The sequence below is a fragment of the Vitis riparia genome, chromosome 15 (genome assembly GCF_004353265.1).
Source record: "Vitis riparia cultivar Riparia Gloire de Montpellier isolate 1030 chromosome 15, EGFV_Vit.rip_1.0, whole genome shotgun sequence".
Lineage (NCBI taxonomy): Eukaryota > Viridiplantae > Streptophyta > Magnoliopsida > Vitales > Vitaceae > Vitis > Vitis riparia.
In genome coordinates, this window is record NC_048445.1 from 2,107,263 (window position 1) to 2,169,619 (window position 62,357).

Consider the following 62,357-nt stretch of genomic DNA (forward strand, 5'->3'; position numbering starts at 1 on the left):
ATAATTAAAACTAGAAAATCAAATTTTGATTTACTTAGAATTAAAAGTTATTTTTTTGGTTTTTTATTTAAAAATAATAATTTTCAGTAATTAAAATCATTTCCAGTGAGTTTGTGCAATAATGTTAATAGCTTCATGTCAGCTTTGAGCATAATGGAAAGGCAGAAGTGTTAATGTCTTTGTTTGCTTCTGTAGTAGCTTAGTAACCTCCCATTTTACATGGAAATCCTCTATGTATGAGAATCGTTGTACACTAGGATTTTATGCCACTATTGTTGGTTTGGTTTGTATGTATTACCTCATGAAATGTTTTAGTTTCAAAGATAAAATTAGTTTCAAAGACTGAAAATTATTTCAAATTCATGAAAAAGAAAATGTACGGTAAAAGTACATTTTATAGGATTTTTAATTTAAACAATTTTTTTATTAAAAAAATAATATTTTATGAAATATTTATAAAAATATACCATTTTTAAAAGAATATTAAAAAAAAAATTCAAGATCTTCTCAAAAGATGATTTTAGTATGAACATGATCAATAAATTTTTATTAGACCTATCTTTTTTTCAAAAAAAATGATTTTCACTTTATTAGTTACAGGATAAAATTATCTTTTAAAAAAATAATTTTGACACAAATATGAAGTACCATCTTTTTCCAATATAAAAAACTCATGGTAAAATTTGGTAGTAGTAGGATTATAACTTGGGCATGTTGGTGGGATTGGTGATTGATTTAAGCATTATTTGAATTAAGAAATAATCAATTCAAACTCAACTCATCTTGACCTCTAACTCGAGGTATTCAATTCAAGTTTAACCTAACCTCTTTTTTGTTTTTTTTTTTATACTAGGGTTGAATTCAAGTTAATCGAATTAAACTTGGATTAATCGAATTAGACTCATTTTAATCGAGTTTGACTTGAGTTAATTAAATTGATTGAATTGCATGATTTAAAATCTATTTATAGTAGTTTTTTCTTTCTTTCTTTCTTTCTTTCTCTTTTTGCATTGGGATTCATTGTATATCAACAAATTTTTTTCCAATATTTCTGATATATTCGTAAAATCTAATTACCGATATTTCAAACCTTGCATCTAACAAACAAAATGTTCCATCAATAGCCTAAATTAACTTTTTTGGTTTTGTGAGTACCGGGTATTGGAAAAAAAAAGTCTCACATGTTTTTATTCAGAATTGAAAGAGATATTCTTTTCTCTTTACCATAAATACATCTCAATTTATTTTTTTCATATAGTTTACTGAAAGTTTCATAGAACGACACACGTGTAAAGCTTAAGGTTAAGGATAAGTTTTAAAGGTTGCCTTCGATTCTTGAAAAATAATAAGGAAGAAGAAAAAACTAAAATTAAAAAATAAATAATCTATTTGATAATTATTTTCAAAAATAATTTTTTGTTCTTCAAAATAAAAAAATACTTTTAATAACAAGAAAATATAATATTTTCAGATAACATATTTTAATTATTTTCACTTATTTTTAAATTATTATTAAAAAAATAGCTATAAATTTAAAATAAAGTATTAAATATAAAAGTTATTTTTAAATTATATTTAAAAATATTAAAAATAAGTTAAAAACATTTCAAATTCTCAAATGTACTTTTATTTCATAAAAATCATATAATAGTTTTTAAAAACTGGTTTTTAAAAATCGTTACCAAAATAGAATAAAAGGTTTTCCAATATTTGGGTGTCATGAACAAGGATGAAAAAAAAAATTATGACAAACTCGTGTGCCCAATTTTAAGTAATTCAAAGAAATATTTTAGGTTGAAGTTGAATTCAAACGCTTTTAATTTTTTAAATTTATTATTATGTTATTATTTTTTTAATAATAATATAAATAAAAATTCTTTCTCTTAAAAATAAAACTCCCACGTGCATGATGTTGATTCGGCTCTTGGGATGATTTCACTTTTATAGGGTGGGATTGGAGACATTTAACTTTTCTTTATTTAACAAACTACTTATTCTTATATTATATAACACAAACATTTAAATTTAAATAAACTTATATTTAATTACTTAATTTTGGGTATCTTTAATTATTTTTATTATTATTTATATATAATAATATGAATATATTATAGCATAAATATTAAGTATTCAAATAATATTCACCATTGTATAAAAATTAAGAATATACTAATTAGTAATTAAATAAAACCACCATTAAGAGTTCGTGAAAAAAAAAAAAAAAAGAGTATATAGAGAGATCCATTAAGGCTTATTTATGATGGAAAATGTTTTATTTAAATTAGATCTTCTAGAAAATTTCCAAATAATGCTTTTAAAGGCTTTGTACATGATGTTTTTTTTATAAGCAAAGCATTTCTAACATACTTGTTTGTAAACTTTCAAAAATTATTAATAAATTTTCATTCACCTCTTTACGAGGTTTTGACAAAATATATCTAGTTTCCATAAGTTTGAAATTTCATCAAATATTTCATTCACCTTTATATTTCTTGAGCCAAGATCAAGTTCATGAGATAGCATTCGGACTAGAGCGATCCGAATTGCCATTTCTGTGGGCACTCAGAAAACCCAACTGGGCTATCGAAGATGCCAAGCCCTACCTTCCAGTTTCAGTGACCGGACCTCCGGCAGAGGGGTGGTGTGTATGGGATGGGCACCCCAGATGGAGATTCTGGCACATCCATCAATTGGGGGTTCCTTGTTTCATTCTGGGTGGGGTTCAGTAATTGAAACCCTGCAATTTGGGCACTGTCATATTGTATTGCCTATTGTTATTGATCAAGGGCTGAATGCAAGGCTGCTTGTGGAGAAAGGTATGGCCGTGGAAATAGCGAGAGGCGAATAGCAGGGATGACATAGCCAAGTCTTTGAGACTAGCCATGGTGATGGAGGAAGGCGAGAAACTGCGGATTCATGCAAGAGAAGCAGCCATGATCTTTGGTGACCAAAAGCTGCATCAGAGCTACATTGATGAGTTGGTCAAGTATTTGAAAGGTGAGATTGCAAAGGAGAAGTGATCACCATGTCTACGGTAGATAAGAAGGTTTCTATTATATCTAGTTAGGAAAGAATAAGAGTGTATTTCTTTAAAAATGTTTTTAGAAAAATCACCTATTAAATATTTTTCTAAGAAAAATTACAAGTAATTCTTCAACTTTTTAAACATGTTTTCCAAATTTTATTGTCTGATTTTTCTTCAAAAATGTTTTTTTACGTTAAAAGTGTTTTTTAAAAGAACCATCAAACCGAAGTATCACTAAGACTCATAGTTGTTAACTCCTAAAATATATAGTGTATTTTTTTTTTTTTTCCTTTCATTGCTCCTCCCCTTCTTTGTCTTTAAGGCATTAAGACGAATATATATGTATACTTCAATTTAGATACAAACCGACAATACATATATCGATTTCCCTAAATTAACATATATTTGCATCATGTAATGTATCAAGTTTTTAATAACTATAATTCAACCTATGGTTGTTTTAACATTCGTAAAAATGAAAACCAACATAAGTTTTAAACAAATAACTTGGAAATGTGGATATAAATTATTGAAGAAATGTCTTCAGTGCTGCAAAAAGGATTCCTTTGTCAAACCATTGTTGTAATATTCCACATTGGATAAAAGAAAAAATTCCTAACATTATATATATACATATATATATATATATATATATATATTGAATTCCTCTTAACCATATAGACATATTTTAAAGTCATGAGTGTTCCTTAAGCCTTGAGCAAACCATATCTATACAATTGATCACTGTTTTAGTAAATGATGCGGAGAAGGGTAGTGACATTGAGCCACAAGAAGCTCAGCAAACTCTTGAAATAGCGGAAGCTAACTTAGACGAGCTAGGACACGAGTAGAGGCTATCAATGTGACTTCGTAACTAGTCATGTGCCCGAAAAATCAAAAGAAGTTCTGTTTATACACCCTATTTTGATTCTGCCGATTGAATACAATCAAATACAATCAAATGGAATGGGATTCTGATGCAACGAAAAATAAAATGGCATAATTCATTATAATAGTATTAGAGACAATCCCTAATCCCGATGTAGACCTTTGTTTGTTTAGCCTCATAAGTAATGTTTATCCGTTTAGCTTCATAATCTTATGGGACATAATGAGTACGTTGTATCGCATGGGGGTAACTGTAATATCCTACATCAGATAAGAGAACTCTTCCTAACTTTATAGACCTGTTTTAAAACTGTGAGGGCCCTTTGAGCCCAAAGTGGAGAATATTTTACATGGTCTAGAGTAAATCATTACAAATGGTGTTAGAATTGATTACTGATCCCACTGTGGGAGTGTGTTTGGCCCCGTGAGGAGTGTCTATATGTTTAACCCCATAATCTCATAAAACAAGAGAATGTTGTGTTTATAAGGAAAAATAATTGTAATATCCTACATCGGATAAGGAAAAAAGTTTTTGGCGTTATATATGTATAGACTCCTCGTACATTTTAAAACCACTAATTTCTTTTAGGCTCATAAAGGACGATATCTATACAGTTGGGAGTAGGTCATTATAATCACAAGTCTACTAAGTTCAACCGATTCAAGAGTTCTCCAAAGCACATAAAACCCACTCACAAATGCAAGTAAAAGGTTAACCGCAATTTGCTTTGGGCTCAATATCAGCCCTTACAGCTTTAACAAGCATCTAGACAGTTAGGAGAAACCCACTATATGCATAGTAGGATATCATAAAACTGACATCATCAAGCCCTATTTTATTGCCCACATATTAGAAAGTTTGGAAACAACACTTCAGTGGCGTTTGCTCAGTTAAACACTCCATAAAAACTATCTAAAACGGGGTCTTTCTTTTTGCCACCTGGTCAATCAACAAGGCCCATAACACCAGTCCTGAAAATTTGAAGCAAGATTGCATCCATCTTTACTGGGTCCTGATCCACTTTTCACCACTCATCAAGATGAAACTGCTCATCAAAAAACAATAGAGTCATACCTTACTATTTTATATAGTACAACTGATAAAAACGCGATGATCACAGAAAAGAATGGGCTAAAACAATGTTTGGGAAACATGATTGTAACACCTACATGCATCAGCTTAGTAGTCCTGGACATACACACATTTATATGATGTATACTATGTACATATATAAATACAGAGAGAGAGAGAGAGAGGACTTCGTTTGCTAGCTTAATTGTCTTGAATCAGACAAAATTGAGAGTATAGACTTGAAGAATGCTTACTACAAAGCATCAATGCAAAATTTGTTCAACTGAACAAGGCATGTTCTTGTATGACTAAAATTTATGATATAACTCACACAAATTCATAGTTTGTTTCTAAGTAAATCTAGCAGATACAAAGAAGCAAGAATCTAACCTCCATACAAGGAATTTGTTTCTTCACCTGCCATAATACTGACTGGTTGCACTTTACATGGAGAAAGTGCTACCCAATGTAGAACCATGCTGCTTAATTATACGGACCGACTGCAGAAGAATATCTTGTTCTGTAGAGTATAACTCGTCTTTGCTCTGAAGTCACAAATAACATTAAGACATATCTTAGTAAAATGAGAAAGAACTAAAAAAAGAAGTGCATGAAACATGGTTGGAGTGTTGAAAAGAAAATGTATCCCAGCGTTAGGCACTGAAAACAATACTAATGAGTAATAAAATTAAAGACAGGCCTTGTTTCTTGATGGAACTTTGCAGGTCCTAGCAACCATCAGAGAATCAATATGGACTTCATCTAGTGCTGATAAAGGAGACATCAAAACAAAAGCTCATACAAGACTACTTCCACTTCTTTCAACATTCAACAAAAATTAGATCTATTTTACTATAATAGATATCAGCCACATGAAAATTATCACGATTCAGCTATTGGGACTGAAAGATCTGATGAATAATTTTAGCATTAGACAGTTCTAAATATGTAGATGCAAAATGAACTGTTCACAATATGTTTACTGCATCATGGATCAGTTAGCAGCTGTTTAGAACTCGATAAGAAATTGAACAAAACAGATACTTCTTGTGCAATGTGATGTTTAAAGATGCTTGATTTGTTTCTGAACTGATGAGCCTGACACAATTTAAATAAATGAAATAGTGGTTTCATTTTTGCTCTATTTACAATGGTGGTTAATATTTTAGATAGAAAAGTTCAATAAACAAGAAACTGAAATGGTCAATTCCACCAGTAATAAGAATATTTGAAAAGAAAATTTACCATATGTTTGAGATTGCATCCAATAGTCAGCTCAGCATATGACCTTTCTACTCTAGACAGGAAACAGTAAGGGGCCTCCTTTCCCAAGAAAATTTTTGAGTTTGATCTTAGCATGTTCTTTATATCATCTGATATCTGGGGAATCTTGTCCAGATTGTCGCTTTGCAAAGGAATTTTGGTGGCCATAGCACACCATTGTGCCCGTGATTTATTCACAATTACCTACCAATTTTATGAAGAACATGATGAATTTGGTTAAAATGAAAATCCTCAGCATAATTAGGGTCAAGCAAGCAAATAAGATCCATCATCTAAAGCTTACTACATAACTGAGATAACAGATGCTCATTAGACAAAGTTCTAACAACATTATTTTCTGTGTGCACACGTGTATGTGTGTGTGTGTGTGAGAGAGAGAGAGAGAGACCATTCCTATCACATGCAAGGGATCAGAACAGAAGTACAATCATAACACAACTTAAATGAGATCATTTTGTGAACTATGTGCTGTCCATATAAGAAATCAAAGAACTTAGCTTGTATGTAGCATTGGCAGCATAACATATACAGGATCCTAAACCAGGAAACCTCTGCTTTTGCATTATGTAGGCTCAGCATGGTGACTTTCTTCTACACAATTTCTGAAGTCATTGACATTCATGCTTTGGCTTATTGCAAAATCCAACACTACTTCTAAACTGTTTAAACTTAGTACAGATAACTTTCATCCAAATAGCGGTAAATAAGAGGTAAATAAACTAGTCTATTAAAGTTTCTAAAATTCCTAGCTTTTCTTTAGAAGCAAATGGTGCCTACTCTTGCAAGGAATTGCTTATATAAAAGTTTGTAGCAAGCAGATTGCAGACTTAACTCTAGTGGATTTGTTTTTAAGTGCATCCTTATAATGATATGGAAAAGCCCAGACAACAAGTTTAGGAGGTTGAAACTTTATGAGTTGCAGATTTTAGATTTTACATTGGTTTGGTGAAATGGCATGGTAATAGTTTCCATTACATAGTAATAACTAATAGATGGATGTATTAAAGCCTAACTAATAGATAGATGCATTAAAGCCAATCTATATTCTCCTAAAATTCTTCAACACTAGTGAAACAAAAGTATGGTTGACCGTGAGTATGAATGGCATGTGGTAATTAGTTGCAGAAGGGACAGCAGAAGAGAAAAGGATATGCTCACCTGACTAGAAAAAAGCGAATTTGGAACTATAACAGGAAATTTCTCAGCATTCAGCAATGATGTGGTAGTGAGTCCCATTTCTACAACTTGACCTTCTATGGATCCAGCCTGGAAAAATAGAAGTTATTCATAGCTCATGGAAGAAATCTCAAGAAACTCAAGCAAATAATGTTTGAGCAAAGTGCTTAAACTTTATGAAGCAGGTAAGGATTTTGAGATCATAACAAACGTATAGAAAGCATAGTTTCTTTTCTATTTTTAGAACAACATGCAAATATTATTCCTTCAATAATTGTCCTTTGCACACCATTATGCTGGAACAAAGATTACAAATCTGCAATAAGTTGTTATAATGGCGTAAACAATCAAAATCATTAATTGGTCTGCAGTGTGATAAAACATTACATCCTTACTTGTCTCTTGCTGGGGCCATATGAAAGTACATCGCAATTTATGTTGAAGAAAAAATGTCATACTAGACGGAATGATGGTCTTCAAAAATAACATATATCTCTAGTGATTAGTGAAGATCCTTGCATATATGTAGCCTAGTAAGGAATGAAAGTAAATGCTTAACACTTTGATATATATATATATATATATATATATATATATATAAAAAGACATTAAGGAGTAATGAGAAAAGGAAAAGAAGAAGAGAAAACTTCGGTTATGCTTGTGTTCTGGAGACTTCTATAAATTCTTTTTTTGCAGTCATATTAAATGGGGACGATGAAAAATGGCCCCTGTTAACTTCATTATGGAGCTATTAAACAAAGAAAGCTCAATTTGACTGATGGCTCCTGGAAAAAATAGTTTTTAGTAACAGAGAACATGTAGAACATACTTTTATTGTATCTCCAAGTGAGAATGGCTTTGAGAACTGCATAGACAAACCACTTAGCACATTCCCAAGAATGTCTCTAGATGCAAAAGCAGTAGCCACTCCTGCATACAAGATATGAAGAGACAAAAGTCAATTCTGAGGATAATACTTATGAGGAGATAAAACAAGCTTTATTTTCATAAACCTACAACCAAAGTCTCGGGAACAACACCAAAATAAAAAAATTATTTTTCGTAACATCAGATAGTTAAAAGCAACAATAATCCTTAAGTTTGTGATAAGAGGGAGGAGTAGCCATGTTAATCATGAGATTAAAAAATGAAGAAGAAGAAGAAGAAGAAGAAGAAGAAAGAAAGAAAGAAACGGAAGGAGGCAGTCATGTGGAAGGTCAGGGGAGTGACTTGAAACAAACAAGAAACTTTGTACATATGATGGAATGTCTTGTTAGCATGTTACCCAACGCTAAAGACACACTGCTCACTTGGTCCAACCAACAACAATCATATACAAGTTAGAGATGCTTTTGAGCTGCTGTTCTGCTTGCGGGAAATATCCTAATTGATGGAATGCCCAATAATATATTCAATTGCCCTTATGCAATTAGAAATGAAAGTGCATATGAAATTGGCACTTCAAACTTACCTCCTATGCCACCAACAGTCAAAATAGATTGAACAGCTACCCCACATGCCTCTGCTAATGCCATCAATCCAAGGACAAATAGACCAACAGATGAAAGTTTGTCAAGTGCTAGCAACTTCTCTCGATCAAGCCCCACTACAGACTGAGCAGCCAAAGCACGAGCAAACACATTGGTTTTCCAACGATGTAGAAACCATACAAATGACAGGATAAGTGCACCCCTCCAAGCTGGTCCAATGTATTGTGCTGCAATTGTGGTTGGTGCTATCATCGTGCCTCTACACACCAAAGTCATGCACATTGGACAATTATAATCGTAATACAACAAGCAAAGCAAACAATAACCAAAAGGAATAAGTTGAACTTAGAATCACTAACATTTGAGTAAATGATATGAAGGTGATTAGATATCGCACTGGATCCTCCAAAGCACTCCAAAAACTTTTCTCATATGGAACTTGCTCCTCAGGTAAGCTTCCTAGTAGTAATACAGCTGATCCTTGGGTTGCATAATTATGAAATCTCCTCAAAAGCCTCGGCATCACCGCCCATGCCAATATAGTAGCAGTCAAAGTACACCCAACTGGAATGACAACATTTTTAAGATACGGATGTGAATCCAGCAACTGGTCAACATAAGGTGCCAGTTCATCAGAAGTTTCTTTAGCCTTTTGCCCTGTATAAGCCGCTGCATCGACTGCAGACTGCCAAACATCCTTAACCTTATCCACCCAATCACTACCCATAACACCACTATTACTAACATCCGGTTCACTCATACCAGTAGCAGCCTGAACTTCCTTTTCTTGGGGTTTATCTCCTTTACTACCGAAATACGAAGAATATGATCTATATTTTGAAATTGGGATTACAGAAATAAGAGGTATACTACTCCCAAAGCGTGAATTCAGTAATGTGGGTGAAAATGCATTGACTTGTTTGGCTTTGTAACATTGAGTATCTACAGGAGATGCAATAGACGGTATTCTAAAACGAGCATTTACAAAATTAGCAGCAAATGGAGATTCTTTTGTGTGGTTACTACGATTACTAGAAGAATGTGATGATTTTAATTGAACTTGATAGGCATATTTTGCAAAATCCATACAAGAATCATACGATCTAAAAGAATGCATTTTTGAGATGGGATTACAAAGTGACTTCAAAATTGGAAACCTAATTCCAGCCATTAGAGAAACCAGAGTACACTCAGCGAAAATCCACAAATTCAGCGATCGAAGTTGAATTCTACCCACCAAAGCAAGCTCAAAGAAGCTTCATCAATCTGCAAATTAAGTAAACAAAAAGGAAAAATCAGCAGAAGAAGTTGATTTCGCTCTGTTTGTTACTCAGATGGGGAAAGGAAAAGAAAACAAATCAACTTAGGTCTTTCACTATCTCGGCTTTAGTTGAGTTGAATCGTTTCCTTGTTTGAATATTTCAAGGAAGATTAGACTCAAAACTTTCGTTAATTTTCTTTTCTTTTCTCGCAAGCCAAACGGAAAATGAAATCACAGTTTTCAGACAAACCTCATGGAATATTTTGCTTTGTTTTTTTTCCATTACGAAGAGCGACGTGGATACAGAGGAGGGGAAGATTAGTGTGTATTTAAGGAGTACGTTAGTCTGAGGTCCGAAGGAGTTGAGTTTCAAATGATTTGTGTACCGGAATTTGGTATGATGATCCAACGGTGGAAATGTAGCGGTGATGGCAGAAATTTTTTACTCTTTCTTCGAAAAATATTTTGGAAAACACTTTGCCTTCAAATGAATGGCCTAAAGCCTTGTTTGCCTTCAATTAAAACCTAAAAATTATTTTCTGATCTCACAAGAGCTTTTGTACTTTTAGATAAATATAATAATTATTATATATTATTTACCTTATATTCTTAAATATTATCAAAAAATTTTAAATTGATATAGGATTTTTTTAAAAAAAATACTTTTTTAAATAATATTTTAAAAAGTTTTATCATTTTTAAGACATTTCCTTTGAAGTGTGAGTACAACTCTATAAATATGGTGCAACCCATAAGCATAATGCCATAAGGTTTGGTTAACGCACATGACATGGGCTACTCATGCCTTGAGGGGAAGGAATTAGCAATGTTGTCACACATGGTCCAACAATGCAACAAATGTAGGTCATGGGCTAAGAAAGAAGCTTGGCACAGATAGACTACTTTGTAGTAAGGATGTGAGCTAAAAGAGAGGTTGGCGTACATTAGGCTGCTCATATATTCCATGGGCTAAGTGTCACACATGGGCTAATGTGCGACTTTTCTCTAAAGAAAAAGAAAAGAAAAGCCTTTATGTTGACTGGTTTGACTTTTGACCAGTTTGACCTAATGGGGAACGTGTTCGGGTTTCCTCGCGGCGCACCCGATCACACCCCTAGTCACCCTCCACAACTTAGACATAATCGAGCCCATATTCCCAAACGTGAGCCGAGTCCAGGCCCTTGAACTCCTCAAGGTCCCAACCAGGCATCAATCCATTTGCTACCACACAGAAAGGGCCTGGACCGTATCGGTTTCGTGGGGCTACGCGGTCAAAATAATTCGGGCAAGTTCGGCCAGAGAAATGGAGCTGCCACATAGGACGTTTCTGAACTGGTACAGGAGTGATGACTCAGCGGGCTTCACCTTCAAGACTCGCCCAGTCATCACGCACACGTGTCAACTACCGTTCCGGTGTATGCTGGCGAACGCTGTTTTTAACGAGGCTACAAATCAAACGGCTAGCGAGCACGTTCGGGCTGCGAGTATGGAATCGACATGCAGTTGGCCTATTGCGGATCCTTCCAGGATTCATATGAGGTTTATAAGAAACCCGACCCGGATTTGTGGAACGGGTTAGTGCATGTCTTTCTCTTAAATGAAGTTTCGATAGTGACCAATAATAAGTAGCCAACAAAGAAGGAAGGCCCCGTGGTTATTGGTGTGGGCATGTGTAGACAAAATGAAGCCATTCAATACTCGTAAATACAATTATATCAACACACAAAAATAAAATGGTATCATTCCAATTTTCTTCTTCTTCTTTTGTTTTCTAAGCGTTCTTCTTCTTATTATTATATAAAATCTCGATTTAAAATAAATGATTTTGTTTATATTTTGGCTTTTTTTTTACGAATTAAAATTTGAAGTGTGCATCACACGGAAAAGGGCCTGAGTGTGGGCCCTTACGCGTAAAACCCATTAGGCTCATCTCCACAAAAGAAAACCCGATAAGGATTTTGACAGCTGTGAACGCGTAAAGGAAGACCACGACTCGGTCAACTCATCCTGTTTTAACTCGGCTTCCACTAGATCTTTAACTCACTTCTCTGTTTCGTCTTCGACGTCTCTCCGTTCCTCTCTCATGGAGAATCTTTGCGGAAATCCTAGCTTCTCTCTCCTCCTGTTTCTCTCTCTACACCTTCTAGTTGTCTCCTCTCTCTACCACCGCTTCTCTCCCGTCGACAATTACCTCATCAACTGTGGATCCTCCGACGAGGTCACCGTTGACGGAAACAACAGGAAATTCATGGGAGACTCGGTCAAGTCCGACTCGGTGATGATGTGCGGGACTCGGACGATCTCTATCAGGGACTCAAATCCTGATCTGGGTTTGTCCCCAATCTACCACACGGCTAGGGTTTTCACAAAACCATCGAAGTACGAGTTCGAGATCAGAGACAAGGGGACTCACGCGGTACGTATTCATTTCCACCAGTTGAATTCTGCCAAGTACGATGTTAGTGATGCTCTGTTTCATGTTTCGGTTAATGGGTTTCTGGTTTTGAGCAATTTCACTGGTTACGATAATGAAAACGCTAGAATTAAGGAGTACTTGATCTGGGTCGATGCTGAAAAGCTTGTCATTGAGTTTATTCCATCAAAAAGATCGAAATTTGCGTTTGTTAATGCAATTGAGGTGATTTCTGCGCCAAAGGATTTGATTGCTGATACAGCTCAGTTTGTGAATGGTGATAGTGTTGAGAATTTTGATGGGTTGACGAAACAAGCGCTTGAAGTTGTGTATAGAGTCAATGTTGGAGGTCCTAAGGTGACCCCATTTAATGATTCTTTGTGGAGGACTTGGGTTCCTGACGAGGAGTTCTTGAAATTTAGTGAGGGCTCAAGTAGGGTTTATACTAGTGGTCGGATTAGGTACCAAATGGGAGGGGCAAGCCGTGAAGTCTGTCCAGATAACGTTTACAATTCTGCTAGAGTGATTAGTAGTTCAAATGCAACGGTTCCAAATCATAACATTACTTGGGGTTTCGATGTGGTTGAAGGGTATAAGTATCTTGTTCGGATGCATTTTTGTGATATTGCTAGCATTGCAATCGGTCTGATTTACTTTAATGTTCATGTTGATGGCCATTTGGTGTATAAAGATATGGACCTCTCTTACATTACAAATGAAGTGTTGTCTTCTCCTTTCTATGCCGACTTTGTGGTTGATGGAGATAGTTCAGGGGTATTGACGGTAAGTGTAGGACCTTCGAGTAAGAGTTTTCCATATGCAGTCGATGCTATTCTGAATGGGGTTGAGATCATGAAGTTGAACAATTCAATGGGTAGTCTTGATGGAGAGGTTTCAGTGGAACAAGTTTTGAAGAATTGGCCAAGAGGAAATATTGGTGTTTCGGTTGCTTTGTTTGCTTCTGTGTGCTTGTTACTAACTGCATCACTGCTTATGCATAGGAGAAGGGTTGGAGTAAAGGACTCTGTGGCATGGTCACCATTACCAATGGATATCTCTAAAGGTAATCTGAAGTCCAACAATCAATTTTCATGTGGTAAAGTGGAATGCTCTTAAAGGATTATTAAGATCTTGTAACGTATATCTCAGATATTTTATACAAGGGTACTAGAGATACCTTTAGTACTAGTATAATCAAAGATTGTCATAAATGTAAATTTGAAGCTTCAATGAAGCTTCTTATGTGGAGAGTGTTGTATTTTTCTTTTTAAATACATTGTATTATGTTAGGTGTATTAACACGATGTGGTTTAATCCTAAAATATGTTTTCCTATCTTTTCATATTCGTTATGTATTGATGTTCTTTTAGGTGATTCTGCAACAGTTAGGAAATAGCTATGCCTATGAGCATATGTAACTTATAAATTTAGATATCATCAAAATCATTTTGTTGTATGTTTGAGCTGAACATACCTTTGTTTACTTATGTACCACTAGATAAACAAAGTAGCTGTTTGAAATCCTTCTTTCTTTTCAGAGTAGTACAGTGAAGCTTTACATTTCTCGGTGTCCTGCCAAATATCCTAGAATATAGTTGGAAGAGGAAGGAGGAAAATTTTCCTTTCCTGAATTAAGCATTCTTCTTGAGGGCTAGAAATTCTGAAGAAGTTGAGGTTTCAACCATATTACCATAGTAGAAGGCTAAAAATAAGATTTTATTGATCTTCATTTTCCCTTTCCTTTGGAAATCTGGGTTTGTTAGTTCAGCAAGGTCCCTTGAATTTTGTTTAGTCAACTTGGCCAGAGTTGGTTGTTTCAAGAGAAAGACAATCAAATTGGATTTTGTAGGTCAAAGTGCCAAGTACTTTGACTGCAGCAAATAAAGTCTCATTTGGTTTTCTGAGTTTGCATTGTTTGAGAAGCATTGGGTTTGCTGTGCATGCTTAAGAACATAAAATTAAAACTAATAGGTTCTTTAGTTTGCAGTTGTCGGGTTTCATATTAGTGGCTTATGCATTCTTTCAAATTTTGGTTAGGATAGCTTGAAATTCTTCAATTACTTTTTATGAGAATGTGATAAGAGTTGTTAAATTATTTGGTCATTCATTTCCACATGGTCTTACACTTCTCTATTGTGATTTGATCTTTGCTTAATAGGTGTTATGAACTCCTTGCCATTTCCTCTCAAATCCTAATTATTTGGTCATCCACTATAATTACATCTTAATAGTTTAGCAACTACCACGCTCAATCAATCACACTCAAAAGTCTGAACTGCATCCCCATCTTCTCTGTTCACTGTCTTGGACATTTTCTCCCATCAGTCATCTTCGTATCTCGGGAGTCAGGACTCAATTTCTGTGGGCATTACCCCTTTTCATGGTGGCTTACTACCTTTCTTGCCCAGATTGCCGTAGAGTTCCATTCTCTTTTAGTATTGCCCAATTAACTTATGTGGGCATTACCCCTTTCTTCATGGTGGCTTCCCTATCTTTCTTGCCCAGATTGCCGTAGAAGGTCCATTCTCTTTTAGTATTGTCCACTTAAACTCCTGTGGGCATTACCCCTTTCTTCATGGTGGCTTCCCTATGTTTCTTGCCCAGGCCGCTGTAGTGTTACATTCTCCTTTAGTATTGTGCAGAGCCAGAGATTCATTTGAGTGGCAGAGAGCAGGAGATTTGGCAAAATACAATGAAAGTAGAGAATTTAGCTCAACAGGAAGCACTTTTAACCTCAACAATGGAGTCCATGTTTCGACCCCTCTCCCCTTTAAAGTGTTTCACAGCCTTATATGGCCATGGCTCAGTCCTGTGTCTGTACATCCAAAGGTCAGCTCTTATCATCTAATCAGGACCTTCTGTGAAGTAGATATATGAGTTTCATGAAGAAGCGAAAAAGAATTGCAAGCTAAAGTATGTAGACCTAGGAAAACCATGGAACTTTTTCCCTGGGTTTCCTAAGAAAAACCATGAATAACACTAAATTGCCCTCAGAGATAAGCCCATTTAACAAAGGATTTGGGCTTGGGTCTAGGATGATTTAGGGTTTTAAAATATTTCAAATGACTTGAGGGTCTATAGGGAGAAGAAAGAGTTGATGGTTGCGATGGGTATGTGAATTTTTAATTTATTTTGATTTTTAGTTAATTACTCTAATTAGCATATTAAGAGTGAGTTTTATAGTGATTTTAGTAAGTATTTTTAATATTTTTTAATATTTGAAAGATAAAAAATTTCAAATATTAAAAGTATTAGAAACGTTTTTTAGAATTTGAGAAAAATACTCTAAAATGTGTTTGATGATGATTTTAGAAAGTGTTTTCAGTTTTTCTAATACTTAAAATTTTATATCTTTTAAATATTAAAGCTGTAAAAAACACTTTATGAATTACTCTCAAATACATTAAATTATTTGTCCTTTGATACACATTTTCTTTTCTATTTTTAAAAGCAATTATTTTTAAAAGTGGGTAAGTATTAATTTTTTAATACTTGTCTTTAAAAATACTAATTTTTAATAATTATTTAAAAAAAATGAGATATTAAATTTTATTTTTACAATTTCAGATTTTAAAAATTTTAATAATAATTTGTAATTACTAAAAATTATTATATAATATATTATTAAAAAGAACTAAGAGTGCAATTAATAATGTTTTTATTTAAATTAATTTAAGTGAAAGTGTTTTTGATAAATAAATTTTAAAATTTAAAAAAATAAATTTTAAATTTTATCAATCGATTTTTCATATTAAAAATATTTTCTAAAAATACTCAGTCATACTCAAAATAATTCTCAATACTTGAAAGTTCGATGATAAATAAAAAAAAAAAAAAAAGATAATTATATAAGAAATCAATTAAATAAATATATACTATCTCTTAGGATAAATAACAGAATGTTATAAAACACTTGAGAATCAAGATAATATTTTCTCTTGGAGTCATTCATAGATATCTGATTATGGAGATTCTCTTTATAGAATATGATTTTGATTTCCATTTCCTCTATTTTAATTACTTTATTTAATAAAACCGCGCATTATCACTGCGATTATCTGAGAGGCGGCGGCCGATACAAGCTGCAGCGGACCGCGGACGACGGTCATTTCTTTCTTGATTGCAATTTGCAGGTCAACGAGGTATTTCGTTTTTAAACTGGTTGCTTCCCATTTCGAATATTGATTGAATTCATTTGCCATAATCAGCAAAAAAAAATCATGATATTATTTGACAAAATATTTAGAGTCGATTTGGGAGTAATTATAAGAAGCGATATGTTTTTATTAATTCATAAATGATTATTTATAGTTTAAAATTAATACAAATATGATAATAGTACAATCACAATGATAGTACTGTCATCTACAAACTACTATAAATATTTAGAGTGTGTTTAATAGTAATTTTATAAAGTATTTATAATATTTTTAATACTTGAAAATAAAAAATTTCATATATTAAAAGTTTTAAAATATTTTTTAAAATCAATATCAAACGCACTCTTATAATACTTACTCTAGAATGATAATCATTTTTTTAGTATGTTTCACAAAAACCTCTTTTGAATGTCTCACTAGAAAAAAACCGTTGTGAAAAAACCCTTGGTAAGAAAAATGCAATATTATTTTGGACTACTATGGTTGCCTTGTTAAAAACGCTATCAGTAAAGCCCAATGAGACAAAACCCGAATGAAAAGAAAAAAAAATTGAGTGTTGTAACATTCTTATTTATCTTTATCTGTTCCCAAAATGTTGAGATAATTACACTTTTTATACTTACTCAACATAAAGACTTTTGAGTCACCCATCACAATGTTATGTTTGAACTTCTTGAATATTATAGTTGTGATAATGCTTTGATGAATAGGTTTGCTAACTTGTTGTTTGATCTTACTTGTTGTACATTAATTTTACTGCTTTTTTTAAGCTCATGGTGTAAAAGAACCCGAGAGACATATGTTTAATTCTATCACCTTTAATGTATAATTCTTTCATTTGTACAATGTATGTAACATTATATTGATGTAGCATTGTCAGATTATCTTTAATAAAATATAGTCTACATGATTCTCGAATATGTTGAATTAAAAATCTTAACTACACACATTCTTGACTTCATGAATTACGTGTATTTTTTAATGATTTGAAACAATCAATTTAGGAAGGTGATAATTTAGTATACAGACAAATTACTAACACTTACTCATTTTCTTTGGACTCTAATATCTTTGAGTTGGTGCAAAACTATATCTCTATGCTAAATTCACAAAAATCGATATATTTAATCTTGTACAATTTACCAAGTGCATCAATTCACCAATTATATAATTAAAATATCAACAATTACTAACATCTAACTTGATTATATAAAATATGATTTACATAGTTTTACTATGAGATGAAATAAATAAAAATTATAATAATAAAAATAAAATGCAAAAGCATAACACTTTTAATATATCTTTTGAAATAAGAACATTTAAAGAAAAAAAGACTACATGTTCATAAAAACTTTAGTAAATAATGTTATAAAATAAATATAAAAATTAAAAGGAAAAAAATGATAGGTGAGGTTATGTAGTCTTTTTTTATTAACTCATAAATACTTATTTAAGGGCTAGGCTTAATTCCATTATGCTAAGATATGTAATATTGGTATTTATAAAAAATTTCTTAAATGCTTATTTATAGATTAAGAATAAGTAAATAAGGGAAAAAGAAACAAAACATATATGCCTACATACCTCTAGCAGATATTTGTGTTTTATTTTTCATAATAATATGGAGATAATTTTGCTTATATAAATATATATAATAAATTTATACTAATTATGTCAATGTCATATTTTTTAGCTTATTACATATTTATTAGAATGCTTATTATATATGATTAGAATCCGTAAAACATATCAAATTTCTTTTTAAAAAAATTAATTTCTTTATAAATATTCTGTTTAATTTTGTTAAATTTATCGTTACCGTATTAATATAGTGATACTGCCACGCACACACTTGGGCACACTTCAAGCGCACTCAAGCCCATGAATCCACGTGCCAGACACAAACCTACCTTTGGGCGCTCCTAGGGCACCCAAAAACTCCAAAACTATGTCCCAGGTATTGTCATTTTCAGGGGTAATACCGTCTTTTCAGACGAATGGTGCCCGGAGGATAAGAAATTTAAGGCGCGCCTCGGCAAATGGAAAATTCGATAAGTTTTTCCCATTTATTTTGCGGCTGGAATTTATTTAAATTCTACTCGATCTATGATGCAATGATGACGTGCCTGACCCATGTGACTGGAGCAAAGTAGACCGTCCACGTGTCACGACTGACTTCATCGTTGACCGCTAAACACTGTCAACCTGCCATCACCCAATACATAGATGCCCCTGTTTTTATTTATTTATTTTTTTTTTATATACTTTCCTCTTGAATGCTACTCTACGTCTCTAACTTCTATAAATATGGCCATCCCATTCACAGAGTGAGAGAGTAATAGAGTGAGAGAGAGAGAAAGGTGATGGATCCAACGGTGAAGAAGCAGTCATCTTCCTCTGATGGAACGATCAGAGCCGTAAGAGCAGCCATTAGACTGCTTGCCTTGATGATCTTCCTGGGTATTCTTGTGTTGTTTGTGATGATGCCCACTAATACTTACAAGAAAAAATGGTTCGTTCAAGTCGTGGCAACAACTGATTCCACGTATTTTGGACGACAAGGTTTGATTCTTATACCGGTAAAGTTTAACTCTGTTAGTCTAACCTTTATTTTCTCGAATAAAATCTCTATATTTGACGTTTGCAGGTGCCACCATCCTGATTTATACATTTCCAGTACTATTTTCTGCTGTCCTGGGCTGTGCATATCTCCATTTGGGAAAGAAACTGAATAATAATAAATCTAAAAGGTGATTCTACAGTGATTTTTCTTCTTAATCAACCATATTTTTTCCCTTTTGGGATGATAAGATAGGATCATTTTGAATCAACAGCAGCCCAAAAGATCGGCTGGCCGTATTGAAGCGGCCTGTCCTCGTGAAAGGCCCTCTAGGGATTGTTTCAATGATAGAGATGCTCTTCTTAGTGATGTTCATTGCACTACTTGTTTGGTCGATTTATAGTTATCTCCGCACTGGGTTTGAAGGTATCGAAGATAAAGCAGCCAAGAAAGGAGAGAAACTGTGAGAGCCCTTCAAGAAACTTTATCCATGAATCTTAAAATCTTCATATCTTATGAGTCTGATAACGGGGTTGTTAATTAATTGGTGTTTTATTTTGCAGGTGGGTGTCCAAGCTGGGTGCTGCTGCTCTGAGGCTAGCGCTTACTGGGAACATAGCCCTTGCATTTCTGTTCTTTCCGGTGGCTCGTGGGTCGTCGATATTGCCACTTATTGGCCTCACTTCAGAGGCTAGTATCAAGTATCATATATGGCTAGGGCACACTTGCTTGACCCTCTTCACTACACATGGTGTCTGTTTCATCATTAGGTGGATTGCCAAGGACAGTATCTGGAAGCAGGTAACTTAATTCCATACTTGATCTTATGCAGAAATTTCAGAAAGTGAAAACTGTTTTTCCAAAACAGAAACATGTTAACATAAAAATTTAGTCACCCTGATAAAGGTAAAAGACAGAAAAGCCAACCACCCTTCTGAAAAGAAGACAGCAGCATTACTTTACATCTTGAGGCTTCATCCATTGAATTTGGTGTCCACCATATACGTTACACTGTTTTGTTTGGTCTGTCTCAATTCATTCGCACATGGTCAAGACACCCATGTGAAGAGTCCATTGCAAAGAGTAAAGGCCAAGTGGTTGTGTTCATATATACGTTTTGGTTTTCAAAAACAGTTCTGAAACAATTTTTTAAATCAATTGTTGCTGTCAGAAGCTTTGTCGGAAAATCTATTTGGGACCCAAAAATATTTTTAACTTATGTTTTTAAATATGTTTGAAAAATAAATTTTATATATAATATTTTATTTTTAATCATTTTTCTGAAAACACTTGTTTTTTTGTTCTTTAATTGTCTCATATGGGTAGTTCAATCTGCATAAAATCCAAAGAAACGTGGAGAGGAAGTAGAAAGGAAGAGATATTTGTTTTCTTCACGTCACTGCTGATTGCTTGTTTGGCCTTTAGCTTCTTCTCTCACATGCTCTCCATGCATAAGTTGGATGTTTTGTGGGAGTCTTTTCTCTTTGTTATGAAAATTGGAAGCTTAAAACGAATTGACCTTTTGAGAAGAGGGTATCAAAGTGGTAGGACGCATTTCATTTTTTGTTTGACAATTGTATGGTGACCCCATCACTCACATACCCTTTACTTTGGAAGTGATCTATCGATATAGGCCCACAAGGGGTTCAAGATGATCCCATTGTTCCCATGGGGTCAAAACGACAAACCGATAGATGGTTTTTGTGGTTCAGTGGTCCACCCAACATAGGGTGCATAAGAAGTTGACTTTAGGGTCCAGCCTTTTTAATTTCTTCTGTGTTTGAAACACTCGAAATAATCAGGGGTACATTCATGACAATAGGCAGTCATAACATGGTAGAAAAGTAATAAATTTTATGGAAAATATGGGTGTAACTATTTTCAAAAATAATTCTGAAAAATAGTTTTTAAAAATTATTTTCTAACTTTTATAGAATAAAAGTTTGTTTGAAAACCTAAATATTTTTTAACCTGTTTTTAATATGTAAAAAAAATTATTTGTATATCTAGTGTTTTTGTTTTAATCATTTTACATATTTATATAATTATTTCTTAAAATAACTCTCAAAAGACAAGTAAAAACAATATAAACAATTACAAGATGTTCTCTAAAAACATTCTATTTTTTATTCTTAAGAACAAAAAATATAAAACAGTTTTTAGTTGTCAAATCTAATTTTTTTTTTTTATTTTGAAGAACAGAAAATTGTTCTCAAAAACAGTTCCAAAGAGACCTATGCTACTCGCAACGAGGTGATTGAAAAAGAAATCTAGAACCCTTTTTAGGAATGTTTTTTAAAAAAGTTCTCGAAAAAGAAATGAATAATTGTCTTATATTCTTCATGACAAAAGTTTGTTTGAAAAGTTGAAATATTTTCACTCTTTTGTCTCAATTTTCAAATATTATTTAAAACTAGTTTTTATATGTAATGTTTTATTTTCAATTATTTGTATAATTATTTTTCAAAACGATTTCTAAGAAACTAATGTTATGAAAAAACAATCTATTTTTTAAACGGGTTTTTGATTTCCAAAACAAGTTTTCAAAAACTTTATGGGATTGATTAATGTTTTCTTCTTTTATTTGAATGCAGATCCGAGAATGGGATAGAACCGGTGTATCAATCCTGGCCGGAGAGATATCTCTGGTAGGTGGATTAGTCATGTGGGTGACTACCTTCCCTAGAATAAGGAGAAAGAAGTTTGAGCTCTTCTTTTACACACATTACCTTTATATAATCTTCATGTTGTTCTTCATCCTCCATGTTGGTATCACCTACGCCTTCATTTCTCTCCCTAGTTTCTACCTTTTCCTGGTCGATCGCTACTTGAGATTTCTACAATCTCAAAGAAAAGTTCGCTTAATTTCTGCCCGCGTTTTGCCATGTGAAACTGTTGAGCTCAATTTCTCAAAGACCCCAGGTGAAGCGGCAACTATAGATTATTTTTCGGCTTCTTCTACTACTATAGATTAATCATGATCATTTGAATGATAAAAGAGTTATTTTCTTAATCAGGTCTGCAATATTCGCCAATGAGCATCTTGTTCGTAAATTTACCTAGCGTTTCCAAGCTGCAGTGGCACCCTTTTACAGTCACTTCTAATAGTAATTTAGAGCAAGATAAGCTCAGTGTGACGATTAAAGGTGATGGAAGCTGGTCAAAGAAGCTATACCAGATGCTTTCATCGTCTTCATCAGTTGATCATCTTGAAGCATCCATTGAAGGACCTTATGGACCTGTTTCAACTAATTTTCTAGGGTTTGTACAGCATAAGAACTACGGATAGGGTTTATTATATGTATAGTTTTTAGCTAACAAATATTTATTACACTGGTTGCAGGCATGATACGCTTGTGATGGTGAGTGGAGGCAGTGGGATTACTCCCTTCATCTCTGTTATTCGAGAGCTAATCTTCAGTAGTTCTGTTCTGAAAATCAAAACCCCGAAAATTCTCCTTATTTCCTCTTTCAAGAGCTCTTCACACCTCACAATGTTAGATCTTATCCTTCCCATTTCGGGTGGCACTTTAGACCTATCCGGCTTGCGGCTACAAGTCGAGGCCTATGTGACAAGAGAGAAAGAACCTGCTACAGAGAATGTTAAGCCCCTTCAAGCTCTATGGTTCAAGCCGAAGGCGACAGACGCACCAGCATCAGCAATTCTAGGCCCAAACAGCTGGCTATGGCTTGGCGCGGTAATATCATCGTCTTTCGTCATCTTCCTTGTCTTAATGGGACTTCTTACTCGATACTACATCTACCCTATTGATCACAACACCGGCCTAGACTACCCGACCTCGGCTCAAGCTGCTTTCAACATCTTATTGATGTGCGTCAGCATAGCCATAACAGCAAGTGGAGCTGTCCTCTGGAACAAGAAACAAAATACCATGGAAGCAAGGCAAGTTCAGAATATGGAAGGGTCTTCAGCCTATGGGTCACCAGCATCATTCTATAATTCTGATAAAGAGCTGGAAAGCCTCCCTCGCCAGTCTCTTATCCAATCCACCAAGGTGCATTATGGGAAAAGACCCGATTTAAAGAGTAAGTAAGAACATTAAATTCTATCCCCACCATACCTAAATCATAATGGAGTAGACCTTACAATTAACAGTGTGATTCCTTGCAGGAATTTTGTTTGATTGCAAAGCAAAAAACGTTGGAGTTCTTGCAAGCGGGCCTAAGAAGATGAGGCATGAGGTTGCAACCATATGTTCTTCGGGTTTGGCAGACAATCTCCATTTTGAATCCATAAGCTTCAGCTGGTGATTTACTCTAAAAATCTTCAGCATGCACACAACGATGGAGGTGTATAGTGGATTAATAGTGTAAGCAATACTAGTACTTGTGGTTTTCTTGTATTTTTCTTTCTCCTCTTCTCTCCTTTCCTTTTCTTTCCACCTGCAATTGCAAAATTGAGGAAAATAAAATTTGAATTGCTTTGGAGATTATCCTTCTTCTTTTTTTTTACCAATATGTCTCATCACTAAATGTGTGAATATTGAGGATTTCAATGTTGAAAATTTTCGAAGCTTGAACACAAATTTTTTGCTTATTACACAATGTATGTATAAAATTTGATTTTATGTGTTTTTTGTAAGCCTAATCAAAAGCCCACAAACTCTGGCTATAGGTTCCTACAACCAAAGTTACTATTTCTTAAAATTGGGCCTTACGCCTCTTTCTGAAATTGGCTGAAGTGTGACACTCTCCTCTAAGATGAACCTCAAGGCAACTAGTGTCCTACCTCTAAGATACAACACTCAGAAACTTTGGCTTAAGGTTCACTCCTTTGGTGAGAAACGATACAACTCAAAGTTTTGACGTCGTTAGAAAAAGAAAAGACTGTAGAGGACTCAGAATGGGATTGTTGCTACAATAGGCTTGGATGCTACAAAGGTACGGCTGGCTGTAGAAGGGTAGTGGATACAGCAAAATTGAGAAGAAGACTACAGCAGATGGAGCTTTGCTCGGTGAAGGGTGCAAGGCTGTAGCAAAATTGAGAAGAAGACTGCAACAGATGGAGCTCGACTCGATGAAAGGTGCAAGGCTGCAGCAGAACACGGAAAAAGACTACAGTAGATTGAGGTCAATGAAGGGTACAATTGTGAGTGGCAGCTCAGTCAAGGGTGCAGGGCTGCAACAGAACTCAGAAAAAGACTACAACAATTGGAGGTCAGTGAAGGGTGTATTAGTTCGATCTCTATGTATCGCAGTAGTAGATCGATCTCCCGACTATCGAAAGGCCTGATTATCTGATGAAAGGATGCAACAACAAATGGATCTTGAAAAAGAGCAGGATGCGCGTGAACATGACAAACATTAAGGGCTTCAGGTTCAAGCTACTCTGAGTCCCACTAGAATTTCATTTACTATAGGATATACGTATAAAATTGGATTTTATATGTATTTTTTGTAAGCCTAATCAAAAGCCTACAAATTCGGGCTAAGTCCCCACGACCAAATTAGTTACTTTGTCCTAAAATTAGGTCTTAGGCCTATTAGTTCAAGAGTTCTAAGAAAATAATTCAAGCAACTTGACCTAACTCAAAACCAAACAAATAAAAAACAAAACAAACAGAAATATGATGCGTATTGGATTAAACTAGCTGAGGTGCGATAGGGTACCGTCCTTAAAGTAGATCTGTCATTCTCAAAGATGAACCTCAATACAGAAGAGAACCAGTGTCCCACCGTCAGGATACAATAGTGAGGAGCCTTGCCTTAAGTGCATTCCTTTGGTGAGAGATAATACAACTCATGAATTTTGAAGCCATTAGAAAAAGAAAGATTGCAAAGGACTTGGAATGGGACCGAGAATAAGACTACAACAGATGGAGCTCAGCTCTACCAAGGGTACAAGGATGCAACAGAGCTGAGAAGAAGACTGCAACAGATGGAGCTCGACTCGATGAAGGGTGCAGGGCTGTAGCAGAACTCGAAACAAGACTGCAACAGATGGAAGTCAGTGAAGGGTGTAGCAGGCCGATCTTTATGTGTGGTAGCAACAGATGGAGCTTAGCTTGGTGGAAGGTGCAGGGCTGCAACAAAACTCAGAAAAAAAACAACAGCAAATGGAGGTCGGTGAAGGGTGCAACAGGTTGATCTCTCAAGTATGGAACGGCCTGATTATCTAGTGAAAGGATGCAATAGCAAATGGATCTCGGAAAATTACTGCTTATTGGTTGTTGGACCAAATCAAAGGAGTTAAAAAAATTAAATAAAACTAATTTTAATTTTGTAAATGATTGTTAGACTCGTGGGGGCCCTTCTCACAGGATGCGTGTGGACACCACGCAGATTAAGGGTTTGGGTTCCAACCACCTGAATTCTAACTAGAAGGGACTTGAGGACCCTAAGTGTGCGAGGCTCCAACTTACCGCTCCACGAGCCCAAGAGGCTAAGGACTTTTAGATGTGTTTTAGTCATCATATGCATTGTTGGGACATCATTTGTTTATTTGGCCCTGGTGCCTAGGCTGAAGAGCCTGCGCGGCGCGCCCAAAGTGGCCTCATTCAAACTCGGGACCCAACATAAACGTTGGCCTTTTTTGCTTTGGTGCCCAGCCGTACCACCGAACTATGCCAGTCAAGGGCATCACAGTCGGAATGGGCCGGACAGCGTAGAGTCTTATGGGGTCTTTTGTTTATTTCGCCCTTGGATACCAGGAGGGCAACTGCCTGGGTTAAGGTCCCGAGTTCGAATCCTGGGGAGGCCACTCTGGGCACACCGCGCAGGCTCTTCAGCCTAGGCACCAGGGCCAAATAAACAAATGACGTCCCAACATAAACGTCCCCAGGATTCGAACTCGGGACCTTAACCCAGACAGTTGCCCTCCTGGTACCATCTGAGCTAGTAGCCCAGATGGTACCAGGAGGGCAACTGTCTGGGTTAAGGTCCCGAGTTCGAATCATGGGGACGTCACCCTCCAAGGGCCAAATAAACAAATGGCCCCATAAGACTCTGCGCTATCCGGCCCATTCCGGCTGTGACGCCCCTGACTGGCACAGTTCGGTGGTACTAGTAGCCCAGATGGTACCAGGAGGGCAACTGTCTGGGTTAAGGTCCCGAGTTCAAATCCTAGGGAGGCCACTCTGGGCGCGCCACGCAGGCTCTTTAGCCTAGGCACACCAGGGCCAAATAAACAAATGACGTCCCAACATGCATGACAACGAATGTTTTATTTAGATGAGTGTCATTGAGTAATTTGTAAACTTCTTAGGGGTTTATATAATTTTTATTTTGTCACAAAATTGTCAAAGTGAGAGATTGGTTCTACATTAGACTATGTGATTTAAAATTGACAACTTCGCTCTAAATATTTTTTGTCATGACCTTTCTGGATTGTGTCTCATTCTCCATTGAAGATTCTATAGTTATTGTTTGATCAATCGTGATAACACAAATAAGTATAGAAATATTTGAGAAAAGCAAATTAAAATTAGTTAAGGCATGGTGTGGACAATAGGTTTTTAAACGGATCTAAAATATTTTAAAACATGTTTAAAAGAACTCTGCAAACATCTTTTGCACTCCAGGGTCTAAAGCGCTTATGGCAAAATTCTGTAGAATTATGGAACATTGATTTTCTAATTTTTAAAGGCTTTATTTTGGAAGAATTTTAATCTCATCCACTAGGTTTTTTTATATTATAAATAACTTGCCTAAAAAAGGATTTCCTCTTTGATGTGAATATTGAAAAAAAAAAACCCTAATTCATCTTCTTATTTGTAAAACAATGGAAAAATGTTTGTTTTTACATTTTTGGATTAAGAAGGAAATTTGCATTTTCTCATATGCTAAGATATGATTGGTCCACTAAGAACACATATGGTATTGTGTTGTAAACTTGAAGATCAACATAAGTGTCAAGTGTAAGATTTAGGAATAGCATCCATAAAATAAATTCATATATTGTTCTTTCATATAACAAATCTGAGGTCTCCCACAGGGAGTTTTTACATCCACAAAGTCTTCCTTCTCTGTGAGATTATGTGTGGTTTTCCAAATAAAAAATTCACCGTATCTAGTTGATGATGGCTCTTGACACTTCCAAAGGAGATAATTAACTAATTAAAACTATTTCATTTTTGAGTTAAAAAATATTTAAACAATTATTCACTCCTCCAGTTGTTAATTAAAATATTGCTATAAACTTTCCCCATCAAATTACAAGCAAGGTTTGAAATATCAATAAATATAAATATATCGATACTTGAATTTTACGAATATAAATATCGGTGAATATTTTGATAAAAATATCAATAAAATAAAAATAGTTCAAAATTCATAAAAATATTTAAAAAAAAACTTAAAAAAAATGATAAAATAAGTAAAAACACATATATTAAAATTATTTTGTAAGTGTAATTAATATAAATATGACTAAAGATAATATCTATCAAATTTTTATAAAAAAGATTAACTTAAATTCTTTTAATATATTTATATTTATTTATTTTTAAAATTAAAAAAGAGTTATTAAAACATGTTTCATTACATTTTAAATAAATAAAAATTAAATTGATTTATATAAAATATTTTATTTGAGATTTAATTTATAAAATTTTATTACAAATATGTTGTGATAATTTTTCTATTAATATTAATTTATTTAAATAATTAAAATTATTAATAATTTAATCAAAATTTCACCGATATACTATTTTTCCGATATTTGGCCAATTTTTTTTAAACCTTGATTACAAGTAATCCTCCGTGCGCATGATCCTAAATTTCCACATTTAGGTATTTTTAAGATTTATTTTATGCGCGGAATTTAATTAAATTCTATTCAGAATGAAATGAGAGCGTTTGATGATGCAATCATGAAGTGCGTGACTCATGCGACCGGAGCAAAGTAAACCGTCCACGTGTCATGACTGACTTCATCCTCGACCGCTAAACATTGTCAACTTGACAAAACCCAATACATAGCTGCCACGTAAGCCCACATGTCAAAAATTAACCAGCACCCAGAAGCACTATAGCCGACGTGATCCATGCTTTTATTTTTATTTTTTTATTATTTATTATTTTATTATTTTATTTTATTTCATTCCTCTCGAATTCTCTTTCTATAAATATGGCCACTGCATTCACTCTCGGTACAGAGGCTTTGAGTGAGAGATCAGTAATAGAGTGAGTGAGAGAGAGAGAGGTGATGTATCCAACGGTGAAGCAGCAGTCATCTTCCTCTGATGGAGCGATCAGAGCCGTACGAGCAGCCATGAGACCGCTTCTCTTGGTGATCTTCCTGGGTTGTCTTGTGTTGTGGGTGATGATGCCCACTAATACTTACAGGGGAAAATGGCTCCTTCAACTCCAAGCAAAAACTGATTCCACGTATTTTGGACAACAAGGTTCGATTCTTAAACCGTTAAGTTTAATTCTGTTACTCTAGCTTTTTCTTTCTCGAACAAAATCCGTCGAATATATCTGACTTTTCAAACTATATATTTCATGTTTGCAGGTACCACCATGCTGATTTATACATTTCCAGTACTATTTGCGGCTGTCCTGGGCTGTGTATATCTCCATTTGGGAAAGAAACTGAATGATAATAAGTCTATAAGGTGATTATACGCTGATTTTTCTTCTTGAATTTATCAATTTTTTTCCCCTTTCGAGATGATAAGATATGATGAATTTGAATCAACAGCAGCCCTAAAGAAGATCGATTGACCGTATGGAAGAAGCCTGTCCTTGTGAAAGGCCCTCTAGGGATCGTCTCAATGACAGAGCTGCTCTTCTTTGTGATGTTCATTGCACTTCTCGTTTGGTCGTTTTGGGAGTATCTCCACAACGGTTTTCAAGGTATCGAAGCTAAAGCAGCCAAGAAAGGGGAGAAACTGTGAGAACCCATTAAGAAACTTTGTCCATTAATTTTAAAATCTTCATATCTTATGAGTCTGATAATGGGGTTGTTAATTAATTGGTGTGTCTTTCGCAGGTGGGTGTCAAAGCTGGGCGCTGCAGCTCTGAGGCTAGGGCTAACTGGGAACATAGTCCTTGCATTTCTCTTCTTTCCGGTGGCTCGTGGGTCGTCGATATTGCCACTCTTTGGCCTCACTTCAGAGGGTAGCATCAAGTATCATATATGGCTAGGGCACATTTGCTTGGCCCTCTTCACTTCACATGGTGTCTGTTACATAATTAGGTGGATTGCCAAACACAATCTGCTAAACCAGGTAACTTAATTTTATACCTACCCTTATGCAGAGATCTTAGAAGTGAAAACTGTACGTTTCCACAATAATATCTAAGATAGCTCTAAAAGACAGAAAAGCAAACCACACTTCTGAAAAGCAGACTCCAACTTTACTTTCCGTCTTGAACCTTTATTCATTGAATTTGATGTCCACCATATATGCTACTCTGACTTGTTTGGTCTATATCAATTCATTCCCTCCCATGGAAAAGACACCCAAGTGAAGAGTCCATTACAAAGAGAAAAGGCCAAGTGGCTGTGTTCATACACATCGGTTACTTTTACAAAGGAAAAAAAGTTAAATCACTTCATGTGATTGTCTCATTAGGGTAGTTCAAACTTCATAAAATGCAAAGAAACATGGGGAGAGGACGCAGAAAGGAAGAGAAATTTTTGTTCTGCACGTCACTGCTGACTGCTCGTGTGGCTTTTAGCTTCTCTCATATTTCCTCCATGCATAAATTGGATGGTCTGTGGGACTCAGTTTCCTTGTTATGAAAACTGGAAGCTTATAAGCCATGTAAATGAATTGGCTTTTTGGGAAGAGGGTATCAACGTGGTAGGACCCATTTCACCTTTTGTTTTGTAATTGCATGGTGAGCCCATCACTTAGATACCCTTCACTCTTGGAAGTGATCATCCTTCCATATAGGTATCCACAAGGGGTTGAAGATGATCCTCTTGTCCCCATGGGTCAAAAAGACAAACTGATAGTAGTTTTTGTGGTTCAGTGGTCCACCCAAAGAAGTTGACTTTAGGGTCCAGCCTTTTTTTATTTCTTCTGTGTTAAAGCAAAAGTCATCAAATTTTAATAATTAAAATGAAGGAATGTAAAGAGCTTGATAGGATTCTACATTATTTGTTTCCTTGGATAGAATTTGTTGGCAATATTATCGTAGAGAAACGTATATAGAAATAACTCATAATATGGCAAAAAATTCGTGGGATTGATTTATGTTTTCTTCTCTTAATTGAATGCAGATCCGAGAATGGGATAGAACCGGTGTATCAATCCTGGCCGGAGAGATATCTCTGGTAGGTGGATTAGTCATGTGGGTGACTACCTTCCCAAGAATAAGGAGAAAGAAGTTTGAGCTCTTCTTTTACACACATTACCTTTATATAATCTTCATGTTGTTCTTCATCCTCCATGTTGGTATCACCTACGCCTTCATTTCTCTCCCTAGTTTCTACCTTTTCCTGGTCGATCGCTACTTGAGATTTCTACAATCTCAAAGAAAAGTTCGCTTAATTTCTGCCCGCGTTTTGCCATGTGAAACTGTTGAGCTCAATTTCTCAAAGACCCCAGGTGAAGCGGCAACTATAGATTAATTTTCGGGTTCTTCTACTACTATAGATTAATCGTGATCATTTGAATGATACTCAAAGAATTATTTTCTTAATCAGGTCTGCAATATTCGCCAATGAGCATATTGTTCGTAAATTTGCCTAGCGTTTCCAAGCTGCAGTGGCACCCTTTTACAGTCACTTCTAATAGTAATTTAGAGCAAGATAAGCTCAGTGTGACGATTAAAGGTGATGGAAGCTGGTCAAAGAAGCTATACCAGATGCTTTCATCGTCTTCATCAGTTGATCATCTTGAAGCATCCATTGAAGGACCTTATGGACCTGTTTCAACTAATTTTCTAGGGTTTGTATAGCATAAGAACTATGGATAGGATTTATTATATGTATAGTTTTTAGCTAACAAATATTTATTACACTGGTTGCAGGCATGATACGCTTGTGATGGTGAGTGGAGGCAGTGGGATTACTCCCTTCATCTCTGTTATTCGAGAGCTAATCTTCAGTAGTTCTGTTCTGAAAATCAAAACCCCGAAAATTCTCCTTATTTCCTCATTCAAGAGCTCTTCAGACCTCACAATGTTAGATCTTATCCTTCCGCTTTCGGGTGGCCCTTTAGTCCTATCCAGCTTGCAGCTACAAGTCGAGGCCTATGTGACAAGAGAGAAAGAACCTGCTACAGAGAATCTTAAGCCCCTTCAAGCTCTATGGTTCAAGCCGAAGGCGACAGACGCACCTGCGTCAGCAATTCTAGGCCCAAACAGCTGGCTATGCCTTGGCGCGATAATATCATCGTCTTTCGTCATCTTCCTTGTCTTAATGGGACTTCTTACTCGATACTACATCTACCCTATTGATCACAACACCGGCCTAGACTACCCAACCTCGGCTCAAGCTGCTTTCAACATCTTACTGATGTGCGTCAGCATAGCCATAACAGCAAGTGGAGCTGTCCTCTGGAACAAGAAACAAAATACCATGGAAGCAAGACAAGTTCAAAATATGGAAGCGTCTTCAGCCTATGGGTCACCAGCATCATTCTATAATTCTGATAAAGAGCTGGAGAGCCTCCCTCGCCAGTCTCTTATCCAATCCACCAAGGTGCACTATGGTGAAAGACCCGATTTAAAGAGTAAGTAAAAACTTCAAATTCTATCCCCACCATACCTAAATCATAATGGAGTAGACTTTAGAATTAACAGTGTGATTTCTTGCAGGAATTTTGTTTGAGTGCAAAGGAAAAACCGTTGGAGTTCTTGCAAGCGGGCCTAAGAAGATGAGGCATGAGGTTGCAACCATATGTTCTTCGGGTTTGGCAGACAATCTCCATTTTGAATCCATAAGCTTCAGCTGGTGATTTACTCTAAAAATCTTCAGCATGCACACAACAATGGAGGTGTGTGGTGGATTAATAATGTAGACAAGACTTATGGTTTTCTTGTATTTTCTTTCTCCTTCTCTTTCTTTTCTTTACTCCTGCAATTCTGACCATAGTTCGAAGAATGGAAGAAAATAAAATTTGAATTGCTTTGGAGATTATCCTTCTTTTGTTTTAGAGCAAAAACACAAAAAATTTTGTTTATTGTACATATAAAATTTGTTTTTATGCGTATATTTTGTAATCCTAATCAAAAGGCCAGAAACCCAGGCTAGGTCCCCCACGAACAAAGTTGCTTTGTGCTAAAACTGGGCCTCAGGCCCACGAACGCTGGAAGGCACCAGCCTGATCCGCTTCATATTGGGCCATATTTGGGCTTCGGATTTCTTGAAGGAAATGACCGATGAATTGACGCGATAATAACTTGGATGAGCGATGCAATGGAATCATGTAAACCGTTCACGTGTCACTGTTAAGGGTTCAATTCTGAGTTGGGGACCAAGATAATATTCTTTTTAAATATAGGTTGGGCCATAAAATAACTTCCAATCTACGTCGTTTGTGACATCTAGGAATTAAACTTTTTTTTTCTTGAAAAAAACTCATCTTACACCAATATCTTTTTGCAATAACCAATGACGCTTCTATTTTACCTATTTATATTTTTTTTTCCTTACTCGAAATAAAGATTGTTTGTGTGTGTTGTGTGCCCCTCACTGCAAAGTCGTCCCCTCAGCTATCCACATTTGCGGTCGTTGATAAGAAGACCTAAGACTTAGTGGATAATCTATCTATATCCAAAAGGAAGACGAACGATCCTAAATCGCGACAATAGGAGTGGTATCTGACTAACCTCCAAGCATTTAATTACCTTCAAGCGTTGATTGTGCACCAAACACTAGCCATGATTGATGCAGCCGTTATAAATTCCAATATTAGCAGTTTATCAAAGTAAGATGGTCGTTATGCACCAACAATCAATTTCATAATAATGCATAATTAAGTGCAATTAATGTGTTATTAAAACGCTTGAAAAGACATTACACATAAGTAAGGATAAATAATCTAAGAAAGGTATATTGCTTTTCTTTTAAACAAAGTTTTTACTTGATCAAACCAACTCTTTGACTTAAGCTTCGGAAATGAGTACTCGGACAACACTTCCAAACATCCCTTTTGAGCAAGAAATATATCCATCTACATCTCAATTGGTCTAGACAAGACTACATTGTAACAGGTCTAGATAGGACTACATTGTAATAGGTTCATCTCTCTCTTGGGATCTAGATAGACCCCTGCGTTTGGACCATGCACCAACATGTGTTCGTATTTTTTCAAATGTCTCAACCAACATGGATGACCACATATCCAAGATATTAGGCATGTTTTTATTTAAAACTATTTTGATTATTTTTTTATAAAAAGAAAAAAAAAAGTTACATTATGTCAAACCGCTGCTATTTTGGATGTCTCAACCAAATATTTTTCTTTTACATATGAGATAAAAGATGTGACATGTTAATATTTTTTTTAAAAACGTTTCTTCTGTGAAACATGTCAAATGAGAAATCATATAAAAACCTCTTTTAAAAACAAATATGGATTTGTTAGAGACCTTCCCAAAATTAAATTCAAATTCAACTCAAATTATGTAAATATAACCTGATGACTTATCACTTAACAATTTCAACTACCTCCATGTGCATATAGAATACGAAGAGTGTGTTCTAACTACTTCCATGTACATATAGTATATAGAATACGAAGAGCATGTTCTAACTTTTAAGTTTATAAAGTCTTCTTTCATATCCATCTAGATAATTTTATCTATAAAAGTATCATTTTATAAAAAATAAAAATAAAAAGTTTTATTTGAGAAGATACACTTATGGTTAAACTTTTCCAAAAAAACATGAAGCATATTCAACTAGATACTAAGGTGGTGTTTTTTTTTTTTTTACTTTTTGCTTAAAGCAATTTATTTTTAGAATTTAGGTTATTTGAAAAAGCCAAAATATATAATTTTTTTAAATAAAAATAATAATATATTGATTTTTTTTTTACTTTTTAATATTTAATATAAATAAAATACTACAAAAACAAACAACCTAATATTTAAAACTATTAAACAGTAAAGTTCTATTTAGAATAAAGTAAAAAAACAAGCACCACCTAAAGGCTATGTTCGGTTTATACAATATTGGAAATGAAGTAAAGGGAAACATGTAAAAGAAAAATAAGAGATACATTTAAATTCAATAATCATACAATACACATGGTACACTTTGATGCAGCTACATCTTACTATTATTTCAAATAAAATAAAAGCAGCCAATGAGATATTTATATAATTCAAAACAACTTATTAAGTGATTAATTATTGTAAATTTATATAATTCAAAATATCTAATTAAAATCATATTAATTATTGGATTAAAAGTAAGGGTAAAAAAGTAATAAAAAAATTTAATATATCAATTTTTTTAAACAATTTTTAAAATTATCATATTATTAATTTAAGTTTTCTATCTTATATCAAAATTATTACTATTTTCTTATTTTTAACATAGAAAACATTCCATACATTCAAATGGATAGTTTTTTTTTTTTTTTTTTTTAACAACCGTGGATGTCCAAACCAGCTTACGCGTACCTCGACTAATCCCACGGGACCCTGAAGTTAATGACCGGGTAAGCCTCTAGTGGCCCTAAGGGGACTCGAACTGGTGACCATTGGGGAGCAAACCCAAGGTCGGACCAACTAAGCTACCCCTCAAGGTTTCAAATGGATAGTAAGAGTATGTTTGGTTCACAAAAAATTATAAAAAAATATATTTAAATTCAATAAGTTATAACTGCTTCAAACTAGCGTGTCACACACGAAACGTTGTCACAGAGTTAAAGAGCATTAGAATTTTCAAAAAAAAAATGGTTGGAGAATTTGAATTATTGATCAAATTCCTTTCTTCAACCCCAAAATTAAAATTCATAGCCAACTTGAAGAAAGAACAGGGAAAACTATATCAACTAACTGCCTTATCTACAAAAAAAGAACAATTCCGATTCTAAAGACACTCAGAAATATGATCAAATCATAACAAAGGGGTTGTCATATTTAGAATAATATATCAGTATGCTCATCTTCTAGCATGATCCGACCATAATTCGATACTCAGCCCAGAAAATGATTCAGGTATTGAAGAATAGCACCCTCTATCAGCCAATATTTTGCTGGACTGAAGAGCCTAGGGTTGGAAATTCAATTTCCTTCTCATTTCTCTTCCAAATTGTCACTACACTTGAGTCTTTCTTCCAATGCTTCAAGCAAATCATGGTATTCAGCAAATGCAGGTTGTGACTGACGAATATGTATGTCAAGAAAAGAAACAATGAGATGACCATAAGAATATTGTGGAATGTCATTATCAGTAAAGCTATAAGAAAAGAATACCTGCAGAGTTGCACCATATGCAGTCCATAGCCGATTATCATGCCGGAAAAGATCTAAAAGGACCTGTGCGGAACCAGATAAATTGACAAAATGAACCTTGTTTTTTCTAACTTGGGTATTGGACCCATAAGATTTAAAGACATTTCCATAGAAATCATATGGCTTTAGTGGAAATTTTTTATACATAAACCAAAGTCATATCCTTATGTTGGATCACAAGGAACTAGCATTCAAGATAATACTATTATAAATTGTCAACTAGAGCTTGCTCCTTGTCCCAGTCATTTCGGTATGAAAAAGCCATTTTATCAACCAAACAAAAAAAATAAAAAATAAAAACCTTTAAAAAATAAGGCAGTTCAAAGCTATTTATGTCTTCTTCAAGCCTTCATCTCCTTTTAGAACTATCACCAAAAGGTACCCTCCATAATTTGGTATTTAGATTATTACTAAAAAGTGTTTAAAACAATTCATATTGTAAATAGGGTTTGAAGCACTTTAAAAGTAAAATTTTGTTAGAAGAGTTGACTTGAATTTCAAAGTGAAATCATCATTCCGATAAAGCAAACAAAGCATGGCAGCAACTTCCATAAAAATCAAGAGATTAGCTCCCTCTCCAAAGTGAATGAAGTTTAACCTGACAACAAAGACAAATCTATCCTCGATAATTGGTATGTCCATACATTTTAATAAATCAAATTTACTCCTGCAAGAACCGAAGTTTGAGCTGAATTCAACCTTGGAAATAGGACTACTTTTATGTGATTCTCTTGAAGGATGTGAAACTTATGGTAGGATGAGTATCACACCAGTGGTTGTTCACATACTCATAATGCAAATATGATAGAAGACAGGGTTTATGACAAAATGAAGCCAAACTATACCTCAGATCGTCTTAGAAGAGTAGCCAGGACAACTATCCACTCTTTAAACTTAACCGAGCACATATGAGCCAAAAGGAACTCTGCATCCAGCCGGCTCTGCAGCGTACCCATTTCAAGCTGAAAATATGAAACAATAAATCAAATCAAATAAAGGTCAAAAAAAAAAAGAAATTAACAGTCACGCTTGCCTCAATACTCCAAAATTTATCAAAAATCTGCATATCATAGGATAAATATCATTATGCTTTGTGGTTTGGGCTACATAACTCAAGGCTTACTGCTTCGCATTCCTTTCTTTAGGGATGTTAAGTAGCTATTGCTTTTTAAAAGATCAATGAGACATTTCATTATTTTTTTCTTTAGTAATTAGCATGCTTCAACATTTCCTCTGAGCATTTGAAGTAGCCATTTTTTGTTGGTATTGTTGCAAAAAGATTCATGCCATAACTGAGAAATTTCATCAGAGTCCATTGGTCATATGTGTTGAAAGATTCGTGTTGATATTAAAATTCTTTACAAAAAAAAATAAATTGCACGCCTTCATGAGAGAACAGTTAAAACATGAAGGCTATTGTATCATCCAATGAAAAAAGACCCAGAAGAAGAGATATTTCATAGTCCTGTCTATTGACGTGTCTAGTCAACACAAAATGGAAAACACAAATGATCAGTTATTTTTACCACTTCATACACTGGTCAATATAGAAGCAGAGGAAAACCTAAAATGACCCATTCTCGTGGCAGTTATTTTCATAAAACATATAACTACAACTTATAAACAGAGTGCAAATAAGATATAATAAAGTTGCTGATCATGGATAGCAGCAGAAAACCGTAAAGTTCCAGCTGCTTTGTGCAGTTATGGAACATCTCTAGAGCAAGAAACAAACATTTTTTTTATGGTTTCATTGCTAGAACATATTACATTCAGAAACTAGCAGATATCTAATTCAAAATGTTGAATGAAATCAAAATGATAAAGTTGTTAACCATTGAAGAGGAATTTTGACAGTTACCTTTTCCCCGATTAGTTCAAGCCCTGAAGCAAAGCTCTCCAAGCGAGCAAATCCATACCTTTCTCGTTGAAGATATTCCTGTAATAAGTAGGTGGTGAACAAGTTAGAAGCAACCACTGATGATACTAATAGTCCTAAAACCAAAAATGAGGTTCTCTTACCACTAGATCAAACTGAGTGCCTTTAACAAATGCAACAAGTTTGGAAAGTTCTTTTCCTGACATCAAATAGTTAGCATGGTTTTCTAGGATGTTTTTGACAGATGTAATATGCGCACTCTGCTCTTTAAATGAGGGGCTGCAGTGAAGGAAAACAAATTGCCTAGTTAGTATCATATGGAGTGTCAAAGTAGCAGAGGTCCATGTGACCTGCAAAAATAGTGTGGAGAAGTATATTTACCTTTTTGAATCCGAACTCTGTCTCCTACTGTTAGAACGGAAAAGAAAATAGCCCAAAAATCTGGGAGAGAGTTTGTCTGAATCTGTTGATGCCTGTTCATATTCCCTTCCGGATCTCAGCAAGAACCTTACCTGATAACCAAACAAATTATCATTCTCCAGAAGCAATTAAAATTTCATTAACTAACAAAAAGTAGGGCCACAAGTTGGTCACATTCAACAAGGCCCAATCCTTGGACAGGCTTGAGCAGCCTTTTTCACAGGTCAGTTGGGCTTGGGTTGAAAAACATTGAGCCCAACCTAAAGTTGGGTGGATGTATATATATTAGGCAACCTGACACAACCTCAACCTATATTATTATGGTCATTGTAATAACATTGATTATCATTATTCTCAAATTTGTCTCATATTGGTACACTTTGCCATAGTTTTATATTATCTGTTACACCTATTTTGAATAAAAAAGAAGATAAGAGCAGACCTATCAAAAAAAAAAAGATAAGAGCAGCGTAGTGTTGGTTTTAATATTGCTGCCCAACCCAACTCAGCCCAAGCTCAGGGGATTAAGTTCCAGTTAAGCCAACAGAGGCACAGGACTTTAGAGCTAGGATTGAGCTTGGTTTGACCTGTACCCTGGCCTGACCCACCCATGTTATATCCCTAACATAAAGAAGCATATGCTCATGTCTGAACCATACCAGCTCGCCAGCTAGTTCATATAAAGATTCATCAAGGGTTGCCTGCATAGCGTCAAAGATTGTAGTTAAGAGATAGAAAAACATAAGGGAAAAATTGTAGGAACCTGAAACAGAAATTTGTAACCTACCAGCATGTGTTTACCTGTAATAAACGTAAAGCACAATACTGACTCACGGCAGGGCCCTCAAGTTTAGCAATCACCTGCGGCATTACACATGGAACAGAAAGAATATATGCATTACAATTCAATATAGGTTGGTCATTTGTATAATATACATTTTATTTGGAACTTCCTAAGCAACAGATTTGGTAGTTTTTCAAAACCAGCTCAGCATGTTTAAAAGGAGGAAAAATAGTTCTGATGCACGACTTTGTGACCACAACAGAAGTGAGATGTTTTTGGCATAATTTTTTTTTTTTTTTTTTTGATAGGTAAAAGGATATTGTATTAAATAAAGGTATACACAATGTATATATATATAAAAACCAATAGGGGCGAATACACACAAAAAGCACTGCACCCTAAGGGGAGTCTAACCAATCCACAAAATATATCAAAGAAGTAACATTATCTCCCATGTACACTTTAACCCAATCCCAAAAGAGATACAAAAAAGAATTTTAATTGTTTGATCTAAATTTTCCCTATCCTCAAAGCTCTCCTATTTCTTTCCTTCTAAATGGACCAAAAAATGCAAAGAGGAGCAACTTTTCAAGCCTTTTTCCTTTTTTGCCCAACCAAAAAGCCAATCCAACTTAAGAGCACCCCTCTCACACAAGAGTGCATCACCCACTATACATGAAAGAGAGCAAAAACTAGCTGCCACAATATGCTTGCTTTCGGACAATGCAAAAGAATATTATCTCCCGTTCCTCTTCAGCCTTACACATGTAACATATGTTTGGCATCCTCCATCCCCTCCTTCTAAGCTGATCCTGTGTCAATATCTTAACCCAAGTTGACTCCCAAGCAAAAAAGCTAACTCCTGCAAGGGCTCAAGAGTTCCACATTGTACTGTGTGGGAAAGGCCCCGCCATCCTACTTGCCAGAGAGAAGTAGAAGGACTGAACTGAAAAATCTCCATTCTTAGTCCCCAACCAAACCATGGCATCATTAGTACCCAAAACAATGGAGTAGTTATGCAACTTCCCAAAAAATGCATCAACATCCTCTAACTCCCAATCATTGAACTGTCTAATAAACCTCGGACCCCAACTACCTCCATCCCAAACATCTATCACCCAAGCATCCTTAGAGGAACCAATAACATAAACGCCTGGGAATACATTCCTTAGAGACAAATCCCCACACCACTTATCTTTCCAGAATTGCACCTGATTCCCAAAGCCAACTTGAAGACATGTTTTATCCTTGAAGACATGTTTTATCTTTGAAAACCTCTCATCCATTTCTAATTGCCTTCCAAACCCCTACACCATACCTCCCTCTCACCTCATTTGTGCACCACCCCCCTCCTATAACCCGTACTTACCAACAATTACCCATTTCCAAAGAGGGTTCCTTTCCCTCACAAATCTCCAAGACCATTTCCCCAAAAGGGCCTTATTGAAAAGCAAGAGGCTTCTAAAACCCAAACCCCCTTTTTGTTTCTCCATACAACAACCGACCAATTAACCAAATGAAGCTTATTCACCAAAGCCCCTCCTCCCCAAAGGAAGTCTCTTTGAATCATTTCCAATCTAGCCACCACTCTTTTGGGGATAAAAAAGAGGGACTGAGTAAATGTGTAAACAAATTAATGTGCTCTTAATCAACGTTTGTCTTCCACCTTTCGAAAGGTATTGCCTCTTCTACAAAGCAAGCCTTTTTTGGAACCGCTCCTCCACCTCTTCCCAAACCCTATTGGACTTGTAAGGAGCACCCAAGGGGAGGCCTAAGTAAGTGGTTGGAAGTGCACCCACCTTACAACTTAAAACCTCGACAAACTCCTCCAAATCTAGAACATCCCCCACAGGAATCAATTCACTCTTCTCCAAATTAATCTTTAGAATCAAGCATGCCTCGAACCACATAAAAACCCAACTCAGGCACTCTAGATTTTCCTTACTTACATCACAAAAAATGAGAGTATCATCTGCAAAGAACAAATAGGATACCTCTACTCCCACATCATGCCTTTCTTTAACCTGAAACCCCTCAATAAAGCCACCATCCTTTGCCTTAGAAAGCAAGCTGGAAAGAATCTCCATCACTAAAATAAACAAATATGGAGACAAAGGGTCTCCTTATCTCAACCCTCTAGAGCTGCTAAAAAACCAGGAGTGTCATTGATCAAAATAGAGAAACCGACCGTGGAGATACACCATCTAATCCAATCCAACCACTTGGAGCCAAAACCCATTTTATCCATAACTGCAATGACACAACTCCAATTTACATGGTCATACGCCTTTTCTATATCCAGCTTGCATAAGAATTCCTCTCAAATTATCTTTAAGTCTAAAATCAATGGCCTCATTAGCTATCAAAACAACATTTAAAATTTGTCTCCCCCTCACAAAAGCATGCTGAAAGTCCGAGACCAAAGTGCCCACCATCTTTATACTTGTATATATGATGTTCACACTGTAGAATTTCTATTCAACTGACAAATTCTTACCAAATATTTTACAATAATACAGTCTAAAAAGCAACCAATCCAGCAACGCATTAGAGGTAAGCCAAATATCTGTGTTCAGTTATCAAGACTGTATTCTTACAAGTATATAGCAAGCTGCAGTTCTGTACCATCTCCGTTGGAAGCATTCCTCAAATAACCTAGAGAATGGGCAAAAAATACATTAAGATAAGCCAAGTATACTTGTAAGGATAAAAATAACAACAATGTGATACTTTCATTACTCAGAATTTATGCATTATGCATGGAATCAGCATCCCAAGGTGAATTCCACTTGGAAGATGCATATACTAAATAAGTAGAAGATCATGATGAAGAATGGTGTGTTTTGGTTGTAAATTTAAAGAATGAGATGTTACCAGTACAAGTACAACCAGTACATTACAAAAAGCAAAGGAGCAATTGCAAGACAATGCAAGGTGCTCAAGAAAGAGCACAACCAAAAGAATAGGAATTGTAGTTAAGAATGCTAAGAGGAAGAACAAAACAAATGGATCCATGTTCCTGTAAGGTAGCTGTGTCAAAACACCTCTTATCCATGTGGACAACATTAACTTTTACTATTGGTTATATAGGTTCTTCAATTGATATCCGATACTATACTTCATTTTGGAGGTAAATAAAAATTAAGATAAAAGACATACTCTGTCGATCTTCCAGCAGCAGCGAACAAATTTGCCCAGTGTCTACCATCAGTTTTTCTTGCAACACTTACAACCACATCAAGATACTCCGGAAAGTTTTTTATTAAATCACAGGTCTTCTCCAAAAGAGAGAACTTGCCTCCACCTTTAGGGCCTGAAACTTGGCTTTTATTTGAGTTTTGCCTGCAAGGAAGCAGATAGTGTAGCTCTGATAAATGCAAAATCATTTCATTAAAAGCTTAAATATGGCAAATCATGGGCTAAATACACAATAAATGAGAGTGTAAGAGAACAATAAAGCCCAAGCCATCAATTGATGACGGTCATATAAAACCAATTTCCCTCAGTAAGAAAGGAGCATTTTTTTTGTTGAACTTGATTAAATCAAGAGTGTAGACTGTTTTCATATCAACATACATATCATAACAGAATGTGAAAAAAAAACATTTTCCTCCCCCATGTGAGGATAGTAGGCTGGTGTTTATTGGCTTTAAAGAGTGATATGTGCACCAGATTTTGAAGGGTGATAAAAACAAACAGTTTTAGAGTGACAAATGCATCAGAGTTTTGCATAAGAGTCAAACTCTATGATGATTCCCACCAGAAGTTTCTCTCCATGAAGTTCTTGAACAGTAGAGCTTCTGCATTTTTTCTTGCACAAAATATGAATCATACTTTCATATGGTTCAATAATTATTCTTTCATTAGAAATACCTGGAAATTTCAGCATCAAATACAGTAAAAAGAAGCCACTCCAGACAATGGGAAAAATGAGGCTTCTCTGCTGATAATTGTGCCAAACGTAATGCTTCCTCGCTCTTGTCCCTCTGGTGTATACAAAATTAGAAACAGAATTAGGAACCTAGAATAGCAATAGAAATTTCTGTCAGCATCTACTACCTAAGATGAAAATTGAGTATGAATGCAATATTCTCCAGAACTTGCCATGTTAGAGTCATAACTGAAAGAAAACTATTAAATGTTTTTTTACTTTCAATCCGATATCTAATGAGAGCAGTGATATTTCAAATTTACTCTCTTTTAGTAATGTACTTTATTCATAATTTTCATATAGTAAGTTTGAGGCAATGCAAGGACTTAAACTAATAAAAATTAATCTCTCTACTATGCAATTTACTAGTAACATTTTTTATAGGCAATTGTACTTCATTAATTACATGTATCAATAATTTTTGAAAACATGCAAATTTGGATGAAGGTAAGAAACAGAAGGGTATTTTTGCCATCAAGGCAACAACTACCCTGAGGAAGCCCCACCACTTCAGCAAGGCTACATGGCTTGACCATCCTGGAGAGTACTTTAACAACAAGGCTTGAAACATTTCACAAGATGAAATATCTAAGTGGCAACTGCTAAACAGCCCTATAGGCATAGCTCAAGTGGGAAGAGTTAGGGTGGGGATGGGGAGTTCCAGGTTCAATTACATGTAACAGCATGAAAAACAAAAGGCAGAAAAACGAAAACAGAAAACCAAAAGAAAAAAAGAAACCAATTTTCAACAACCAACTTGTTATACAACATTACAGGGCATATATATGGATTATGAAGAAAAAAATAAATTAAAAAAGAAAAGTGGCAATACCATGCAGATTTTACATCTCATTATGCAAGATCAATGGAGCATTCAATACAGGAGTTACTTGTGGAACTGACAGGCATTTTTGGTCCAAATATTGATTGGCATCAAGAGCAAACAACAGGCTCAAAAAAAACTATGGTGTTTTGGGGCCTCTTAAACCTCAATAAACATTTACTAGTTGCAGAGCAGGAGGGTTGGGCCAATTTAAATTCATCTTTTGGGCCAAGCTAGATTCCTCAGTACCACTAATAAAAATCAATGAAATGCAAGAAAATTTCCAGAACATGCATCGATTTCCACATGATCTATAGATTCTATACACAATAAGCATTCAAGTTTTCATTAGATGGCAAAAATGCTACCTGAAGAAGGTGCCGGAGTAGGCAATGCAGAATAGTTTGAGCTTGAGGAGATGGCTCAAAACATGGGAACTCTGTGCCTGATGTAAATGACATTCTCTGGGAAACACCCACAACCACCCCAGCATTTGGAAGAAGCCCAAGAGGGTATATCTCACGGTCAAATTCCAGCTCAGGATCCAACTAAATGTCAATGTCAAGTTAATTAAGCATCTAGGAATACAGGGATGAAAGGAGCATATCAAGATAACTACTAACTAGTACTCCATCCAATTTAATTCTAAGAGATATGAGCATAATTTCAGAGACTTCTCTAGGGGAACTATAGTTGTGCATCTTTCTTGCAATACGATTAATTAACCACGCAAACTTGACATCTTGAGAAGTTAGAAGAACTTATAAAAAAATCTCCTTATTTATTTAAAATGCTAAATATGTATAATTATATTGCATCAAATAATGGGAAGATAGAAAGGAGCTCCAAGATTTTAGATTGCATCATTTGGACTACAGCTGAGGTAAATGAAAACATATAAAACAACAAACAAGTTGCAGAAAATACTAAAACTTCTGATTACTTAAAAAAAATAAGAAAAACTAACTTTATATAGCTTTAATTATTAGATACATGCATACCTGCAAGAAATCCTCCTGCTTAAAAGGGTCAACACCTGGAGATGGATACCAAACCTGAAATGATAAGCTTCCAACCATAATCTATATCAGACAAGTAAGAATGAAATAGGCTAATAGAGGTGCAGAATTTAAAGCTAGAAAAACTGGTATTTCAAAAACTGATATAGACCAGAGCAGTCCATTACCTGCATTCCTCTATGGCCATAATCCAACCATGAAACTTCCTCAATTAGGTTTGTTTTTTCCTCTGATTGACCACAGGTAACCCAAAATAATTCAACAGAATCCGTGAGCTCTCTTTCACGTCCATCATCCAGGTCAAGTAGTGAAAGCTCCCCATTCACTCTCAATATCAAACATCTGGCAAGGCATGCAGGTAGTCAGAAGTATGTTGTGTGAGAAAGTTCTATTTAACATTTTGAAGGATAAGAACATACCTGGCAGGCTCTCTGGCCAATAAATCTGATGAGGATGAAATGTGATTCTTTAGGATGTACTCTCTTGGAAGCTGATCAGGGATAAAACGCATCGCTGAAGGATGGCTCTTTGCAGTCATGATAGAGAGCTCTCGTACTGTAGAAAGCTGTTTGTCATTTTATCACTTAAAAATGCATGAAGAATAAATGTTCCATCACAATTCTCTGATTCATTATGCAACTCGAAACTTTGCAAATTCACAACCACCCATAAAATTAGATAGTTTTTTTTTTTTTACCTGCAAATCTGGAGTCCTGGAAGGTGTCAATTCACCAGATAATTTCACATGGAATATATGCACATCAAATGGGCGATAAGTAACAAGTATATAATCCTGATAGACATCCATCACCATGGGCTTGGCAAGCAAGGTTTTCCGACCAAGTAGTGAGCTCTGATCAAGGTGATATCTTGGATAGAAAAGCAATTCATACCTGTAATAGAACTAAATAAGTAAAACATAACATATCAATCTAAAGAAGGTACAGAATCCTCTGTATTAAAACCATAGACGCTACTAAAACTGCATCCTTACAACTCAACTCAAACTGCGTCTTTACATAATTTTTTCCAAACAAAACTAGTCCACAAAATCTCTCAATTAGGAAACTTTTCAAAGTACTAATTAAACAGAACATGTACATGCGAATAAATTTCTCACGTGTTAGAAGAATCAACATAGTTGCAGACAACAACAATTTTTCCCAGCCACAACAACCCATTGCACTGGATCTTTTGTTCCTGGGAAATATCTCCAAACATTCGCCATTTTTTCAGACGAATATCGTATAAGATTAAGCCATGGAGACCAGCAACTGCTAAGTACATCCCATCCTTGCTAGCCACCACATGTTGAACAGGCCAATTTTGGGAGATATAAGAAACCTGGCCCAAAGAGAACTATATTAGGAGCATTAATAAAATAGAGACTAAAAACAACGAATTATCAAGTACATAATTTAAACACGTAACTGGAAGGTTAAGGTGAAAAATTTTAAGTTCATCCGTATCTTCCGACTGCACAACAAGCAAACGATCTTCACCATAGATCACTTGGCGGACATAAGTCGTGCCTGAAACTCCTCTGTTAAGGCAACATTTACCAAAAGAAAATGCAACAATTCTCTCTATACATCTTTCCTCAATAGCATAAAGCCTATATCCATATTCATCCCACTGCATCAGTGAGGTACCACCCATCATAGGTTCAAATTTACAATCTTGGTTTGGCTTAACAACTGGAGAAGATACCGAACTTAAACCCATTTGGCGTATTGTAGACATCAAACGACAGCCAGAAACAGACCAAACTGTAAGCCCTCTTAACTTCCATCCAACAGCAAAAGCGGAATTATCAGGTGTCCATGCAATACAACTTACCGGACCAGTATCGTCCATTGAATAACTGCACAGAAGACAGGAGCAAGACAAAGACAGTCAAGACAAAAAGCATTTAGTGACAATTTGCATCTAGCCATTTCTGATGTACAATGGAAATTGTTCCACCAGTTTTTGGCATGCTCATGAAGAAAAAATTGAACTTTAAACCAAAAGCACAGGCTCCTTAGCATCAAATGGACAGTAGATGTAGTGTAGCCAACCAGATCTATAAAATGACCATCCTATTGGTACATTAGGCTATGTAGTTCAACATTGGCAATTTTGTTCCATTCATTCTGATTTAGGACCTTTCTAGATTTAGTCTTACTCTCTATTGAAAACTTGAGGTTGTTGCTTGATCAATCGAGATGACACAACTATGTATAGAAAGGTCCAAGAAAGGCAAATTGGTGTTAGGTAGGCATGGTGTGGACCAAACTTTTGAAATTAAGCTAAATTCTTAAAAGAATTTGAAAAATCTCCTTAAGCGCTCGCGCAAAGAATGAAATCTCCACAAATTTATTTAATTTCCATGTTTTAACCAATTTTATTTTAGAAATCCTAATCTGAGTCCACTAGACATTGTTTTCTAAAAATTACTCTGCTAAAAACATTTTTGGTTTTTTATGCAAATAATTGACAAAACTGAATTTGACTTCCCCTTCCCAAATCTCTCAAAGAAGTTCATTTTTGCTTCTATTGGGTTGAGAAGGCAATATGCATCCCCTCAAGCATTGAGGATAGATCCACCAAGAGCATACGTGGTGTTGTGTCGCAGACATGAAGTGCATTATAGGTGTTGGAGAGTGAGACTTAACGATAGCTTCAGTTAGGTAAATCTTTGTATTGTACTTTCAAATAGTAGGTTGGTGATTTGAGGTCTCTAACTACATGATTTTTACATCCACATGTTGTGTGGGTGGTTTTCAACGTAAAAATCCTGCATGTTTTATATTGATGTTCTTTGGGCTTCCCTAATTTAAAATTGAGACAATTAAATAATTGAAAATATTTAATTGAATAGGGCTGAAACAACTATTCACCCACCTCTAAGCGATGCATAAGCTAGGTCACATAACTTTCACATCCAATTTTAAAGGCTTTCTTTTACCACTTTTTTTCTAAAAATAACATGGAAGATTAAATGGTCCAATACCATTTTACCATCCGAATTATTTATATGGTCATGACCCTCATCCAAGCAGATAACCATCAAAAAACTTATTTCAGAACACTACCCTTATCAGATATGGTCATGACCCTTATCTGAAAGTAACAATGCTTTTCATTACTGAGGGTAAAGGAGAAGATTGTTAATTACAATAGAATAAGAAGAAAAGGAGTGTCATTTCAGAAACCTTAGGAGAGGGTAGTGCAATTTACAAAAATTTGTGAAGGAACATTTATGTAATTTGAACTAATTGCAAATCTTATAACCATCAAATATGACATGATTTCCTGATTTTGCCAATAATTTGCAAAACTTACCCCCAATCATACAATGATACAGTCCGAATAAGTGATGCAGATTCAGCAAGGTCATATAGCTCAACAACACCTCTTCTGGTACCTACAGCCAGGATTTGCTGCTCTGAAGCTATTGAAGCACATACAGAATCACCAGAACCCAACCTTGTTTCCGCTTTGATTAATTCGGATTGTTTTAAGCCCTTCTTACTTACAGAACATAACACCAATTGCCCATCAGAGTAAAGCACAAACAATAACCTCAATAGTAGGGAAAGCTCCAGCTGAATAACAGCAGATTGTTGGGATGTATTATGAGTGGATGTAGAAACTACTCCTGGAGCCCCTCTTGAAGAAACACCATTGTCTAGAGAATGTGATAATTCAGAAACTTTATTGCTGTCATGCATAGGGGAATCAAGTTCAAAGGCCCCACAAAACTGTATGAAACAATAACGACAACATGAAGAAAATGAACAAACCGGAGAAAAATAACATGTGGTCTAAAAAATTAGTTCAGCATCAATACTAAAAAAAAGAGAGAGAGAGATGCTGCCCTACATCGAATTTTTATTTTTATTTTTAAAAATAAAAATAAAAAAAGGAAAGAGCTATTGAGACTTTCCACTACCAATCAAATTCGCATTACCTCCCCTTTCCAGGAAATAGTATATAAAGATCCATCTGAGAGTCCAAGGAGCATATGTTTGTTATCACTCACAATATTGCTCCTGGCCAAAAAATAAAACAAAACAAAAGAAATCAATTAGTAAACTTCAAGAAACCCTGTGCTAAATACATTAAAGTAGAAGTTGATGCAGTAGAGGAAAGTGAAAGAAAAATGATGGATGGATGACTAGTATCACACTAGAAGGAGTCTAGGAATCACTCCTAGAAACCTTAGGGCTTCACACCTAGTATCTGTCTGCATCACTCAAACAAGAAACCATGAAATGCTGGAAAAATCAGTGTTTTTCATTCATTGATTTTCAGAAGCAAGTCTGCCCAACTTTAAACACTAGAACCCTGAGACTCCTAAAACTCATTTGATTTAATCACAGTAGTAATAAAGCTGGGGTATACATCGTGTATGCCCTCTTTTATTTAGAATGCATTTTCTTTATCTATCAAATAAAAAAGGTTCTTGCTCAACGCAAAATTCATACACAAACTCAAAAGGATAAACCCCATAATTGTCAATGTCACTAACATGGATTGTGAGAACCATTTCCCACTTGTTTCATTTCTTAAGCATTATATTCTATTTAGCTTCCTAATGTTCACATTTTATTGCATCAATTCCAGAATTATGTATATCACATTCCTTAAACTCCTAAATTAATCTCCCAGTTTAGAGAAAAACTTGAGCTCAGATTGGAACTAACTTTAAATCATTGAATTATAGTCAGCAAGGATGCTTACACTGTCAAGTCCTTTTTTGCAAAGGGCACCTGCTCACTGAGAAGTAGAGAAATAGTTGCAAGAAACAAGCCAGATGGCTGCTTCCCTCCAATTTGTATTTTTTTTTCCGTGAACTGAACCTTAAAAATGTGAAGGAAAAACGAAGATGTCTGCAATAAAAAGAAAAAGGCAAGCAATGTGATACGTCTAAATAGATTGTTAAAGCTATATGCATAGGAAAGAAAAAGTTCTGTGAGATGCAACAGGTTTGGATGGCCTATCTATTTCAAATCTACAATTTTGTGATATGAGGAAAAGATGGAAACAGAACAAACTAGTAAAACAAAACACTAAAGTAGGAACAGAACACTTTTGATGTCAAAGAGAGTAGATCCCTTTTTTCTGCTTCATTTTTTCTGCCACATTTTCAGGGTTTTTTGTTCAATTCTATTAGGTAGAGAAAAATAAAATTGCTATTTTGAGTGTATAAAAATGGCAGTCACAATAACAAAGTAATAATGACCTATTAAATTATATTCACTTCCATTTCCGCTTCCAATGTTACAGAATACACTGCTGCAAAGCAATGTAACACAAGCTGACTTCTCCTTCCAATTGACACAACAAGACAATTCTCTTTTCATTTAGAAAGAAAATGTCCAACATTATATTGTCATACATAAATACTATTCAACACAAAAAAAAAAAAAGAGGGGGGGGGGGGGGGGGGTGGGTTTGAATCACAACATAGTATTGTCATACATGAATCCTTTCCAGAGTCCAGGCATACCAAAATATCGACAGCATCGAATGCAAAGAATATCTCGCTTGGCATATATAAATTCGATATATACCAAAATATCAACACAAAAACAATAAGAATTGCGGAGTTTAATTGAATTGAGTTTGACTCCAAACTTACGAGAACTGCAATCAATTTGGCATCAGGACTCCACACAGCCTTCATATTCTCACCCTCCCGCTGAATCGAATCCGCATCCCTCTTGTACTTTCCCAATCTCACTTTATGCTGATCCAAAACACAAACAACCTCAATTCCGAAAATGCACTCAGAAGCAACAAAAAATCACACAATTCACAACCAGTTAGAAACCAAAGTGGACCTGAGAACAGCTCCAGAGCTCGAGATGAGAGGGAGCCACAACAAGCAACAAGCGATTCACTAGTTTGAGGTATACGATCTGCTCAGATGTAGGGCACAGGCCTTGTTCGAGAGGGATGACCTGAGGCCATCCATACGCCATATACATCTTGCTCCAATCTTGGATTTGTATCACCGCGACAGTTTAGATCTAGAGGGAGAGATTGGATCAGAAGTGAGTTAGGGTTTGTAAAGAAAGAAGAGGCATTTCTGAGAGATGGAATGGATGGAATCAGTCGATTCAGTCCCAGGTGGTGGATCTGACCATCGTAGGGTCCGTTTGGGATCGTAACATGGACAAAAGGAAAATTCTTGTACGGATCAGTCCATATCCTGCAGCTCATGGGCCCAAATCCTTCTGAGGCCCAATGGAAAGTGTTCATCTAGGCCACTAACGGCCCAGAAGGGGATCGTACGTGGGCTTATGGGCCTCGTTTGAAGCCCATCAATAAAAGGTAGAAATAGAATTGCTCGTTTTGGGCTTCTTCCGCTGTTCAAACTAGAATCAACAGTACCTTTTGGGGGTTCTTTGTTGTTTGGGCTTAACTCCCTACAATTGGGCCCTTCATATGCATCCAGTAAGGCTGCAACTCGGGCGGGTTTGGTGAAATTGATGGTTAATCTAAACACAATTTAGATTAAAAAACAATCAATTCAAAGTACTCAACACAAATCCAATCCAACTTCTCTTTCCTAAATTAGTGTTGAGTTCGGATACGTCCGATTAGTTGGATTAGATTCATATGAATAGGTTGGTGGAGGGTTGGACGGTAATAAAATAAATAAATAAATAAATATCAATATATCTTTCTAAAAAATAAAATAAATAAAAACTATAGCATATAATGCAATTATAAGTTGATTTTTTTATTTCTTAAAAATCTAAAAGGATAACAAATATTGTTACATGAATAATATTCATTACAAAATTTATAAAAATATTAAATCCGATTCAAGCTAAGCTTCGAGTGATTTAAAACCGACCCAAATTGAGCTTAAGGTGAAAAAACTCAACCTAAATTCAATTGAAGTATTGAAACTGATTGTTCAAATTCATCCAAATGTCATATGGGTTCAAAAATATTAACTAGTGTATATGGTTGAAACTCAAAAAATTATGGATAGAATTAAATATTTATTTTTGTTGTTAGAACTTAGAACTAATAAATAAATAAACAATCATAACAGGTATTAACGTTCATTCATTGGATAGTTACGGGGGATGATCACAGAACTGTCAAGTTTGGAGGCATAATAATTATGGTAAGAATTTACCATTTTATGTCAGTCTCATTCCCTATAGCTCCATGAGCCAACCGTTTTTTTTTTTTTTTAAAGAAAAAAAAAAAGAAAAGTTAGATTCATGAGTCAATTCCCATGATTGGCATATGAATCACAACCATTTTTCACTCCACCATTGGTATGGATGAATTCTAATGGTATCCTCGAACACCAGCCATACTAGATCATCGACCAATAATCATTTTGAAGTTATGATGGAATCAATCCCAATGAGAAAACTTGTAAAGGTAAAACATTTAGAATAAAATGCCTATATTAGAATCAAGTAAATATGTACATGAAAACTGATAATATTTACGTAAGAAAAATATACCTATTTAAAAAATATAGAATCGCAGATTCTTCATTCACCATTTAATAAGCCTAAATAAAACTTAAATATAAAAACAATTATGTCAACTTATTCTCGGTATGGGTAATGAATACTTATTTGCAATACAAAAATTCATAAAATATTTTTTATTTTTTCAATTATTACTCAATATTATAAAATAACAATTAAAATCACTTCCAAATTCTTTCAAAAAAATAACTTATTCTCAAAAAATATTATTGTTCAAAGTTCGTCAAATGTATATTTTGAGCTAGAATACTATTTTTCATTTTAAATAGAAAAAAAGCCCAATTTTGAAAATACCTTTTAAACATGACTGAAATTTTCCACTCATGATCTTCCTTCTTATTTTTTCCAACCTAACTTAACACAAAACCAAATTTTCAAAGTACAAGTTGTGAGGGATCTAGCTAGATTACCTATGTCATCATTTTTAAAACTTTAATACTTAATATTGACAATCAACCTATTCATAGTACAAAATCAAATATTAATTTAAGCGTTTATCTACAATAAAAAAAAATGTAATTTTTTTATAATAATAAAAAAGACGTCATCTGTACCTTAATTTCATTTATTTGTATAAAAATCTATGAGACATATTGAATGATTCGAATTTGAAATTTTGTAAAGACCACTAGGTTGCTTGGCATTTTCCTTGATATTAGAAAAAGTTTGACAACAAAGCACCAAGTAAAAATGATGGAAAAACCAATGTCCATGACCAAAACAATGTTAAAATAATGGGAATGACAAGAGATGGAATAGGAAGAGGGCCAAGTCTAATGGATATTCCCTGCAATAGGAGTGATAGGAAAAGCAATGGAAAAAATGAGAACATCCCATATGGGTTGATGACCCACAAAACAGTGGGGTGGGGGGCTAATGTCTAGTGATTATCATCACAGTTTGACATACAAATCTCACCCACTTAACTTTTCTCAAGTGGGGGTCTGCTCTGCCCAAAAGCACAGACAGCTGCTCTTCCCCCTTGTGCCTCTTTTCCTCCACAAGATTCAAAACCTCCAAATCTTTAAAGGGATATGTTGAATCAACCAATTCTTGGTGGGCTTTATTTATTGGCTGAGATTGATGGGCATTTAATATTTTAATATATATTTCTTTTTTTCATGGGAATGGAGCTGATTTTTGTAATGGGGTTTTGTTTTTTTCTTTTTAAATTAAACCATACGTACAAGACGTGAACCATGGGCTGAAAATAGTGGAGAGTACAAGACCATATTATTTATCAAGAATACAATTGAATCAGAAAGTGTTGGAAAAAAAAAAAACCCAAAAGTCGGTGAGGAGGTGAAATTATCTTGGTTGGTTTATTATCAAAATTATTTAAATTTATGTATTTTTAAATCCTTATTTTGGTATACATAAAAAATAAATTTCAGGAACTAGAAAAAATCAAACATTAAAATTATTTTTTAATGTTTTTTCTTTCATTATTCTCTTCCCTCAATTTCCTTTTAAGTTATATTTGGTTCATAAAATATTAAGGAAAAAAAATGTTAAAAATTGATTGTATTATAATTTTTTTTAAATATAATTAAAATTAGTTAGAAACATACATATTTTAAAATTATTTAAATTTTATATTTAAGAATTCAAATAAATAAAATAAGTTGAAATAACATATAAAAATGATTTTTTAACTTTAAATCTATTTTTTATTTTCTTTTATTTTTTTTCCTTCTAGTTTTTTTCTCTATTTTATTTCTATTACATTTTCCCTCAAATTTTTCAAAATCAAACATAACCTTAAAATTTTCAAGGTTCAAATGAAATCCAAAACTTTTAAATTTGAAAGAAAATACTTTTTTTTTTCAATTTTCTTTCCATTACATTCTCCTTCAAGTTTTTCAAGAATCAAATATAACTTTAAAATTTTCAAGATTCAACCAGAATACAAAACTTTTAGATTTGAATGGAGAAAAAAAAAAGAGATGGGAATACTTTGACAAAAAATAAACATAAAGATGAGATTTTAGTAATAATTTTTTTCTTGAAAATGAACAAAAGACATATCCACGATGTCTTTGATTTTTTTGATAAGTAGAAATTAAAATATAAAAAAAAAAACTTTGTTAAAAAATGAGTTACATTAATCTCCAAATCCAATATGGGTTATCAAATTTCAATAAATAAATAAATAAATAAATAATATGGTATTTGAGAAGTAAAAATATTAATAAAATTGAATGGATGGAAAAGAGAAACATGTTACGTCCAAAATCACAAAAAATAACATTAAATTAAAGAAAAAGGAAACATTGATGGAAAGGGGTTGATGAAGACCCCAAAAGCACCCATTACAAAATCCAAACAAGGAGTCAAAGAGCATAAGCCCACATTCTATCCAAGATAAGATTTGTGTTCATCAAGCTCTGTGGGTGTGCATGCATGAGACATTGTGAGGAAGGAGACCAAGATCAAACATGGGTTTATGCCTTGGGACCCTTGTCAACCACATTCAAACAACACTAACAAATTTTCTTTTTCTTTTTCTTTTTCCTTTTTAATTTTCCTAATCACCATTTTTTTAATATTTTTTTCCCTTTGATTTCTTTTCATAAAGGGTGTCTATGAATGTGTACTCATCACCAAACTTATCTGATCCCATTGGTGGGTCTAAGTACAAAGTTTTTGTACCCAATCAATAATGGAGTTTAGTCTATGAGTGCCATTGTGTTTTTGAAAGGTAATAATTTGAATGCATGTGAACCACTATATTATCATTGATTCATTATTATTATTATTATATGGGATTCCAATAGATCTATTCCAAAGTGCCTAGTTAGAATATTAAAGTTTAATAATATTAATATTAACCAATTATTCATAGTGTACATTGAAAACTTTTACATCGATCACATCGTACTATTTTTAACTATATTATCGTATTCCTTTTCACATTGATCACACTACTTATATATTTATCTAATAATTTAAATTTTATCATATACTTTCAATGACTGAAATTGCATGTTGGTTAGATACTAATTTAGTGTGCTAAAAATTTTCATTACTTTAAATTATTTTTAACTTTAAAAAGTTTTATTAAACTATATTATAAATATACTTAAATATGAAGTCCATTAGATATATAACAACATGACTCTTTGGACCAATAATGATTTACAATACGAACCTCAATATATGTATAAATTCATACTATAAACCTCGAAATAAAAAATCGAAGATCAACAAATGATATTAGAATCGAAATATAATTCAATTAGTGATATTAAAGTTGAATTATAAATTCACAATCTTAGCATGTTTATAAATTTTTACTATAAACCTCATAATGATAAATAAAAAAATAAAAACCCTAAAATCAACCAATGATATTAGAGTTGGATTAATTATAGATGAACGATTGATATTGAAGTCGAATTATAAATTGAAGTCATGAAAGCATCTTAGTGAAGGAGGGATTCTCAAGAAAACAATAATATTGCTCTTGGAAAGTAAGAAATTAATAAATTAACATTGGGATGGGAGTTTAATCCTCGACATTATTATTCCTTATTCTAATCCTTGGAATGAAGAGGCTTTATATAATTTCTTTTGATAAGATGGGTAATGTTTGTAGTTAATGAACCAAATCATTAAATTATATGAAGTTGTTCATAGAGTCTACAATCATTGAAAGTAGAATATGCCCCACCATTTTCAAAAATACAGTAAGGGGGGGGAAGAGGCTAGCAAGCTGCAAGGATGAATGGTGGAGAGTGAGGAAGAGAGAGGAGGGTAGGAGTACAGTGGGAGTACAGTGATGTGGGGTGGGAAGCAGTTGGGGCCAAGGGTGTTGAGAGGTGGGCAGGCAGAAGAAAAGGAAGTGGGCATAGGGTGTTGAGCCCTATGGGCGATGGGTGCACCACTTCCCACCACCTACATGAGCCAAAAGCCCACCACCACTGACCACCCCTCCCCCATTATTCTTTGTTGGTTGGCTGGGGTTCTCACCACCGACTATATATACTATATATCAATATGTGCTTCCCCTCTTCTCCTCTTCAGTAGTCTTCAAATTTCAATCCTCCTCTTCCATGGAGAATCTCTCCTTGTCCTTCACTCACTCTCTCCATGGTCCCACCCTCCTTTGGGTCCCCCTTTCTATTACATGGTTTTTGGGTGCTACTTTTCAGCCTAACATCATACCTTTTTCTTTATTCCTCTATTTTGAAATTTGTGTCAACTTTTCCTTTGTTTAAAGGTATATGGGAGTCTGGGACATGTATGAAATTTAATAATTAAATATTTTTTATATTTTAAATTTACCTTCTTGTATCACATGGGGGCGGAGGTTTATTGTTGGGCTAATTTCAAATTTTTGGGGTAAATAGTAAATACATCTAATTTGATTTGAAATTTTATTGGTTAGTATCTTATGATTTTATTTCATTTATTTTTAAAAATTTAGGCTAAAAATATTTCAAATAAATGTGTTTCAAAAATTCTCTAAAAATTAAATTTTATTCTTTCAAAAATAAATTTTATACATAAAATACTTATATAACCGATGAAATATAAAAACTAATAGTGACTTAATATACTTCAGTAAATTTTAAAAGATGTGAATGAAATTAATCTTTTATCATCATCACGTGTTGATACATTATAAAGTTATGAAATAATTGATAAAAGAATTTTTTTTTTTTACTGGGTGGTATTAATTTTTATTTTTGATCGATTTGTAAATTTTTAATAAAGAAAGTTATAAGTACACTAATTAAGGATTAAGAATTAGATCGGCTAATGAATTAATTTATATTTGTATCAAAATGAACAAAATGAGGGTTTTAAGTGCTAAAGTAATTCTTATTCTATATATATATATATATATATATATAATTTTTACCTTTTTTTTCATAGTATGTTAATATAATTAAAAAATTTATTAAAAATTAAATTAATGATGATGTTGATGGTGATCTTAATGAAGATGATGCATGGTGATTGAAGCTCAACTCACTTGGATTGACATCAAATGTACAGAAGCAAAGTGGGTGATTAGGTGGATGTTAATGTTTTCATACTTTTAGCTTGAATGACTAAGAATAATTACTAACTACCATGGTTTGAATATAGTGACAAGTGACCGACAAAATAAATAATAGCTACAATGTTAGTTATAGTACAAATTATTACTTTCTTTCATTTTCATACCCATCATAGCTTTAACACTTAAACATGAAACTTTATGACCTAATACATTGTATCAAACTATAAAAAGCATATTTCATCCAACAAAAATATCGTCACTATGATTAGTGTTTTTATTTTTTGTTCCATTCATGTTTATTTTTCATCATGAATTAGGACTTTTTTTTTTTTTGTTTCTATAAATCCCGGCCCTTTCTAAAATGTAATATGATATAATGTAACCATATGATTGATGTTTTTATTTCTTGTTCCATTGATATTTATTCTTCATCATGATCATAATGAGTTAGGGTTTTTTTTAATGTGTATATATATATATATATATTTCTAAAACGACAATGAAAATATTATCATAATAATTAGGGTTTTTATGTTGTCTGCAGATATTTATTATTTATTTTGTAATAACTAGAATCACGCCTTAAAAAGAACATCTTAATATTTTTTAGATAGATCTTGTATTAAAAGTCTTCATTAAGTTTTTATTTTGAATTTGGAATGACTTAGATTATTCCTTTTTTTTTTTTAAATCATCGTGAAATAAATCTTCTAAGGTAGATCTCAATTAAGAAACACTTCAAATATGATGTCATAAATCTTAATAAAATAACTTCATAAAACACGACTATTACAATTAAAACTAAAATTTTCATCTATTTTTTAATAATTTTATAATCACCCACTCCAATGATCGTAAGTTAGAACTTATTTAATTGACATTATCTTACAAATGCTTCAAATATCATACATCAAATTAGTTAAACTCTGATGTTTATTTGTCGGTCCAATCATTTTTATCACTCATTCTACATAAAATTCCAAAAGAAAGTCATTTCTCTAACTAAAATTTTCATCTATTTTCCGATTATTTCAACCATTCCTTCTAATCAACAAGTAGGACTTGTTTGATTGTTATTGTCTTATAAATGCTTCAAATACAACGCAACAAACTTCTTGTACATATGTAACTGTGGAACAAAAAGTATCGAGACTATACATTGAGTTGTATTTGTCGGTCCAATAATTTTTATAGTTCTATTCATTTCACGTCGAGTGAGGACCATGAATAGATCTTCCTAAATGGCTACTTTAAAATCACATACAAAATGCCCATAAAATTCCAAAAGGAAGTCATTTCACATCTATCAATCTAACCCAACCCCATAGACAATCCACACAAGATAGTAAGAAGTATAGTAAGGTCACTTGCACTTGATCAAGTGAGATGGAACATAGCTATCCTGATGTGGTGTGTGCCAACTAATTTTTAGTTTGATTTTTGTTGGAGTAGGGTGGGGGGTGTGTTTGATTTCTCATAAGAGAAGATTGGTGGGACTTGTGAGGTTGAATTTTAGGGCTAAAAACTCAGGAGAAAGGGATGGAGACAAGGCATAAGGGGGAGTGGCACACTCTCTTTGTCTATCTCTCAAATGGGGTGGAACATTGGTACCATGCTGTGTTATCTGCCAACTAATATCAACCCGACAGCCCCTGATGAGCCCCCTTGGCTTTTCAATCAATTCTATTTCATATGTGTGTGAGGGTCTTTTGTGACGGGTTCCTTTCCTATATGAGATGAGTGGTGGGACTTCTGAGTTTTGATTGCCCTTCTTTCAATGCTTTTGGGACATGATAACCCAAGATTTCAAAGTAGGGCAAAAAAAAAAAAAAAAACTTTTCCTAATTCCTAATTTTAAATTAAAAAAAAAACCCAAATTTGAATGATTAAAAAAATTCTCTGAATTTATAATAAATTATGAGTCATTAGTTAGGATAAATTATTAGGTATTATTATAGTTATGATTGATTGAATATGATAAAAGTGATGGGTATTGATTAAATGTAAAAAGTTTTCAAATATTTAATCATTACTAATTATCTAATAATAAAGTGATAAAAATGGTAGAAAATTGTGCTAAAAATGCATTTTTAATTGGTTAAATTGGATTCAAAAAAAAAAGAAGAAGAAGAAGAAGAAGAAAGGATTGAATTGATATTATAATATTAAGAAAAATGGAAGATATGAATGGGGTTGGGAAAAATTATTAATAAAAAATAAAAAATAATATATATATATATATATATATTTTTAAAAAAAGTCTAATGTGATAGATGACAAAAAGATGATTAGTGAATAAAGCGGCCACTTGCTCATCCATCTCCATTTAAACCACGTGACACGTGTCTAAATATATTTCCAATTTTCAATTTGTGTAGTAATCTTCTATATAGAAACGAAATTAATAAATTACCTATGCAGTATTTCTCACCCCCAAGTCACCACTTACCAAGTGTCGCCATAATGAAAACTGTCACTTATCTCCTTCCCATTGAACGGTTCCGAAACTTTAAGGTCACAGCTGGTGACGGTAGTAGTCACTGCACTTGTACTATATATTAATGGCTTCACGGCTGAAGGAGAAGCTTCCCCTTCTCTCTCTCTCAGAAGCTGTGCGATTCTCTCTCTCTCTCTAAAAATCTTCATCGTCTCTCTTTAGAACTCTTCAATTTTTCTCTCTAGAGCTCTTCACTCTCTCTCTCTAAGTTTCCATGGGGTTTCCTGTGGGATACACAGAGGTTTTCCTCCCAAAGCTTTTCCTCCACACACTCTCCTTTCTGGGTTTCATCAGGAAACTCATTTTCTCGCTCTTTCACTTTCTGGGTCTCTCCGATTTCCTGGAAACCGACGTTTCGTGGTCCGAAACGCAGGCGCAAGTGCCGGAATACCCGCCGGTATCGGCGGTTCTGATCCGTGAAATCCTGCCGGTGATGAAGTTCGGGGAGGCGGTTTGCGGCGGCGACGCGCCGGAGAGTTGCGCCGTATGTCTGTACGACTTCGAGGTAGGAGAAGAGATCAGGCGGTTGACCAATTGTAAACACATTTTCCACCGGAGCTGTCTGGACCGTTGGATGGACCACGATCAGAAGACCTGTCCGCTTTGTAGGACCCCATTTGTGCCTGATGAGATGCAAGATGAGTTCAATCAACGGCTCTGGGCTGCCTCTGGGATCACTGATTTTTACAGTGAATACGGTACCGTTTCGGGCTTGTAGGTCGGAGATTTTTCATGGGTTTTATTTTATTTTTTAAATTTTGGTTTGGTGAGGGTGAGAGGGTTGAACTGTATATACATGAAGAAAAAAAAAAAAAAAAATCTCCCACGTACCCATTAAAAAAGGGTAGGTTTTCAATAGTTATTGAACGATGGGCTCCCACAAAATGCGTTCTTCTATATATGATTCCTCTGATTTCCACCCCCCAAAAAAAAAGGTTCTACTTTTGTGAAAATTCTCAGGTGTGTTTGGATGAAATGGTTCCATATGGGGATTGAGATGGGAAGAACCGCCCTTTTTTCCCCCCTTTTTTTTTTCCTTTTTCCTTTTCCGTGTTTGACGAATGGCTAGATGTGAAGACCTTGACTTTGAAGAAGTCAAGAAATGGGTTCATATGAAATCCTTATGGTCCTATTTTTATGAAAATTTTCAGGTGGGTTGGAATAAAATGGTTTGAAATGAAGTGGGTTTCTGCATAATATAGACTTAGAGGCGGTGGTGGGTGGTGGTGGGAATCAGTGGAGGCAGCCATAAAATTCAGAAGCAGTAGTTAAATTTTTTTTTCTGGGGGATTTTTATACTTGAAAAAACAATGCTAAACATTGGACTGTGGAAGTTTGTTAGCTTTGTTTGGTGGGCAGGTAGCCAGCCGATTTGATCGGATCTTGTCACTGAATATTAGATTGGATCTGGTCTAGGTTTTCATCATATTTATTATTTCTTTTTTGTTTTTTTTTAACATATTAAAAAGAATAATAGTGCAAATTTATATCATTTGTATAATATTATTTCTTTCTTTTTTTTTTCTTTTTTTAACCTCTCTGATTTTTTCGCGCAGCCATTTCATAAAAAGTAAGAAATCCATAATTTTTTTTTGAATTATTTAAGATTCTTTACATGACAGCTCACATGTCAGTTCAAATTTTTGTACAGCCCAATCAGGGTCTCTGAAGAACGCAGTGATTTTAAATGAAAAAAATTGAATGTACGTCTCAGTAAAAAGGCATAAATAATAATAATAGTAATCTGCAGGGTTTGTCCTCTCAGACTTATCTGCTAATTGGGTAGAGAGAGAGAGAAAGAAACTTTAATATTAATGGTGGTGCATTGAAATATATATATATATATATATATAGATTCATGGTTTCATGATCTTGAGCTTGGACTTTGTGCTTGATCCATCTCTATCCCAGGAGGCTGTCTGCCATGTGAGCTTGTCAACAAACCCTTATCCAAAATCCCTCTTCCTTCTTTCTTTTTTCATTTTCCATGTTTTAAACAAGAGCCCTAAATTTTGGCCCAAGCAAATTATGATATATGCTTCAATTTTTGAAGAAAAAAAAAACAAAAATAATTTGAGACTAATGAATTAACTTGGAAATATATATGATTTTTCAAAAATAATTTTTGAAGAAAGAATAATACATATATATGTATGTTTCCAGTAAATATATCTAACATCCACGAATTATTAATTGTTTTTAAGAATTATTTTAAAAAATACTTTTTCAAAAATATCCCTACACCCGTAAAGGTCACCCTCGTTGTATAATAGAACATTTCAACTTAAATCATTTTTTTTAACGTAATGGACTATCTTTTAGCATCTTATCTTAATATATGTACGGACAGAAAGGAAGAAAAACAAAAATATAATAATAATAATAACAAATGTGTGTGTGGGTGAAATCAAAAGCATTTTCGAACCTTTTAATATGAGTAATGGTCTTAACGAAAAGAACACGCAATCATTTTCCTTGAGCATGAAGCTCGTTTTTTCAACGGATAAGACCTCTTTATATCTTTAAAAACCATAATCATTTTTCTTCAACGAGAAGCTCGTTTTTCTCATGGATAAGCAAATAGTCGTCCTCAGTGGAGGAGCCACTTGAGGGAACAAGTCACCCCACTTGAAAATTCTTTTCTAATATTTGGTTTAATTATAAAAAATAAAATATGATTAAAATTTGTTAAAAACTTATATATTTCAATTTTATTTAATTTTGATATAAAAGAGTTAAAGGAGTAGAAAAGATGTTAGTC

At 34.3% G+C, this 62,357-nt stretch overlaps 5 protein-coding genes across 10 annotated transcripts; 3 read left to right on the forward strand and 2 right to left on the reverse strand.

The window, feature by feature from the left end:
• Nucleotides 1–4,612: 4,612 nt before the first annotated feature.
• LOC117931527 (mechanosensitive ion channel protein 1, mitochondrial-like) lies at nucleotides 4,613–10,434 on the reverse strand. Of its 3 annotated transcripts, XR_004654063.1 has the most exons (8): nucleotides 10,299–10,434; nucleotides 9,295–10,201; nucleotides 8,917–9,194; nucleotides 8,275–8,375; nucleotides 7,428–7,535; nucleotides 6,231–6,452; nucleotides 5,376–5,530; nucleotides 4,613–4,959 (listed from the first exon to the last, which is right to left on the reverse strand). XR_004654063.1 is itself a non-coding variant. In XM_034852491.1 (7 exons), exons 1-6 carry the CDS (start codon nucleotides 10,104–10,106, stop codon nucleotides 5,429–5,431), a joined length of 1,623 nt encoding a protein of 540 aa, XP_034708382.1. In that variant the 5' UTR covers nucleotides 10,107–10,434; the 3' UTR covers nucleotides 4,613–4,959; nucleotides 5,403–5,428. The 3 variants fall into 3 exon arrangements, 1 of the variants encoding a protein (XP_034708382.1); XR_004654062.1 differs by having other exon boundaries at nucleotides 9,295–10,434; XM_034852491.1 differs by having other exon boundaries at nucleotides 5,403–5,530; nucleotides 9,295–10,434.
• A 1,696-nt stretch (nucleotides 10,435–12,130) lies between these two features.
• LOC117932617 (probable receptor-like protein kinase At5g24010) lies at nucleotides 12,131–13,945 on the forward strand. The gene has a single exon (XM_034853896.1). The coding sequence runs from the start codon at nucleotides 12,280–12,282 to the stop codon at nucleotides 13,723–13,725; it is 1,446 nt and encodes a 481-aa protein (XP_034709787.1). The 5' UTR covers nucleotides 12,131–12,279; the 3' UTR covers nucleotides 13,726–13,945.
• Nucleotides 13,946–19,115: 5,170 nt separating this feature from the next.
• Nucleotides 19,116–32,395, forward strand: LOC117932593. Its single transcript, XM_034853868.1, has 19 exons — nucleotides 19,116–19,334; nucleotides 19,420–19,522; nucleotides 19,607–19,795; nucleotides 19,896–20,133; nucleotides 21,927–22,254; nucleotides 22,350–22,593; nucleotides 22,676–23,379; nucleotides 23,465–23,601; nucleotides 24,251–24,510; nucleotides 25,902–26,059; nucleotides 26,135–26,399; nucleotides 28,480–28,697; nucleotides 28,808–28,910; nucleotides 28,997–29,188; nucleotides 29,288–29,525; nucleotides 30,527–30,854; nucleotides 30,953–31,196; nucleotides 31,279–31,982; nucleotides 32,068–32,395. The coding sequence occupies exons 1-19, from the start codon at nucleotides 19,136–19,138 to the stop codon at nucleotides 32,205–32,207; spliced, it is 4,992 nt and encodes a 1,663-aa protein (XP_034709759.1). The 5' UTR covers nucleotides 19,116–19,135; the 3' UTR covers nucleotides 32,208–32,395.
• Nucleotides 32,396–35,157: 2,762 nt separating this feature from the next.
• LOC117932131 (RAB6A-GEF complex partner protein 1-like) lies at nucleotides 35,158–50,714 on the reverse strand. Of its 4 annotated transcripts, XM_034853189.1 has the most exons (23): nucleotides 50,406–50,710; nucleotides 50,204–50,311; nucleotides 49,303–49,451; nucleotides 48,530–48,611; nucleotides 47,902–48,320; nucleotides 46,006–46,438; nucleotides 45,695–45,918; nucleotides 45,272–45,467; nucleotides 44,994–45,139; nucleotides 44,742–44,916; nucleotides 44,557–44,610; nucleotides 43,924–44,103; nucleotides 42,675–42,787; nucleotides 41,961–42,143; nucleotides 41,399–41,456; nucleotides 38,819–38,878; nucleotides 38,677–38,718; nucleotides 37,979–38,109; nucleotides 37,741–37,876; nucleotides 37,580–37,657; nucleotides 36,564–36,680; nucleotides 35,680–35,742; nucleotides 35,158–35,586 (listed from the first exon to the last, which is right to left on the reverse strand). In XM_034853189.1, exons 1-23 carry the CDS (start codon nucleotides 50,550–50,552, stop codon nucleotides 35,500–35,502), a joined length of 3,381 nt encoding a protein of 1,126 aa, XP_034709080.1. In that variant the 5' UTR covers nucleotides 50,553–50,710; the 3' UTR covers nucleotides 35,158–35,499. The 4 variants fall into 4 exon arrangements, with proteins under 4 accessions (XP_034709080.1, XP_034709083.1, XP_034709081.1 ...); XM_034853192.1 differs by lacking the exon at nucleotides 43,924–44,103 and having other exon boundaries at nucleotides 50,406–50,711; XM_034853190.1 differs by lacking the exons at nucleotides 35,158–35,586; nucleotides 35,680–35,742 and adding an exon at nucleotides 35,952–36,316 and having other exon boundaries at nucleotides 50,406–50,712.
• Nucleotides 50,715–59,712: 8,998 nt separating this feature from the next.
• On the forward strand, nucleotides 59,713–60,549 carry LOC117932716 (E3 ubiquitin-protein ligase RHA1B-like). The gene has a single exon (XM_034854008.1). The coding sequence runs from the start codon at nucleotides 59,811–59,813 to the stop codon at nucleotides 60,312–60,314; it is 504 nt and encodes a 167-aa protein (XP_034709899.1). The 5' UTR covers nucleotides 59,713–59,810; the 3' UTR covers nucleotides 60,315–60,549.
• The last annotated feature ends 1,808 nt before the right edge of the window (nucleotides 60,550–62,357 follow it).

What these genes read in the sequence shown, in the direction of transcription:
- LOC117932617 (XM_034853896.1), top strand. Translation starts at nt 12,280, where the DNA reads ATGGAGAATCTTTGCGGAAATCCTAGCTTCTCTCTCCTCCTGTTTCTC.
- LOC117932593 (XM_034853868.1), top strand. Translation starts at nt 19,136, where the DNA reads ATGGATCCAACGGTGAAGAAGCAGTCATCTTCCTCTGATGGAACGATC. An exon ending in AATCCATAAGCTTCAGCTGG is followed by an intron (nt 23,602 to 24,250) that starts TGATTTACTCTA and finishes GGCTGGCTGTAG; the next exon opens with AAGGGTAGTGGATACAGCAA. An exon ending in TCCTGGGGAGGCCACTCTGG is followed by an intron (nt 26,060 to 26,134) that starts GCACACCGCGCA and finishes AAACGTCCCCAG; the next exon opens with GATTCGAACTCGGGACCTTA.
- LOC117931527 (XM_034852491.1), bottom strand. Translation starts at nt 10,106, where the DNA reads ATGGCTGGAATTAGGTTTCCAATTTTGAAGTCACTTTGTAATCCCATC. An exon ending in ATTCGCTTTTTTCTAGTCAG is followed by an intron (nt 6,453 to 7,427) that starts GTGAGCATATCC and finishes TAAAATTGGTAG; the next exon opens with GTAATTGTGAATAAATCACG. An exon ending in GATGCAATCTCAAACATATG is followed by an intron (nt 5,531 to 6,230) that starts GTAAATTTTCTT and finishes TTGTGACTTCAG; the next exon opens with AGCAAAGACGAGTTATACTC.
- LOC117932131 (XM_034853189.1), bottom strand. Translation starts at nt 50,552, where the DNA reads ATGTATATGGCGTATGGATGGCCTCAGGTCATCCCTCTCGAACAAGGC. An exon ending in ATGAACTAGCTGGCGAGCTG is followed by an intron (nt 38,110 to 38,676) that starts GTATGGTTCAGA and finishes TTTGGTTATCAG; the next exon opens with GTAAGGTTCTTGCTGAGATC. An exon ending in CATATGGTGCAACTCTGCAG is followed by an intron (nt 35,587 to 35,679) that starts GTATTCTTTTCT and finishes CATATTCGTCAG; the next exon opens with TCACAACCTGCATTTGCTGA.
- LOC117932716 (XM_034854008.1), top strand. Translation starts at nt 59,811, where the DNA reads ATGGGGTTTCCTGTGGGATACACAGAGGTTTTCCTCCCAAAGCTTTTC.